Source organism: Ylistrum balloti, unplaced genomic scaffold (assembly GCF_031769215.1).
Source record: "Ylistrum balloti isolate Yb309-2 unplaced genomic scaffold, AGI_CSIRO_Ybal_v1 Utg369690, whole genome shotgun sequence".
Lineage (NCBI taxonomy): Eukaryota > Metazoa > Mollusca > Bivalvia > Pectinida > Pectinidae > Ylistrum > Ylistrum balloti.
In genome coordinates this window covers 543,621-615,709 of record NW_026781926.1, presented here as the reverse complement: position 1 = coordinate 615,709, position 72,089 = coordinate 543,621, and the positions used below count along the sequence as shown (strand labels likewise).

Sequence of the window (72,089 nt, the reverse complement as noted above, 5' to 3'; positions counted from 1 at the left end):
CGATACTGGCCTGTAAACCATCGTCCAAGGCGACAGACAGGTCTGAACTCTCACCTCAAATGTCTAGACGCAGTAATGCTTTACCTCATTGAAAACACTGTGGAAGCTAAACACTCAAAGGTAAATATAACATTTTACTCTGCTTAAATCATATTCCTTGGATTAAAAAAAAATCAACACAAAAATAAAAATACAACAATGCAAGAAATTTCTAAATAATCATAAAAAAGAGGGAACCACAATCATGTTGTAAAAATTGGAACATTTGAGAGGGGAAATTTGAGGGGGGATTTCTAAACATCATTGTATTTGTGATTGCTTGGAAACCTGTATAAATAATGTTAGATCGAGGATAGGGTTGGGAGGATGTATAAACACTCACCAATATGGCTGATAAAACTATAAAAGTGAAGCTGACCAAATGTTCGAATACTGAGACATAAGTAGGTCAGGCTGGACAAACACATGTCACATGGGTGATGGAGGGTCAGATCTCCACCAGATGAGCCACTACACCTCTGTTGATCATCAAAGATGTCTCAAAGCTCATGGCTTCCTTCCTCCCCAATAAATCAAATCGATGCTGGGAAAGTTCAATTCAAAAATTAATCTTTATACGAAATTTTGCTGCTTCACTAGACTGTTGATCATCTTTATATTGATTTTTAGGTGAACTGTATAGAGGTGGAATAAGATGGAGGGGGCGACAAAGCAGCTGGCACAAAAATGAAGAGATTGGCTTAAACATCATAAATTCATTTTTTTTCTGAGTAGCTATCATAAGATGTAAACACTCAGTTGTGAAACAGGAGAAGTACAAACTTACTTAACTTCTCCTTGGGTCATAAAACTGCTCTTAACGAGACCCTCTTATTCTATATGCTGATAATACAAAATATAATTATTGATTTCCATGAGGGACAGAGATATGGGGGAATGTTTCACACCAAAGCAGTCTTATTAACCCGAGCTCATCCTCTCATGTCGAAAAAGCATGACGTCCCAGTCCCAGGGAGAGGAAGTTTGGGCTGGCCAAATTTAACAGGCAGGCCCGACAGGTCAATAAAAAGGCAAATATAGCAGGCAGTTCTCTGCTATCATCATTAATAAATTTGCCCTTTTCAAACTTTTTGTGGAGCTCCAGGGATTAATTACCTATGGATTACTTGACATGAAAATACTTCAAAACCTATCTTTTCATGATATCAACCCATAAATATTTCATGTTTCAGATGAGAATGGATTTTGAGAGATATACCTACAGAGCAATACTACTTCCTGTCTAACTTAAAACAAAAATTCCTGTTTCACTATGACTGCCGACTCGACATTAAATATTTATGAAATAGAGAAGACATTATGCTTTTATTATTTTTGCGAGATTTGGGGTTATTGCCTGGTTGTAAGACGTTTCAAACCCAAGAAAAAATCAATACTTGTCAGCATTGTGAGTGGCGAACCATTGGTCATTGGAGTTTTATTGCTTTCTTCATGCTAAGTACTGGTCTGGGCTGGGGAGAGCTGGCTAACACCAAGGTCAGTGTACAGCATAGGACAGAGGTGTCCATTATCCACAGGTCAAAATAAAACAACGAGCAGGGTGTCCATTATCAACAGGTCAAAATAAAACAAAGGGTTAGATGTCCATTATCTAATGGTCAAAATAAAACAACGAGCAACATGTCCATTATCTACAGGTCAAAATAAAACAACGAGCAACATGTCCATTATCTACTGGTCAAAATAAAACAATGAACAAGGCGTCCATTAACTACAGGTCAAAATAAAACAACGAGCAAGGTGTCCATTATCTACAGGTCAAAATAAAACAACGAGCAAGGTGTCCATTATCAACAGGTCAAAATAAAACAAAGGGCAAGGTGTCCATTATCTACAGGTCAAAATAAAACAAAGGGCAAGGTGTCCATTATCTACAGGTCAAAATAAAACAAAGGGCAAGGTGTCCATTATCTACAGGTCAAAATATAACACAACAAAGAATGCCAGGTTTTGGTATGGTCAGTATTAACCCTGTTAAGGTATGGTTAGTCTTAATCAGGTTATATAATGGTCAGTCTTCAACGGGCAATATAGTTTGGTCTTTCTTAGCCAAGTTAAGGTATGGTAAGTCATAACCAGGTTATGGCATGGTCACTCTTAACAAGTTGATTAATTGAATGGTCAGTTCTAACAAGGTTATAGTTTGGTTGATCTTAACCAGATTATGGTATGGTCAGTTATACTGGCAAAGATTTGTTCAGTCTTAGCCAAGTTATAGTGAGTCCAGTCTTAAACCAGGTTAGGACATGGTCAATTTTATCCTTTTCCAGGTTATGGTAGTGAAAGTCTTAACGATATATATAGATAAGCCAAAACTCTGTGTATGGTCAGTCTTAGCTCCAGCTATCAGGTCACATGTACCTACTGATAACATTTTCTGTCTATGTGTGAATTGCACTCTACAAATTCCCTTAAGAACTGGCGGGCAGCCATCTACAATCTAACATTACTTTGAATTATCAATTATCTTTTCAACAAAATCAAACTTCAAAAGCATTTTAATTTCAGTGATCATTGAGTTATAGTCACCAGGCATCAATATTAAACAGCAATAACGCCAGGTAAAGCCTAAGTTTAACACCCATCTTTTCTAATTTATAATTAGTTCCTACATTTTTTATAGCCATTTTACTTTAAGAACAAAAACTTTGACAGATATTACGGAAGTAGATGTAGGTTATTCTATCTATGATTATTTAATAAAAAATTGATCAGTCTCAATGAAAGTAGCATGTACCTATCCATAGAGGACTAGTCTTGGGGTATCATCAATCACATTCTATATGTATAAGAATATAATACCAATTAATCACACTCCAATGAATTAAAACAACCCTGATAGGAAATAATACATCTGATGTTGACTAACCATGTACTTTCTAACATTACATTTCTAGAAACTTGTAGTTTTAACAAGGTAAGTGAAAAAATATGCAAAACCATAGGTGTTCTCCTGATGTAGAGGACCATTGGGGTTTCCTTAATATAGCAGAGCCTAGGAGTTCCCCTGATGTAGCAGACCCTAGGGGTTCCCCTGATATACTGGACCCAAGATGTTCCCCTAATGTACTGAACCCTACAGGTTTCCCTGATGTACTGGATCCTAGAGGTTCCCCTGATGTACCAGACCCTCGGGGTTCCCCTGATGTAATGGATCCTAGAGGTTCCCCTGATGTACCAGACCCTAGAGGTTCCCCTGATGTATCAGACCCCAGGGGTTCCCCTTATGTATCAGACCCTAGGGGTTCCCCTGATGTATCAGACTCTAGGGGTTCCCCTGATGTATCAGACCCTAGGGGTTCCCCTGATGTATCAGACTCTAGGGGTTCCCCTGATGTATCAGACCCTAGAGGTTCCCCTGATGTATCAAGACTCTAGGGGTTCCCCTGATGTATCAGACCCTAGGGGTTCCCCTGATGTATCAGACTCTAGGGGTTCCCCTGATGTATCAGACCCTAGAGGTTCCCCTGACGTACTAGACCCTAGGGGTTTCCTTGATGTATCAGACTCTAAGGATTCCCCTGATGTATCAGACCCTAGAGGTTCCCCTGACGTACTAGACCCTAGGGGTTTCCTTGATGTATCAGACTCTAAGGATTCCCCTGATGTATCAGACCCTAGAGGTTCCCCTGATGTACTAGACCCTAGAGGTTCCCCTGATGTACTAGCCCTAGGGGTTCCCCTGATGTACCAGACCCTAGGGGTTCCCCTGATGTATCAGACCCTAGAGGTTCCCCTGATGTACTAGACCCTAGGGGTTTCCCTGATGTATCAGACTCTAAGGATTCCCCTGATGTATCAGACCCTAGAGGTTCCCCTGATGTACTAGACCCTAGAGGTTCCCCTGATGTACCAGACCCTAGGGGTTCCCCTGATGTACCAGACCCTAGGGGTTCCCCTGATGTACCAGACCCTAGGGGTTCCCCTGATGTACCAGACCCTAGAGCTTCCCCTGATGTATTAGACCCTAGGGGTTCCCCTGATGTACTAGACCCTAGGGGTTCCCCTGATGTATCAGACCCTAGGGGTTCCCCTGATGTACCAGACCCTAGGGGTTCCCCTGATGTACTAGACCCTAAGGGTTCCCCTGATGTACTAGACCCTAGAGGTTCCCCTGATGTACTAGACCCTAAGGGTTCCCCTGATGTACTAGACCCTAGGGGTTTCCATGAATATATCAGTGCTTTACTTTTTTATGTTTACGTGGAAAAAGCGTTTTGAGACCACCCATTTTTTTAAATGTCTATCACTATCACCCATGTCATTTGAAAACATGTGACCTTGTCACAGAGCAGCCTGCTCAATATAGAGGTATTTATGAATGAAAATTATCTTTTAACAGTATATAGTACATATTTTTTTCTTTTTCTATTTTTTAGACAAAGACATTTATACTTGTCATCTCAAGTTATCTTGTAGGTGCCCATTGTCTATGAGTTACCAAAACCTGGTTTATACCTTATATAAAGAGCTCTCTCAATGGCATACACTTCAAAAAAGAAAATAGATGCAGCTTCACAGCAAGATTGAACTCAATGAGTAGCGATGGTGAAAAGCCGGAATTTATCACAATGTCTCGTTTAAGTTTGAAAATTATAAACCTCTTCAAATATTATACGTGTTAGACACCTAAGTGAAATATTGATGTAACTTATCCGGAGAAAGGCTGATGGTAGTCAATACTGGTGTATACTTTCCTGTTTGTTTTCTAAAATCAAAATTACTTTTATGAGACAAATGAGAGATGATAAATATGGTTACAACAATGGTAAAAGTAGATCTACTGAACAACTTCACGGAGGTCCATTTTCAAGTTGTCAATTAAGAAACAGTTTTACATAAAAACAATCCCAAATCTAACCAGAGAATTTCTTCAAAGGTATGGAATATCTCAACAAAGGAACACAAGCCTAGAACTTGTGTTTAAGATGGCTATCCTCTGAACAATGCCAGAGTTAATCCTGACTTTAAGTCTTCAAACATGTGAACTTAGGTACAGGCAATGTGAATATGTACAAATGCTATTTGAAATGATGTTTGGTAGAAAATTAAACGATCAATCTACTAATTGAAATGGACAGGAACAATTCCGACCCCCTGATAACATCTGCTGGAGAAGAATCGCCTTGTGGATTAAATTTCCAACCAAAGCTATGTCATCAGTATGTACCTAATCCTAGCACTGTCGACTAGAAAATGTGAAAAGCTCATTAAAATGCATAAGGACATGCTGAATCAACTACTGGGAATTCGAGTGCAGTACACATGGGCAAAATCTGTCAAAAAATACTGCAGAATCATCTCTTACAGCGGTATCCAATATCTCACGACAGAGGCGGACAAATATCTTAACCAGAACCAGGCACAGAGCAAGGAGATTTTCTCCAACTTTCAACAATAGTAGAGACTGTTGAAAGAAAACTTAAACAGGAAAAAAAATGCAAATAAAACAGTAAAGACAAGTTTAGAATGTTGATTAATTAAACAATGAAGTGACAAAAACACATGACACGACAATGATTGAGTGGAGTTTTGACAATACATTACACTTGAGGAATAAAAGTTTGAAGTTTTTTGTTCTAAAGGAATTCTGAAAGTATGTATGCTGACATGTGCGTCCTTGGGCCTCCTCCACATGTGTGTGACCAGATCCCTGTTTTCTGCCAACTTTTCCACAAATTCATCAAACTCCTCAAGGTATATATTTCACTCTTCGGACCAGTGACATCACAGACTTTATTGGTAACACAAAACTGTTGTCATCAACAGGCTATTACAACAGCAGTAAGTGCTTGGTTATGTAATTACAGTTAAAATGTTTCTTTTCTGAAATGTTAAACACTCTCCTATTCCCAACCTTCCCCTAATACTTCCTGACTTGTCATTACACCCTCCTATTCCCAACCTTCCCCTAATACTTCCTGACTTGTCACTATATCCTCCTGTTCCCAACCTTCCCCCTAATACTTCCTGACTTGTCATTACACCCTCCTGTTCCCAACCTTCCCCCTAATACTTCCTGACTTGTCACTATATCCTCCTGTTTCCAACCTTCCCCCTAATACTTCCAGACTTGTCATTACACCCTCCTGTTCCCAACCTTCCCCCTAATACTTCCTGACTTGTCACTATATCCTCCTGTTTCCAACCTTCCCCCTAATACTTCCTGACTTGTCACTATATCCTCCTGTTTCCAACCTTCCCCCTAATACTTCCTGACTTGTCACTATATCCTCCTGTTTCCAACCTTCCCCCTAATACTTCCAGACTTGTCATTACACCCTCCTGTTCCCAACCTTCCCCCTAATACTTCCTGACTTGTCATTTATACATCGGTATACATTGTTTACTGATATAAATATCATGAGGTTTAGAAAACATTAAGAAAACATTTGAACCTTGGCAGTATTTCCTCCTTTATTTCTACCATTGTGGCCTATACCAGTGATTATAACTTATTTCCTCCTTTATTTCTACCATTGTGGCCTATACCAGTGATTATAACTTATTTCCTCCTTTATTTCTACCATTGTGGCCTATACCAGTGATTATAACTTATTTCCTCCTTTATTTCTACCATTGTGGCCTATACCAGTGATTATAACTTATTTCCTCCTTTATTTCTACCATTGTGGCCTATACCAGTGATTATAACTTATCAAAAAAGAAAATACACAGCTGGTTTACATGATACATACCAAACTAATTCCGATTGTTCTGTGAGTCCTTACAGGCATTGTAGAAATTAGAGTACTAGAAGTAGGTCAAGGTCATTTGAATTAGTAAACTTCACAGCATTCAACCTCTGATACCTACAGGTTAAAATATCACAACCATGTACTATATAATTATATGGAAATTTAGAAGAAAACTATTAGCCATTTTACCCAGAGTAGTTTATTTCTTTAGATAATGTTGGTTTAAACTTTCAGTATATTCAATCACTGCAGCCTTGTAAAAAGCCTTATTGCAAATGAACCTATTGGTCGATTAGAAGCTTTTAAAGAGTAAAAATGATGATGATGGGCAGACAATGGCACTGTATCAGACACTCCCTTTCACATTTAAGGACAGGTTTTAATTCTCTGACAGGATGTGACAAGCTATGGGGGTCATCTCTCTGACTACATTGGTTTTCTTCACTTTTCTTCCATACTGATCCATCCCTGTCAGTTAGAAACTTGATACAAATTAATATAACTTATAACAATGTGAAGTTAATTAAGGGTTTTATTCTCAAAACTGAATTGTATTTAATAGCATTTCTCCCACAAAGTGTGAAACAATAATTTCAATTGGTGTAGATACTCTTTAATGAACATCAAACACAAAAATAACAAAGTATGGTTTACATATAGCTGCCATCAACAGATGAAACATATTCAGATGGGGTACAAAGATAAGCTATTCAAAACAGGATATGAAACTTCCATAAGTTTTCCATGTCTCCCTAGAGTATGTTTTATTTCTTGCTTTAGGTCATGAAACTAAGAAATATTGAAGGCCAAATCAAGGTTACTTATTCCCTAAACTCCCAAACATAAATTGGTTCCAAAGTCTTGAAACTAAGAAAAATCAACCATCTGGTTCGAGGATAATAAATCACACGACCGAAAGTATTAATTTGATCAGAAAATCCAATAATGTTGCTCCCATCCACACAGGTTAGGAACTTATCATGCTACACAGCAAATGCAGGCAACAAGATAAAAATTCCCCATGGTCATGTCCATCAAAGAGTTTTTGCCTGGGTATCATACCACCTTCAGAAGCAGATCATCCTTTTTTCAAGTTTTTGTGGTTTTTAATGTTTTCCCACAAGGTTTTATTTTCATTTTCTCTCACCTTTAGACAAGTGGCACAATACCTCATTAAGATTTAATTAAAACACAAGTTAATTACACCTGACAAAGATGGAACAAGAAATCAATTTACCATGAGTTATGAAGCAACGTTCAGCAGAGCATCACGTGAAATCACAGTGGAATTCTGGTATGTGACTGGTAGTCCAACCAAGCAAATGTTGGTTGAATTTTTCATTTTTATGACTGGATGTACTGTACTATAAAATGCCAATTAGCGACAAAGTTTAGAATTCCACAGGGAAATTCACACACCTAGGTAGAAAGATTTAGTTAGAGATACCTCAGGAGGAATCTCTCTATAATTTATATGTAAAATCTATACGATCTCGCACACAATGGGTCTTAAACGGAACTAATCTATAAATATCAAATACTACAAAGCTACATTGATGAAAACAAAGAAAAATGACAGCTCAACCTGAAAGAAAATATGAGAATGTCAAGAAGTGAAAAGGACAGATTTGTTATGGGAAAGTAATACCGATCTCAGGAGAAGACACACGATATCAAATCCTGTACCAAACTAAAATTAGTCCTAAGACACGCCAATCAATTTTTTCATCATGTACATGTATATACGTAAACGCAAATCACACATCTATATTTTATCATAAATAACTTTCCTTGAAATTAATCATGAATCTCATGCAAGATAAATTTGATTTTTGCCAATTTGCCAAACATATGGCATCTGACTGAAGTGATGAAGACTGCACCGTGTGCAGACTTGCCACAATACTGGCGTACCAGGAGGGGGACAAGGCTCACTAATCGTACAGCCAAAGGACCACATAACACAATCAAATTAATGTGTAACTGTTGCAAAATCTTTTGCCTCTCTTTCTTGTTACATGACTGGTGGTAATAAGAATTTTTTAACAAGCCATGCATTCCCCCCAAAGGCCCTTTAAATAAATGGATTTTAAAATTGAAAATGATTTCTAAAACATCTCTCAAAAGACTTGAAAAAAGATCTCTCACCATTTTGTTATTTTTGCATGTTTTTGCGACTTTATTACTGGGAAGGAATTATTTGTAATAGCTGGATAAAAGCTGTGACAGTCAATACTGTAAAACTTAAAGAAAGATCCTGATGAAATGGATTTTTTGTACCAGACGGTCTATTAGATTACCAGATTTCCTCTAGTAAACATAGGATCCACTTGATTCCTGACAGTCACTACAATAGGGAGTCGATCAGCATCACCGGGGTCAATGTCACTGATAAACTGTCAAAACATGGCAGACATCATACAGGAAAATCTGCTCTAGTGTTTCCGTGGCGTTTTACTGAGAAAAGGACATCAGTTGTCTCTGTAAAGTTACACTATAGGAGCTTGACATCAGTTGTCACTGTAATGTTATACCACAGGAGCTTGACATCAGTTGTCTCTGTAATGTTACACCACAGGAGCTTGACATCAGTTGTCTCTGTAATGTTACACCACAGGAGCTTGACATCAGTTGTCTCTGTAATGTTACACCACAGGAGCTTGACATCAGTTGTCACTGTAATGTTATACCACAGGAGCTTGACATCAGTTGTCTCTGTAATGTTACACCACAGGAGCTTGACATCAGTTGTCTCTGTAATGTTATACCACAGGAGCTTGACATCAGTTGTCACTGTAATCCTGAATGACTAACTTATATATTTGTTTATTAACTTTTGACTGGTAAGGCTATAGAAAATTAGTAGTGACAGAAATGTTGCCTCATCGTTAGTTCAGAGTAAGTACAAACATGTTTCTTATCTTTTGGTGGTCTATCTTTTAAACATAATTCACTAATAATGGATTTTATAGAAAGTTCAGAGCTTTAAGAATTCAGAGATTTTTTTATCCTGAAAAAATAATGCACAAACCTTTCTACAGAGATTTAGGATATCTATCTGATATGTGATTAAGAATTAACATTGTCTCCAAGTTGTCTTTGTCAGAATAAGTTTCAGGAATAACTCCTTATCTAAATGACAAGACCCTAAAGTACACACTATGAGGGGAGAAAACAGCTGATCTCTCTCACATCTCTACATACTATCTGCCCCATCATCGCGCACCCAAGGTGATAGTAACCTCAAAGTCTCACCCCCTCCCTACTCATCCCCTCCTCCTCCTCCTCCCCACTTCAGCACCTAGTGGGATACCTTCACTACCAATCATCTTACATTGCAGTGAAAAATGAAGATGTAAAAACCTGCCATTTGTAGAACACTGAACTCCACTAGGTTGTCAGTGTAAGTCGCGAGTGTTTGTTATGTTTCACAATAGTTAAACATGAGGGAGCTGGTGGATTTGTATAAATACCCAGGAAATATAATGTCACACTGCTTCAACATGCAATGTAAATCATGTGTTGTCCATAGTAAAACAGTTCCTATAACATGTAATAGTCTTCTCTACACAAGGTACTTTAGTACTGTTTTTTGTCTCATCCTGATTTCCAAAGTCATTGAAATCAGAATCTGAACAATTTTCCATATATATCTCCAGTTTGATGCCTCAAATGTTTTTTTAACTGTAAGAATTCAAATCACTAACACAAGGTCCCATCAACACCTAAACAAGGTCCCACTTTCACAAGGTCCCACCAACACCTAAACAAGGTCCCACTAACACAAGGTCCCATTAACACAAGGTCCCACCAACACCTGAACAATGTCCCACCAACACAAGGTCCCTCCAACACAAGGTCCCACTAACACAAGGTCCCATCAACACCTAAACAAGGTCCCACTTACACAAGGTCCCACCAACACCTAAACAAGGTCCCACCAACACAAGGTCCCATTAACACAAGGTCCCACTAACACAAGGTCCCACTAACACAAGGTCCCACCAACACCTGAACAATGTCTCACCAACACAAGGTCCCATCAACACCTAAACAATGTCCCAACATCACAATGTCCCACCAACACAATGTCCCACCAACACAAGGTCCCATCAACACCTAAACAAGGTCCCACTTACACAAGGTCCCACCAACACCTAAACAAGGTCCCACCAACACAAGGTCCCATTAACACAAGTTTCCACTAACACAAGTTTCCACTAACACAAGGTCCCATTAACACAAGGTCCCATCAACACCTAAACAATGTCCCAACATCACAATGTCCCACCAACACAATGTCCCACCAACACAAGGTCCCACCAACACCTTAACAATGTCCCACCAACACAAGGTCCCACTAACACAAAGTCCCATCATCACCTAAAACAATGTCCCACCAACACAAGGTCCCACCAACACAAGGTCCCACTAACCCAAGGTCCCACCAACACAAGGTCCCACCAACATAAGGTCCCACTAACACAAGTTCCCACCTCAACACCAGGTCCCATCAACACAAGGTTCCATCAACACAAGGTTCCACCTAAACAAGGTCCCACCAACACCAGGTCCCATCAACACAAGGCCTCCACTTATGAAGGTCTCAATAAAACTAGATCTCATTTCAAAAAGATATCAAGTAAAACTGAGTTCCATCATAAAATTATTCTGTCAAAACCTGGGTCCATCACAAAAGAGTCCTATTAAAACCTGGTTCATCATAAAATGGTAACATTAAAACATTATGACACATCAGTATAAATAACCAGCTGATGATTATGCCACATCAGTATAACCAGCTGATGATTATGACACAACAGTATAAATAACCAGCTGATGATAATGACACATCAGTATAAATAACCAGCTGATGATAATGACACAACAGTATAACCAGCTGATGATTATGACACAACAGTATAAATAACCAGCTGATGATTATGACACATCAGTATAAATAACCAGCCGATGATAATGACACATCAGTATAAATAACCAGCTGATGATAATGACACATCAGTATAAATAACCAGCTGATGATTATGACACATCAGTATAACCAGCTGATGATTATGACACAACAGTATAAATAACCAGCTGATGATTATGACACATCAGTATAACCAGCTGATGATTATGACACAACAGTATAAATAACCAGCTGATGATTATGACACAACAGTATAAATAACCAGCTGATGATTATGACACAACAGTATAACCAGCTGATGATTATGACACAACAGTATAAATAACCAGCTGATGATTATGACACATCAGTATAAATAACCAGCTGATGATTATGACACATCAGTATAAATAACCAGCTGATGATTATGACACAACAGTATAAATAACCAGCTGATGATTATGACACAACAGTATAAATAACCAGCTGATGATAATGACACATCAGTATAAATAACCAGCTGACACATCAGTATAACCAGCTGATGATTATGACACAACAGTATAAATAACCAGCTGATGATTATGCCACATCAGTATAACCAGCTGATGATTATGACACAACAGTATAAATAACCAGCTGATGATTATGACACAACAGTATAACCAGCTGATGATTATGACACAACAGTATAAATAACCAGCTGATGATAATGACACATCAGTATAAATAACCAGCCGATGATTATGACACATCAGTATAACCAGCTGATGATTATGACACAACAGTATAAATAACCAGCTGATGATTATGCCACATCAGTATAACCAGCTGATGATTATGACACAACAGTATAAATAACCAGCCGATGATTATGACACATCAGTATAACCAGCTGATGATTATGACACATCAGTATAACCAGCTGATGATTATGACACATCAGTATAACCAGCTTATGATTATGACACATCAGTATAACCAGCTGATGATTAAGTCACATCAGTATAAATAACCAGCTGATGATTATGCCACATCAGTATAACCAGCTGATGATTATGACACAACAGTATAAATAACCAGCTGATGATTATGACACATCAGTATAACCAGCTGATGATTATGACACATCAGTATAAATAACCAGCTGATGATTATGACACATCAGTATAAATAACCAGCTGATGATTATGACACATCAGTATAACCAGCTGATGATTATGACACAACAGTATAAATAACCAGCTGATGATTATGCCACATCAGTATAACCAGCTGATGATTATGACACATTATGACAGTATAAATAACCAGCCACATCAGTATATGATTAAGTCACATCAGTATAACCAGCTGATGATTAAGTCACATCAGTATAACCAGCTGATGATTATGACACATCAGTATAACCAGCTGATGATTATGACACATCAGTATAAATAACCAGCTGATGATTATGACACATCAGTGTAAATAACCAGCTGATGATTAAGACACATCAGTATAAATAACCAGCTGATGATTATGACACAACAGTATAACCAGCTGATGATTATGACACATCAGTATAAATAACCAGCTGATGATTATGACACATCAGTATAAATAACCAGATGATGATAATGACACATCAGTATAAATAACCAGCTGATGATTAAGTCACATCAGTATAACCAGCTGATGATTAAGTCACATCAGTATAACCAGCTGATGATTAAGTCACATCAGTATAACCAGCTGATGATTAAGTCACATCAGTATAACCAGCTGATGATTAAGTCACATCAGTATAACCAGCTGATGATTACCTCATATCAAGGTAAAATGGAACAGACTACAAGTAAGAGCTTGTATTACCTAATATAGACAAATTAATCAAATTCCAGGAACAGTTTCAAATAGAAGAATTTGTTGTGAACAGAACCAGCATGAAAACATAGCTGACATTCTACAGAATAACTGATGCAAAAAGCTGATTACTCCCAAATGGTAATTTGATTTTAAATGTGATTGGGATGGTTTTTTTGGATTTCAATTTAGAACAAATTTATTTTCAATTTCATTACATTCTTCTCAGACTGTGTCCATCAATCTTCAAATCATTTACAAATATAGCTTTAGTTGTATAATAGTTATTAAGTTTTTGACCAAACCAGCCTTCCAATTTATACATGGGAACAATGGGAAAATCAATATACTTATTGCATGAGTAAAATGCTCATATTTCTTAGCACAAACCTGAAAATTGACAATTATATCATGGTGTTTTCTACAGACCTACAGTGTACAGTGTTGTTAAATGACGTATGACATTATGCTGGCATGACTTAAGTCGCCATTCAAGTTCACTCTAACTTGTTTTCTGCCTTCTGACATTTGTTGCTTGAAGACATGACATTTTTGTCGCAGCCACATTACACTGTTCCATACCTCGTATCTTATATGCCATTTCCTGCACAACATAAACTGACCCACATATTTAACATTGATACTAGCTTTTTAATCCTTAACAATGTTAAATGTCAAATCATTTGCCTTTAAGACACAACATGACTTTTTTGTCTCTTGAAATACATACAGTGAGTTTTTGTTGACCCCAACACTCCTCAGTAAAGCTACACTAACATCGAGATATTGTGACATCATCAGATATTAAAATTCCACAGACTGATTGTGACATTATCAGAAAAGTCACTATATCTAACATACATCGACTTATTGTGACATTATCAGAAAAGTCACAGATATCTAACATACATCGACTTATTGTGACATTATCAGAAAAGTCACAGATATCTAACATACATAGACTTATTGTGACATTATCAGAAAAGTCACTATGTCTAACAAACAAAGACTTATTGTGACATTATCAGAAAAGTCACAGATATCTAACAAACAAAGACTTATTGTGACATTATCAGAAAAGTCACAGATATTTAACATACATAGACTTATTGTGACATTATCAGAAAAGTCACAGATATTTAACATACATAGACTTATTGTGACATTATCAGAAAAGTCACAGATATCTAACATACATCGACTTATTGTGACATTATCAGAAAAGTCACTATATCTAACATACATAGACTTATTGTGACATTATCAGAATAATCACATATATTTAACATACATAGACTTATTGTGACATTATCAGAAAAGTCACAGATATCTAACATACATAGACTTATTGTGACATTATCAGAAAAGTCACAGATATTTAACATACACAGACGTATTGTGACATTATCAGAAAAGTCACAGATATTTAACATACATAGACTTATTGTGACATTATCAGAAAAGTCACTGATATCTAACATACATAGACTTATTGTGACATTATCAGAAAAGTCACTATGTCTAACAAACAAAGACGTATTGTGACATTATCAGAATAGTCACATATATTTAACATACATAGACTTATTGTGACATTATCAGAAAAGTCACAGATATCTAACATACATCGACTTATTGTGACATTATCAGAAAAGTCACAGATATTTAACATACACAGACGTATTGTGACATTATCAGAAAAGTCACAGATATCTAACATACATAGACTTATTGTGACATTATCAGAAAAGTCACTATATCTAACATACATAGACTTATTGTGACATTATCAGAAAAGTCACTATGTCTAACATACACAGACGTATTGTGACATTATCAGAAAAGTCACAGATATTTAACATACATAGACTTATTGTGACATTATCAGAAAAGTCACAGATATTTAACATACATAGACTTATTGTAAAGTAATCAGAAAAGTGTCCTGACTATTCAAAATACACAGACTTATTGTGAAAGAAACTTTTTGTGATAATTTCCAGAAAACACCTCCACAATCTCAGGGGGACAACACATTTTTCTTACTCAAAAGTTAGGGAATGGGCTTATTACACAACAATGAAATAACACTAAATGATTTGTACTTTATTCAAAAGCATTTCATATGGTAGGCTTATTACCTGGCATGGGCTTATTGGTGCCATAATATGGTATGAACAAATATCAGAGAGAAAGACACACACACACACACCCCTTTAACCAAATGATCCAACAACCCTTTAATAGCAATGTGGAGCACCCTATTTTGGTCATTAGATGACTTAAGACCAGTCATCTGATACCTCCTATTTAAACAATAAACTGGAGTTTCTACTGTTTTTATTACTCTAATCTCCCACAATCTTTTTATCTTTGCTGTAATTTTATATTACTCTGCTTTAAGGAAAGTGAAATTCTACACATCCAACTGCCATGACGATTTTTAAATCACCTAAAACATATCGTGCAAGTTGACCTAGATATGCAAACATGTATCCTTCTTCAGTGTGGAGATTTACATTCAACCTTCGTAATTATCATTAAATCTGACAATGGAAATCGCAACATGATGGGGGTGGTTTCTTCATTAAATCAAGATAAAATTGTACCCATAAAATATTTTTGCTATCGGAAATTTTGTTTTTGTCTTTGTTCTGCGGAAACATTTTCTTCTGAATGGGGTTATCAAATACAATGAATGCATTCAAATTATCCTATTTTTGTAGAAATTTAAAATCTGGAAAATGGCATAATAACTGAATTTTGTACAAAATAGCATATCATACCACTGAATTACTATATTAGGATTGTGGCCAAATGCCTGCCTCCGTTACCATATCAGTTTTCATAAACATTGTCTCGGACTAAAATTTACAACAAAGTTATTAAAAAATCTGCAGCTCGGCATGACAGCTCATTACAAGACTAATTCATCAAGCTAGATTGAAATTTCACCAGGTCTAAGTGATGAGATATTTGGTTCCGTTGATCCAGTTAATACCATGAATGCTTCCATTCAGCTGCAAAACTGGAGGAAAATTTACAACAAACAATGCAAAACTGAACCACTCAAGTTAATTTCAATAGTTTTTTATGTAATTCGTTTCTGTGGGTTTTTAAGCTACATTACGACAGCGTTCTGCAGCAGTGAAGAGAATTAAATTGTACTATAAACTTCCACCAAATCCATCAATTCCACTCAATGTCCATCGCTGTGTAAAGATAAATTTTATTTCTTGGTTGGTATTTTATCTTTTACGATACATGTTACACCAGAAATCTAACATTACCTTAATGTGACACCCAATGTCTATCAACATCAAGTAATATATACCACTTTTTACGTTCTCTGTCAGTCGTTTCCATTCTGTCCTTTAGAAAGTCTGTCCAGTTATGTTTAAGTACCTTTAGAAAACTAAATCAATACTTCGAATTTAATCATTACATATTCTTTCTACGCCACCAATAATTCCCATAAATACTTATATCAATATTTTTTCAATACACTTAAACTCCTCATAAATATGGTTTTGATTGAAATTCATTTTTACCACAAATCCTCCATTTACCACTATGATTAATATGATCAGAATAAATCCAATGTGCTTCAAATCATACCTAATTACAAATTATACAGCGATAACATAAACTAGCCTTTGTTGTATACCTGCATCCTTAAAACTTTTTCTTTTTCCTTAATCTTGTAAAACAGGCATTTAAATAACTTAAAGTTTTCAACAGAATTTTCATCCGTTTATCATGTGGAGATTACAGGGAAAGAATATGCCTTCTGAATCTCACTGCATGTCAATATTGCGGGACACTGTTAGTGGGCGTGGTTTGTCTGATGTCGTTTCGTTAAGGACACATCTGACACTCCAAGAATATGGTCTGCTGCACTGCTCTGCACCTCCTTAAAGTGACCCCCTTGCAGAACGTGGGGTTTTTCTTCCTTGTCACTTGCTAAGGAAAAAATCAAAGAGACCAGAATTGATCTACTGCCCTCACTACAACAGTTGTGGTCATGGTATTTCCCTTTCTTTCTTGCCATGCTCATCTGTGCTTTGTTTTCCACTCTTGGTTTCCCACATCATATGATCTTGGCTGTTGCAAGGATGTCAAACCCTAAAGAAACAAGAGGCCTATGGGGGTTGTATTGCTCACCTTGATACTTCAGCTTTCACCTCCAGTCATTTTAATTCACTATCATATTTTCCCCAAAAGATGAGGAATTTCAAAGCCTCAAACTAAATTTTGACAAAATACGTTTATCCAAGCAGAAAAAACAATGATATTGAAGTCTTATTTATACCTCTGTTTCCTATACTGGAACCTGTATGACTCTCTGCAGATCCTTGATTAACATAAAAGTCTACCAAAGATATTTGAAATGACATTAGGTCAAAATACTTTTACTGCAACAGAAGAACATGAATTTCAAAGGTTTCATCTATATGCCTCAGAAGAGTAACACCCATCATATACACTTAACATAATCAGACTTTGTTTGAATGAAATTCTGTCATTCCTCAAGGAGAATTTTTAAGAATTTGCTGTTTATTCTAGTTTCGGCCCCATCTCTCCATTCACAATTCTTTCCTCTTCCCACAAGGCTTCTTCCGACCAAATTAGGTCATAATACCTTCATTCCAACAGAAAAAGGTTTTTAAGCAATTGCACTACTTCCCTCATTTGGGCCCTCCTCTTTGTCCCTAAGAGGTCAGACCCATCGTTTACAAAAAAATGAGTCCTCTTCACCCAAGGATATTTGAAACGAAATTTGATCAAAAATCTTTCAATGCAAAGAAGATTGATTTTTAAGATTACATCATTATGCCTCAGGACAGTTAGGCTCACCTTCACCTAAGGCTGCTTCAGATCAAATCCTAATCTGCGCCCCTCAGGCCCTAGGAGGCCGAGACCTATCACTTAGGTATACAAAATTGATTCTCCTGTCCTCAAAAATATTTCTAAACAAATTTTGAAAAGGATTTTAATATCATTCCTCTATTTCCCATATTAAGCTCTGTACCTTTGTGCCCAGGGAGGTCAGATCCTCTATTATGCAAAACTGAATCCCCTTCAGGTCATATACAAATTTTGACATAATCCCATTATTTCAAAAGAAGAACTTGTTTAGCCCAATCATTAACACAAAGTTGGGTCCCTTTCCCCCAAAGATGCATCTAACCAAATTCAGTCAAAAACCACTCAAAATTCATAACAGGTACCAATTTTTATAAAATATTAGATTACAGGCACTATGCTATTGCATAGGCTCATCGGTCCTTTGTATCAGGTGGGCTGGAAACTATCCCATCAACTTTTAGAGAATTTTATCTTTCTATCCCATGTTCCCTAAAGACACAACATTTTTAAAATTTAAGTAAAAACTAAAAAGATAATGTTGAGCCAATAGTAAGATTCTATTTGTTTGTTGACCGGGTCTATTGCCTCATGAACAACCAGGGTCATTTTAAGGCAGGGTATCTGTGAAGTAGCTGGTGGCTACCTTACTGAAAAACCTATAGGAGGCCCTTCATATGCTAACCAGAGCATTTGGAGTTAAGGGTCTTGCCTATTGACATAGCCATGGTAGCACAAAAGGGTCTGTTTCTCAGCTTCCTGTGAAACAAACTGAACTGCCATCAATCTTTATGCGAGGGAGGTTACCTGGAGTAGATCGACCCTCTAAACAACTGATCTATCCCAACCCCCTATTTATAGCAAAGATGACCCTGTCTCTAAATCCATTTATAGCAAAGATGACCCTGTCTCTAAATCCATTTATAGCAAAGATGACCCTGTCTCTAAATCCATTTATAGCAAAGATGACCCTGTCTATAAATCCAGCAAGATTAGTTACACAAAATGTATCCATGACTATGAAGTTTTCTGATGACAATTCAATAGGAAACCAAGTCTACTGAGTGATGACATCAATGTTATATTCATGCAGGTAAAATCATTTTCTTATAATAATTGTGAATATTTGAAAGTTATCTGTGTTGTATCCCTCAGTACAGGTACTAACACTAGCCTGTGTTGTATCCCTGTGTACAGGTACTAACACTAACCCGTGTTGTATCCCTGTGTACAGATACTAACACTAACCTGTGTTGTATCCCTGTGTACAGGTACTAACACTAACCCGTGTTGTATCCCTGTGTACAGGTACTAACAATTACCTGTGTTGTATCCCTCAGTACAGGTACTAACACTTACCTGTGTTGTATCCCTGTGTACAGGTACTAACACTTACCTGTGTTTTATCCCTGTGCACAGGTACTAACACTTACCTGTGTTGTATCCCTCAGTACAGGTACTAACACTTACCTGTGTTGTATCCCCCCAGTGAATGTAGTAACACTAACCTGTTTTGTATCCCTGTGTACAGGTACTAACACTTACCTGTGTTGTATCCCTGTGTACAGGTACTAACACTTACCTGTGTTGTATCCCTGTGTACAGGTACTAACACTAACCTGTGTTGTATCCCTGTGTACAGGTACTAACACTAACCTGTGTTGTATCCCTGTGTACAGGTACTAACACTTACCTGTGTTGTATCCCTCAGTACAGGTACTAAAACTTACCTGTGTTGTATACCTGTGTACAGGTACTAACACTTACCTGTGTTGTATACCTGTGTACAAGTACTAACACTTACCTGTGTTGTATCCCTGTGTACAGGTACTAACACTAACCCGTGTGTACAGATATCCCTGTGTTGTATCCCTGTGCACAGGTACTAACACTTACCTGTGTTGTATCCCTGTGTTGTATCCCTGTGTACAGGTACTAACACTAACCCGTGTTGTATCCCTGTGTACAGGTACTAACACTTACCTGTGTTGTATCCCTGTGTACAGATACTAACACTAACCTGTGTTGTATCCCTGTGTACAGGTACTAACACTAACCCGTGTTGTATCCCTGTGTACAGGTACTAACAATTACCTGTGTTGTATCTCTGTGTACAGGTACTAACACTTACCGGTGTTGTATCCCTGTGTACAGGTACTAACACTTACCTGTGTTGTATCTCTCAGTACAGGTACTAAAACTTACCTGTGTTGTACCTCCCAGTGAATGTACTAACACTAACCTGTGCTGTATCCCCCAAGTGAATGTACTAACACTTACCTGTGTTATATCCCTGTGTACAGGTACTAACACTTACCTGTGTTGTATCCCTGTGTACAGGTACTAACACTTTTCTGTGTTGTATCCCTGTGTACAGGTACTAACACTAACCTGTGTTGTATCCCTGTGTACAGGTACTAACACTTACCTGTGTTGTATCCCTGTGTACAGGTACTAACACTAACCCGTACTAACACCAACCCATGTTGTATCCCTGTGCACAGGTACTAACACTAACCCGTGTTGTATCCCTGTGTACAGGTACAAACACTTACCCGTTTTGTATCCCTGTGTACAGGTACTAACACTTACCTGTGTTGTATCCCTGTGTACAGGTACTAACACTTACCTGTGTTGTATCCCTGTGTACAGGTACTAACACTTACCTGTGTTGTATCCCTGTGTACAGGTACTAACACTTACCTGTGTTGTATCCCTGTGTACAGGTACTAACACTTACCTGTGTTGTACCTCCCAGCAAAAAATAAATTCTGAACCTGTATATTTGAGTTCTCTTGTCTTCTTACTGGATACAGTGTTGCAGACAACACTCTTAAAAACTACTTTCTTCAAAAAAAACACTTGTTATCTAATGTAATCAAATAGTTCATATGATTTATTTTTTATTTTTTTCATTAGAAGTGGTTAAATACAATTTTACAGTTTATGAAAGTAAGAATTGTCCGAGTGGTCAAATCTGAATATGTAAATTAATCAGTAAGCAGATGTGTAATTTCCTGTTGTCTTTGTTTCGACACTGACAGACTACAATATCAATTCAATAATAGTAATTAAAACCAATATTGAGTGGCATTATTTATTGAAGATTTGTAATTAAGAAATAAACTTGAGACCTAAGCTAGCCCATTATTTTCTCCTTATCCAATTGTAGTACAGCAATGCCGGGCAGGTCAATACAAACGTCTGGCCAAAACAAAACTACACACACACAACCTCCACTTCTCATCTAATCACCGACTCAAGACATTCAACAAAATTCACTCAAATTTCTCTGGCCAACATTGAAATAGGTAGAGCATCACTAGCCGTTACCAGTGACTTGTGTGTTTGACAGGGGGTGAAGGCTGGACTACAGATGCTGAATCTGACAGTAAGTATTACTGTAACCTTATGATATCTCCAACTGATCGTGCCAGTATCCATGTTTTAGATAATTTTGCATTGATTTTTTTTTAAACTGGACAACTGTAGTAGCCACACGACGGCAGCTTGGACACAGTATGGATGGAGGGAGATGGTAAGATGGCGCTGGTCTGTCGTATGGTCACACTTTGGCCGCGGAGACCATAAGCCACGAGACTCCATCTTTGTATTAACTTAAAACATCGTTAACTTGACAAATGAAATATGAATTTTAAAGCAAAGGTTGACAGCAAAAGTACAAATGCCAAATAAAATTACAACGTATTTACCTTCATAGCATTATTAAACATATCTTACCATAACACATTACATACATCAGTACATTTGTATTACACAGCGTATATACACAATGAAAACAAGTAATTTTTTTCATTCAGTATACATTATACAGAACAGTTTTGAAATGATGTGTCTGCTATAATCTTTTATGACTATGTAAAAAAAGATGTTGTCCGAAATGATGTATTTCTTGAATATTTTGAAGTGTATGGTTATCACATCTGTTGTATATTAATATTTAATATTGGGATATAAAAGTAAATCTCAACTGTGTGACATTTTGAAAGCTAATTTAAGGATTGAATTGCCAGATAATTTGAATCTGAAATCTAACCTAGCCTAGTTTGTAATCAAATCGGTATATTCTGACCAGGCATGAGAGAAAGGCATAGCAGAGTATAAAGAATTTTAATTCAAGTGGAAACCATCACTATCACTTGGTAATCTGGCCACCCTTTTTTTTCATCAACTATGTAAAAAATGTTGATTTTGAAACCTAAGTGAGGTAAGTTAAATTCTGTAAACTTTTTATTAGTGTGACTGACCTAATATTTTGAAAAAAAAAAATTTAAATAAAAAATGTGTAGAGAAACGTGAGAAAAAAGCTGTGATGCTCAAGCTCGGGTTTCTCCACAACAGAAACTTGACCCGTAGGTATTGACATTAAGTATCTTCTCTAATCGACATAAACTTTATTCTATCTATTTCTATGGTAAGCACTGTTCTATCAAACCAAAACAGTTGTCGCTTTTTGTTCCAAATTAAGAAGTCATTCCCATATAAACAGAAAAAAGTGTCAAGGTATTTTCTTTGGGTGATTTATTTTATTTCTGAAGATGCAAACATCTTTTTGTAATGGAAACGACACACATTGTGCTTTTACCTTACAACTTTCTCGCATGTTCAACGAATGATGAAAGGTTTGGAAATCTACCAAAATTTGAAAACTTCCAAAGAAAATCTTGAATAATCAATAGTATGTATGTCTCTGTAGGTATAAGCTGGTATCTTTGGGTCAATTTCCACAGATTAAATGTAATTTCATTTGGTTAACCTGCAACACAATCCAACTAAAAAGAATATACACCCAATTAGTCTATTAATTCTTACACTTTTCACCAATGCACATATAAAAAGGGGAACAATAAGTATGGACAATACCAGATATGTAACACTGTTTAAATGGACAATACCAGATATGTAACACTGTTTATAATTGATAGTCCTCATTATCTTACTTAAATGACGATAAGATTAATGTTTGAAATTGTCATAGTTTTTGAGATACATATTTTATGAGCTGTCAATGTCAGCTATGGACAAAAGCTTAGACACTGCTTGAGGACAGGCAGTCAAGCCTAGACAAGCCTACTATAGATGATATGTATTTTTCCTGTGTTTAGCCTACTCTCTGAGTCATAAACACAGGTTTCTGGCCTCCGGACATTTTCATTGTTCAAGTTCAACTTTTTTATTGACTGTATTGCTAGCAAATATTGAATAGAAATCCAAACATGTATAATTAAATGATGATAAAATCTTAAAACTATCGCAGCAATCATCAGCACGGTGATCACTTCCACATCAACAGGCGATAAATTTCACACAATTCACAGATGGCAGATCTTCACTATTTTATCATTAGAAAAAATTCATATATGAAAACCAATAAAAACGGAGATGGAAATTAATGTTTATTTCTACCAGGCATTGAATTTCATCTTTGACTGTAAAACATCTAGTCTCCATTATTTGCATAAAGCATTATTGCTACTCCCCCATATATTTTATCTTTTTTTTTTGTTTGTACATTAATAAAACATTACACGTGTAATAGACAAGGTATTGATAATCATTCAGTTATTGGTTTTAACAAAAATACACAAAAAGAGTCACACTCTGTCAACGAAAATCATGGTAAATATCACAATTGCTTGAATTTACTTTTCATAAAATTCCATTTCCCATAAGCTATGGGTCACCACCTCATCATAATTACCATAACTACCTACTTAATTTCTATAGTGCAATTTGAACATCTAATTATAGTCTGGATTTCAATTATAAACCTAATTAAGCACTGTAATGAATTGTAATTAGAAATTGTTTGGAAAACTTTGCCATTTACATGTTTATGTAAAATGACGATCTTGATTTTTATAACTAATTATGTAATTAGCACCAAATATATGTCATAGTTAAGCGATCACTTATTTATAAGCCAAAAAATGATGTCATGTTTAAAATAAGTGTTAAAATGAAAAGCTATAAAGAACTTTTCGATACATCCCATTTACCGAGTCTCACAATGTGCAACCTTGTCCTCAATATTCTACATAATTGTCCCTTCTCTCTAACTCATTAGAAAAGGGCAAGTACCACCATTTTTTCTGTTAATTAAACAGCTTTGGGGACTTTGGGTAACGATTCTCCACCTTCTTATTGTCAATACTAATTGTTTCAATGGATTTTAACCGTAAACGTTTACCAAATCTTTCCTGCATGCCATTTTTTCAAGTCATAGAGTTCTGAGAGAATTGTTCAGCTTTTCAGGCGTGTAATTGAAACTTTAAAAAGATATAGTTTTTGTGGTACAATCTAAGAAGTTTTTTCTGCTAATTCAATTCTTGTGGTATCTACATCTTTCTTATTTGCAACTTAACAAAGAAATCCTGTAGATATAAATCATTTGGACAGGAAGATTTAGACAGCCTTCGAATATTTGGTATTATGAGACATTAGATCAGAATAAGTGGTCTCTATATGAAGTACTAACAGCCTTTAGCCTACTCATATGTCACACATGACAGGAAACTCATGTCATCATTGTACTTCCAGAGGCTGTCTCAGTGAAACAGTTCACATTGACTGACAGTGCCTTTTTTGATCAGTTGTCATTGCAATTTTTATACTTTTCACCAAAGACAAGATTATTTCTGGGTTGATAAGTTGTTGATTGATGATGTAAATCTAAGTATTTCAGTGCTGTTCTAATAATGGGTTGTTTTGATAGTTGTATAGTTATTCCCAGAAACAAACTAGACCTTTAATGATGTGTTGTTAAGTATTGAGAGTTGTTGACTAAATGATCGGTTGTAGTTTTGTGACATTGTGTACATGTTGTTCCCACTAGCTGTCAACAGGATATTAAAAATAAAAAGCCGAAAAGATGATTTTTTTTACATGTTATCATTGCATTTTATTACTTCTATTGTTCCCAAAGGACATATTGTACTTTTGTTACTTTGTTGTTCCCCAAGGACAGATTGTACTTTTGTTACTTTGTTGTTCCCCAAGGACAGATTGTACTTTTGTCACTCTGTTGTTCCCAAGGACAGATTGTACTTTTGTTACTTTGTTGTTCCCCAAGGATAGATTGTACTTTTGTCACTCTGTTGTTCCCCAAGGACAGATTGTACTTTTGTCACTCTGTTGTTCCCCAAGGACAGATTGTACTTTTGTTACTTTGTTGTTCTCCAAGGACAGATTGTACTTTTGTTACTTTGTTGTTCACCAAGGATAGATTGTACTTTTGTCACTCTGTTGTTCCCCAAGGACAGATTGTACTTTTGTTACTTTGTTGTTCTCCAAGGACAGATTGTACTTTTGTTACTCTGTTGTTCCCCAAGGACAGATTGTACTTTTGTTACTTTCCTGTTCCCAGAGGACATACTGTACTTTAATTACTTTTTTGTTCTCCAAGGACAGGTTGTACTTTTGTTACTTTGTTGTTCCTCAAGTACATATTGTACTTTTGTTACTCTGTTGTTCCCTAAGTACATATTGTTGTTCCCCAAGGACAGACAAAACTTGCTATTCACCAAGGGATGTTCTGTATCTTGTAACTTTGTCGTTCACCAAGGACAGACGATACTTTTGTTACTTTGTTGTTCTCCAAGGATGATCTGTACCTTTGTAACTGTGTTGTTCCCAAATGGACAGACTACACTTGTGTTACTTTCTTGATAAACATGTCTTAAAGGATTATATGATATTCTAATTAAGGAAGTTTAATTGATAAAAGGTTTAGAAGTTTTGTGAAAGATAAGCAAAGATATTGATAATTTAGTATTAATTGAAGTGTTTGTTGATTTGTTTGTTTGAAGTTTACACTATTAAAGATCAGTTGTCATTGAATTTGATAATGTACAGTTTTCACCATTTAATCAATTGTCATAAAATTTGTTAATGTATAGTGTTCACCATTTAATCAGTTGTCATTGAATTTGATAATGTACAGTTTTCACCATTTAATCAGTTGTCATTGAATTTGTTAATGTAGTTTTCACCATTTAATCAGTTGTCATTGAATTTGATAATGTACAGTTTTCACCATTTAATCAGTTGTCATTGAATTTGATAATGTAGTTTTCACCATTTAATCAGTTGTCATTGAATTTGATAATGTACAGTTTTCACCATTTAATCAGTTGTCATTAAATTTGTACATATATATGGTTTCCATTGTTTGGTCAGTTGTCAATGATATCATGTATTGTGTAGTATATAGTTTCACTGCTTGATCAGTTGTCAAATATCTTCTATGTATATAGTGCTCAACGTTATATAGTTGTACACCAAGGACAATATGAACTTTCTTTGATCAGTCTTTATAGTATGTTGTATCATTATGTTCACCAATAACAGACCATCTTTGTGTGGTGTTTATTTTGAGTGCTGGTTCTGTTGATCAACAAGCAAGAACTAAGACTTCTTTGATAAGTTGTCATTATGTGTAGTTATTAAGTAATTCAACAACGACAGGCTTAACATCTCTGATGGGTTGTGTAGTGTTGTAGGATTCTTTAACGCACAGTCCCATGAGCATTGGTATTAAGTAAATTTGCTGCATCTACACACTACGAGACAGAAAAAGAAATAAAACAATTGGAGATTTAATGGAAATATATACACATTTATTGAGTCAGTTGGTCTGGTAAATCCACATCTATTTACTAATGTACCCAGATACTAATACACATTAAGAAACAATTAACATGTGCGTAATCAAATTATTCCTGGTTCTGATAAATTTTGGGCTTTGTAAGATTTACAAGACAAGGATAGTGTCTGTGGTATCTTAACACTGTGTCACTATCAGATGCCAGTTCAACTTTCCTCCACCAACCAGCTTCAAGATCCACAAAAATACCTAAGTACAGATGCTCCTTTCTACCATTCCTTCCAGCAAACCTTAGTGTCAGAGATACAAATTATTCCAGAGAGATATATTTGTGATAAAATCTAGATAATCCTCTCTCTCTTTTTGAAAGAAGTGCTAGTAGAACAAAAGGCCTAATACAAGGGGGGTAATTTGAGATTCCACAAGATGCTGGATCTTGTCCAAAATTCTTTATGATATCCATCAGTTAAACACCCCCATCCAAACTTATCAACTCACTGTTGGTAACACTCTCTAGTTCTACACTACAGGAGTGATCAAATGACAAACATTGTCAACATTCTTACAACTTTCTATAAAACATTCCAATACAAATATATGTAACCATGTGCATTGTATATTTGTGATTTAAGAAACTTTGTTGAGCTCCACACTTTTTTGCTTGTTTTCTCACTTCATCTCCTGATGATCTTTTTTATCTTATAAAAATCTTGGAAGGAGCCTCATATCCTTGCATGTGCTAAACAAGTATTTAGATGACTCAGATTGAATGTTTAGCATCAGGGTCAGGTCAAGGTTTTATTTGTCCACTTTGGTCAGGACGTTTTTTGTTGGTAGTTATATAGTTTTTGACCTGGCAAGTTTGGTACGACACTCTGATGGAGGTCAAATTCAAGTCACATCAGAAGACATTTCTGCGATGAGCCTGCAACTGGTCACCCACTGTTTGTCCCAAGTTTTCAGATCATCATCTGCAAGAATAGGTTAAAGGGTCATAACACTGACCAGAGTTATACCTGTTGGTACCAAATAATAGTATACTGAGTGCTAAATCGGTCAACCCTACTACACACGATAAATAAGTAAGGTAATATAAGGTACATAATGAAATCATTTCAAAATTTAAATGAGAGAAATGATAACACTATCTCAACAGTTAATTGATTATGCATTAACAAAGTAAAAATTTAAAAAGTCAACTATAGCTATTCCTCATCAAGTCTGTAAAATCAGTTAAATCATAAATCATTTCTCAGCACCTCAGTTTAATAGTAACCATCTCTCGAGCTCATCAGTAAAATGGTAACCATTCTGCAAATTCTTCAGTGACTCGGGTAACTTCTAACCAATCTTTGTCCCCAAGTCAAGTAAAATGTAAGACTTTATCCTTAGAAGTAGCTCTAAGTGCACAAACAACATAAACTATTTAACAGGTAGTAAGTTTGTCAATACTTTTCACAAATGAAGCATTCCCTTTATGTAATCATAAAAGAAACTTTCAGACATTTGTAACTAGACCACTACTATCTTAAATTTCAAAAAAAGATTAATGTCAATTAAAATTTACAGTATTAACACAAAATGTTAGGAGATTTGGTTAGTGTCATGATCCTTTGACCTCTTCCACATCTGCAATTGATAGAAAACAATATAAAACTGTGGTGAAAACATGACGCAGATGCTAAAACTTTCACTTTAAAAGCCCTACAGTGTTTGTCAGCTGAAGGTGACCTCCTAAGTCAAACCACAGACTTGTGTGTCAAAGATTAGTAATGACATTAAATACACAGTTGGGATTCCAAAATTTTAACATTTTGGATTTTGTTTTCTGGGTGGCCTGAAGAAAGGTGAAATAAGAGATTGACCAAGTCACTTTCTGTATGTATAATTGAATTATATTGGAATCACTCCCACTTTTCCCTTCCACTCCCCACATGGTGTACATGATTATAGCTCTGATTCCTTCACCATCAATCAAAGAACATATTCCAAAGTACTGTCTGAATATGAATAATTAACATCAACAATAATCATGGGTACTCATCTGGTCATTTCCAATTTCGACCAAAGCCAACATGTTGGTATGAAAAACGCCACCTCAAACCAGTAATTCTTCTCAAAAATATCAAAACGGAAGGTGTCTAACCTGAGTATCTTATGATGAAGATTTGATTAAAAACGCGATAGTGTGTATCACATGGCCGGGTAAGGGCTGACACCAGTGTGATGTAGTGTAAGTACAGATAACACATGGACCACTGTAGCCAGACCCCTGCAATCTGTGGCTGACCAATCCAGAACCAGCCTCGCCACAGCCGATGACACACTTATCTCCAACTACCTCACTGATTACAAAGGATTTGCCAAATAAATGAAATATTAGCAAAGAAATGCTTTACCAAAAAAATCCATTTCACTGAAATTGTCAAACGATGAAGACAGTTTTATTTTGTGAAAGCAAATGGATTACAAAATAAAACGAACATATATATTGATGTACAATTCTATGAATGTTCAATGAAGCAATAGTCTAGAAAGTTATCTTTTTCTTAAAAATTCATATCTATGGAAAGAGAAAAATGCATTGAATATTTATCTTTTACGTAACACAAATGGTCACAGACAAGATTTCTGTAGCTTCAGATTTACCACAGCAGCAGTGTATAATATGTCTAGGAAATCACGATATTGTGTAACCAGCCATGTCTACAACTAAAGCATTTTGGCATGTTTTGGTAACCTTTAATCTGTTGGATTCAAATAGCCATCAAAAACTGAGAAACACAAGGTTTGTAAATGCAACAATCATAACAAGTCAACAGCAATATGTCACCAAATGTGAGCAAAGCAAAGCGAGTACAATGTGTAATTTCTGATGACATGACGTCTGCCCTGGAGGAAGTCCAGTGTCACACCCAGACATACAGCTGACACTAAAGCACTTTAATTCAAAAATAAATCTTATTGGCTAAAAATATCTAGTAAAGTCTCGTTTGGGGATGACAGAAGCTATTCTACAATAAAGATGGTCTATTCAATATCACTAATGAGGTGGTGTTTCAAAATGTTTCAAACATAAGAAAGGTCACAAGATCAGCCTCAAGATGAGAAGTGGGTCAAGTAAGGTGAAGGACACAGACACTGGTACCATAATAATACTGATAGATGTCTGAAATCCTTCATGAACAGTACTTATCTTACAGGATCCTTCAGGCAAGTTTCTTCATGCTGAATCAAGCAGGACAGAAGGTCTAAAGTCTAGATCATTTGAGTTTATCACGCGAGTCAGCAGCCTAAAACTACTAAAGTTTCTGACTACTGTAGGCAATCAAACAGGCCATACAGTCTACAGTCCAGACTACTGGAGGCAATCAAACAGGCCATACAGTCTACAGTCCAGACTACTGGAGGCAATCAAACAGGCCATACAGTCTACTGTCCAGACTACTGGAGGCAATCAAACATGACATACAGTCTACAGTCCAGACTACTGGAGGCAATCAAACAGGCCATACAGTCTACAGTCCAGACTACTGGAGTCAATCAAACAGGCCATACAGTCTACAGTCCAGACTACTGGAGGCAATCAAACATGACATACAGTCTACAGTCCAGACTACTGTAGGCAATCAAACAGGCCATACAGTCTACAGTCCAGACTACTGTAGGCAATCAAACAGGCCATACAGTCTATAGTCCAGACTACTGTAGGCAATCAAACAGGCCATACAGTCTACAGTCCAGACTACTGTAGGCAATCAAACAGGCCATACAGTCTACAGTCCAGACTACTGTAGGCAATCAAACAGGCCATACAGTCTACAGTCCAGACTACTGGAGGCAATCAAACAAGACAAGAGTCAACAGTCCAGACTACTGGAGGCAATCAAACAGGCCATACAGTCTACAGTCCAGACTACTGTAGGCAATCAAACAGGCCATACAGTCTACAGTCCAGATTACTGTAGGCAATCAAACAGGCCATTGAGTCTAAAGTCCAGACTACTGGAGGCAATCAAACAAGACAAGAGTCAACAGTCCAGACTACTGTAGGCAATCAAACAGGCCATACAGTCTACAGTCCAGACTACTGGAGGCAATCAAACAGGCCATACAGTCTACAGTCCAGACTACTGGAGGCAATCAAACATGACATACAGTCTACAGTCCAGACTACTGGAGTCAATCAAACAGGCCATACAGTCTAAAGTCCAGACTACTGGAGGCAATCAAACATGACATACAGTCTACAGTCCAGACTACTGGAGGCAATCAAACAGGCCATACAGTCTACAGTCCAGACTACTGTAGGCAATCAAACAGGCCATTGAGTCTACAGTCCAGACTACTGGAGGCATTCAAACAGGACATACAGTCTACAGTCCAGACTACTGTAGGCAATCAAACAGGCCATAGAGTCTACAGTCCAGACTACTGGAGGCAATCAAACAGGACATACAGTCTACAGTCCAGACTACTTCAGGCATTCAAACAGGCCATACAGTCTACAGTCCAGACTACTGGAGGCATTCAAACAAGACATACAGTCTACAGTCCAGACTACTAAAGGCAATCAAACATGACATACAGTCTACAGTCCAGACTACTAAAGGCAATCAAACATGACATACAGTCTACAGTCCAGACTACTGGAGTCAATCAAACAGGCCATACAGTCTACAGTCCAGACTACTGTAGGCAATCAAACAGGCCATACAGTCTACAGTCCAGACTACTGGAGGCAATCAAACAAGACAAGTCAACAGTCCAGACTACTGGAGGCAATCAAACAAGACAAGAGTCAACAGTCCAGACTACTGGAGGCAATCAAACATGACATACAGTCTACAGTCCAGACTACTTTAGGCAATCAAACAGGCCATACAGTCTACTGTCCAGACTACTGTAGGCAATCAAATAGGCCATACAGTCTACAGTCCAGACTACTGGAGGCAATCAAACATGACATACAGTCTACAGTCCTGACTACTGCAGGCAATCAAACAGGACATACAGTCTACAGTCCAGACTACTAGAGGCATTCAAACAGGACATACAGTCTACAGTCCAGACTACTGGAGGCATTCAAACAGGACATTTCAAACAGGACATACAGTCTACAGTCCAGTCCAGACTACTAGAGGCATTCAAACAGGACATACAGTCTACAGTCCAGACTACTGGAGGCATTCAAACAGGACATACAGTCTACAGTCCAGACTACTGGAGGCAATCAAACAGGCCATACAGTCTACAGTCCAGACTACTGGAGTCAATCAAACAGGCCATAGAGTCTACAGTCCAGACTACTGTAGGAAATCAAACAGGCCATACAATCTACAGTCCAGACTACTGGAGGCAATCAAACATGACATACAGTCTACAGTCCACACTACTGGAGGCAATCAAACATGACATAGAGTCTACAGTCCAGACTACTGTAGGCAATCAAACAGGCCATACAATCTACAGTCCAGACTACTGGAGGCAATCAAACATGACATACAGTCTACAGTCCACACTGCTGGAGGCAATCAAACATGACATACAGTCTACAGTCCACACTACTGGAGGCAATCAAACATGACATACAGTCTACAGTCCACACTACTATAGACAATCCACTACATACAGTATATATTAGTGCTTACAATCAAACATGACAAAGTGTCCACAGTTAATTTTACTGGTGGCTTGAAAATCTTCTTTCTACTTCAGCTGATATATGCTGGTATTCCTTCACATATGTGGATTTTTCCCATTGTTGGTCAAGATGGTTGTTAACTGGTCAGTCTTCGGGACTGATTTGACCAACATACACTGTGCACTTTCACCATGAAGCCATCCCAAACGTCCACAAACCTACCCTGAGCACACCTCCATTCAATGGCTGATATGTTTAAGATTTCACTAAAACGTTTCAGATAGCATCAGTTCATTTAAAGCTGTGTGACATCCTTACAAGGTAAGACAGCTTGCAGCTTTAGCAGGCATCTGACAGAAATGTACATCAGGTAAACATATATAAAGGACAGGTATTTTAGACTCCCTACTGATGTGTGAATGTAAATGAGTCATCAAAATGCATTCTTCATGGAAGTGACAGGTGAAAACCAGTATGCATCCCTTGAAAATTTGTTGTGTAAGATAACTGTGTATTGTTGCAACGTAAAAGGATCCTACGGATCAGAGAAGGCAGCAAAGAACAGGGATAAAAGCCCATAAAGAGTTAAGTTGCCACCTTAGGATTGAAACTACATCCACATTATCAACCAAAGTGATGCTGCATGAAGGGACCTCACTTATTCACTGGAAGTTACAGAATCAACAGATTGTAATCTTTGGGGTTAAAACCCAATTAAGTGCATCATCCATCCAGCATAGCTGCATAGTCACTGCGCAACCATCATAAACAAGTCATGCGAATCCCGAAGCTCCATGTAATGAGCTTTTTTCACACAATGTAATTGTATGGCGCCGCAACCAGGGCCCCATACAGACACACATCGCACCCCTTTTGTTGCGGTCTGATAATAAATTACTGTGGTTTAGGTAGCTGCAATGAATGATGCAAAGATGCACCACATTAGCACCACAAAAGGCATTAAGTTTGTCACTGGATTTCAATAAAATGAATTTCCACGTAATTGGATGCCGTATTAAACCAGTAGAATTCATTTTTTATTTGATTCCGATACAGCACAGTTAAACCTTTAGTAAAGCTGTCTTATTGTTAATGACACTTCATTTTTTGAATTTCAAATTGAAATGCAAATTTTTTTATTGCCTTATCTTAACACCTTCTTTTTTTTGTAAGTTTAAAAGCTTGCACAATGAAATCATCATGGTATTGTTAAGACATGGCAACATCGACCTGATCATGGCTAGACTTTAAAAGCCTGCGAGGACTGTTACACTCAATGATAGATGCTATTAGTGACATGAAACTAACAAATCAAAAACTAAACCAACAAAGATTGGAACAGTCGACAGAATTGCTCTTTAATTCCCAATACTTTCTCCAAGTTTGCCAGTTACAAAAATACTTTGCTCAGAGAACAAATCATTTGAAGGTTCATCACGTTCCCCATGCAATTTTTTATATTTTAACAAATTTTAAGAGATGAAATTCCTTACCTTGAAATAGCAGTTGCAGTGTCCTGGTCAGACACCTAAGGTCATTCAGACTGTCACTCAAACCTGGAAAAAAAAAGGCAGAAATAGTCATTATTGTACTAGCCGTTAAATCTTAAAGATCAGGGATTAATCCCAGTTTTCATAAGACTAAGTTTCAATGTCTATTCAAAGAATTGTTTCACCAAATGAACATTTATGACATAGAATAAACTTATCAACTTAAGACTAAAAGACAAAATTCTTAAATTTTAACATTTCAGTTACAATATACACCCAAAGTCTTTGGGGTTTTTATGGTCTATATACAAAACAATTAACACAGGTCCACGTATTCTGTGAATTAATGAACAAAATAAAAAATAACAGATAAAAAATACTTAAAGACATATATTACTGTGTTTAAAAAGAAAGTAAGAGTATGACTATATGATAGAATAGAAGTATTTGTTTGATGTATCTCTGACATCTAATCTTTAGTGTAATTGTTAAACTTGGCCGTAAATCACCAAGATCAGGAATAAATTACAGATTGACATGCTGATTAGGATTGTACTTCACAGACATTGCTATAATCTTGAGTCATCGGGACATTTGTGTCAAACGTCCTTATTCTATATGTGATAACAAAAGTAAAATCACCATGATAACACTATACCAATACAACATTAACACATAGATATTTCTAAAGTCTATCAATCTGTCATCACAGTAGGTTCATTTTTTACTATCTAAATCATAGTCACGTGTTTAAATTTACTATACAGCTAACACTGCTTCATATCTCTTTTCGTTGGTCTGAAGAAATATGTATGATATTAACCACAAAGTGACATTAAGTCATGTGATGTTACATGGAATGTAATATAGTTGTTTATGCATACTTCAAAATAAATTGACATGTAAAATAGGCTTCAAAACTAATTGAAAATATTTTCCTTTTTAGCAAACCTATGTAACTAATTGTCCGAAAGAATAATCCCCATTTATCAGGTGTATCACCTAGTAAGAATGTAAAGTAATTGCTGTTTCTATTTCATGACTGTCATATAGAGTTTTCTATCTTCAGAATTTGTTCCTGCAAAATCAAAACCTTCCTTTGAAGTTATTGAATACCAAAGAAATAACTTTTAAAGGTGCTAAAATCAAATATGGCCACAACATCTCCCTAACCTGGTTCAAACTTCAGCAGATTGTAATTGAAATTCTACTCTTTGTTTTAAATTTCACGAAATCCTGAAATACCTTCAAAAATGTTCATACATAGAATGGTGTATAAACAATCTCCTGTTTGATAGTTAGAAAAGATTGTTTTGTAAGAAACACTAATTTTAAACATCAATACTATGACCTTGACCTATGACATCTAAATTTATTATGCATCATATAAAACAGTGATTTGTACCAGTAAAATTATCACACATCATGTTAATAATTACTTTAACAATTAAACTTATCATAAATTGCATGCAATGATGACAAACCACGCTTTGAAAAAGCCTTTATCTATTCATAATCTTATTACACAGTACGTGTATCTCGCCAGGTCAAATGTCCCATACCGCGGCACTGCATTAAGGTTGTCCTTTTAACGGACTGCTATGATACAATCAGGGTTATAGCACCTAATCAGTATCAACATGCAATAAAAGCTGTGTTTAAGGAAACTCTCTGTTTCATTTTAACTCAGGTTCAACCAGTGCTGAAGATGACAAGGATAAGATTTCAATTAATTTAAGTCCTTCTTCTCCAGATTTGTGGCCTATCTTTTATAGTAATCATGTAATTTCTTAAGTAATCAAAGAAAATCATTTGACTTTGTAAAATTATAATAAACCCAAGTTGAGTCAGTATGTCTGCAGCTTTATAATTAGTCAAAAGTCTGGTAACGCTTCTGGAGCATCCGATTGGTGTTATCTCTTAGGGATCTTCATTAAACTTTAATCCTATGCATTTATAATTCATGCTTGGTTTTATTCTATACATAAGTTTTGTGAGTCTTCAGTAACACAGAATGATAAGGTAAAACAGTTGAAAACAATGCACTGAATCCTTAATTTCCATTATGCCAAATTGTGATGTGACCTCATTTAACCTTTCCTTGTCCACAACGAAATGGTCTTAGATCAATCGAAAGTGTGTCTATGACATCAAAAATGTTTGTAACTCATTAGATGTCAGAAAGATACTGCAGTCTCGAAAATTAATGGCAGACTGATAGCCACCAAGGCTACGTAATACCTAAGTGTTCAATCTACTTATATAACTTATAATTATATTGAAAATTATGAAACCTTCTTAATTATATAACAACTTTCGGTTACTGGTATGCATGGAGATATATATTTACAGTGTTAATTGCTATATGTAAGAAAAATATATATGTGCATTGCATCATGAATGGCAGGAACTACAAGAGTTTCAATGATACAGACGATTACCACAACACATTGCTTCATTAACTTATCAGAAATGCTTGCTCCTTAATGAGGTCATTTTGAGGGGTCTGTGATGGTACAAAGTAAAATTTAAGTCCTGATTATCAATTCCACTTTGTACCAAACAGAAGAACAACCAGAAAAGTATCTTTCAGGAATGCCATATTGAAATGAATATTCTTTACTTTTTACCAACATTGCTTTAGAAATCCAACTTGTTAAACAATACAATGTCAAATCAATTACCTTAATAATAGACACTCAGAAAAACTGGGAAAATACTGAGTCAAAATATATTTTCAAAATAGAAGAGTCCAAACTTATTCAACTCATTTCTAACTTTGGACTTCTTGTTCCTTATATCTAGGAATTAAAAGTACTGTTGTTCTCATTTTGCACTTTATAAAAACATCTTTACTACATGAATTTGCCCCCTGGACTTTTAGATACAATGCTAGAGGCTGATCAACTCTGTCATACTACTGCAATGCATGTGTGTTAATACTTTTCAGTTACATTTAAGGAAAATTTAAACTGTCCACATGAGGTTGATTACCTGGTACCTTAAGTGTCATACAGCCTTGTGGGACAATGTAACTGATATAAATACATCTTAGAGTCTCCAGAGAGTACTGATTTTCTATCAACAAAATCATTCAAAATGTCTTTATTAGTCCTGTAACACTTAGACCAGGGGTTTGGGGGAATGGGGAAGGGTTTGGAAGGACTATAGTTTTCCACTCTGGCTATCCGTCCATCCCTCCCTACCATCAGTCTGTCTGTTTGTCCACACTACAGCAGCTAAATTCCTTAATGGGTTGTAATCAAACTTCATACACTGATAAAGCCTCAAAATACCCAACATCGGGTACGAGTTCCAGTGTTGTTGGGTCAAGATCACAGTTATTGTTCTAGAAAATCTTTTTTTTAAGTAAGCCAGTGGCTTTATTCTTCTTAAGGATTTGATCAACCTCAATGATAAACGACCATAACATCTTAGACAAGTTCAAGGTTCAGGTTCATTAGGTATAGGTCAAGGTCACTTATTTTTTTCAGAAAATTGTTGTCAATGCTCTAGCAGTGTCATTATTTGAGGAATTTTCATAAAATTCACACATTTTAAAAATGCCTTGCACAAATTTGTGTTTCAGGGTTCTTTGGTCAAGTTCACCATCATTATTTTTATAAAATCATTATTAACACTCGAGCAACTTCATTCCTTACAGCATTTTGATCAAATCTCACATATATTTTACAAATGACTAAAACATTATTACATGTTGGTGATGAAACTGCATCGTCAGGTGTTTTTCCAACATATTTGGAGCATTGTTCAGTAGGGATACATGTTGTAGCAACATTCAGTATGCTTGTCTCATTGTTAGATTTCAACATTTAATTTCTTACCAATATCTATCTTGTTGTTTGAAATTGGAATTCTTACTTTTTTAAAGCATAAATGCTAAAAAGAGGCGGGGAAGGGGGAACAAAGGTAATGAACTGACTCTAAAACAGCCAATAACATTTTTCTATGAAAAATGGTTCTTTGTGCTGCATTGTAAAGATGACAATGACATCGCTTAGGTGTATGAAAAATACTCCTGAAGTATACTATGGACTTGTGCTTTCAGAGCTGTGAAATAAATTATTTCAAGGTTAATAAATATCAAGATTTGCCTCATCAGAAGACAATAGTTCTGTCATAAATATACTGCTGAAATTTCATTGTAGATTTTCAGTTACATTAAATAAATTTGAAGAGTTAGCCAATATGACAACACGTAACAAACTTAAATGAAAAGTTCAGCTTGTAATCTATATTTCATGCTCAGCTTCCATAAATAGCAGAAATTTGAAAAGCTTTTGACTTAGTTAGAACCTATTTTAAGATTAATAACTGCGACCACACCTTCAAAACACCATGCACTTATCCTCTCCCTTTAAATCTCAATTGCAGTTCTGCTAAACCTGTCATGATTATGGATGCTCTTCAGGCATTTAAATAATGTATCAAAAGGCAAGAAACTGAACAAGACATGACAAAGGATTGTTGGCTTGGCAGGTCAAACATTTTAGTTATGCTAAATTTGACAGACTGACCTAGTTGTTGAAATATATGACAGATTTCATGAAGTCACAATTTTTTTTACTCTCATTTCCATGGCAAAGTTGTAACTTATTTCAAAAAGTCACTGTTAAAGTGTTAGGCTAAAATGGTAATGAAACATATCAAGAAGGTAGCAAACATTTACTGATAACTAATAAATGTCAACTCGCATACATTAGTATGGGAGCTAGTTGTAGTAAGGTGGTTGTTTATAATGCTATCTGCCAGTGTGAATTGAAACAAAGGTTTTGATGTTTGGTAGTGAGAGGAACACAATATCACCATTAATCTTGATGACACCAAGGCTTGTGAAACTAGTTGGTAGCAAGGGGAAAAGATTCCATGGACAAGCTACAACACAGATAATACATCAATGTGTATAACCTAAAGTTTGTACAGTATTGTACCTCCAAATGGTGATTCAAGATTTAGTGATCATCACAATTGTACAACATTGTATATATAGGTCCGGTGGTCATCACAATTGTACAACATTGTATATATAGGTCTTGTGGTCATCACAATTGTACAACACTGTATATATAGGTCTGGTGGTCATCAAAATTGTACAACACTGTATATATAGGTCTTCTGGTCATCACAATATTACAACATTGTATATATAGGTCTTGTGGTCATCACAATTGTACAACACTGTATATATAGGTCCGATGGTCATCACAATTGTACAACACTTATATATAGGTCTGGTGGTCATCACAATTGTACAATATTGTATATATAGGTCTGGTGGTCATCACAATTGTACAACATTGTATATATAGGTCTGGTGGTATCACAATTGTACAACATTGTATATATAGGTCTGGTGGTCATCACAATTGTACAACATTGTATATATAGGTCTGGTCATCTACATAATATTGTATATATAGGTCTGGTGGTCATCACAATTGTCCAATATTGTATATATAGGTCTGGGCATCTATATAATTGTACAACATTGTATATATAGGTCTGGTCATCTACATAATTTTACATATAGGTCTATTATCAAACAAAAACTTTGGATTCCACACTGTATTCCACACCAGATTTTACGTACTGTTGTTTCATTTCTGTCTCCAGGAAGGAGCTTCAGGCTACAACTTCCTATCTTTAAAGTCTTTTATCTACAGGAAAAAGTCTCAAACTCAATTTTTGCAATGTATCCGAAGTAGATTCAGCCTAATTTTCACCATTGTCAGGAAGTAGTCTCAGTCTTAAGTTTTCCATCTACAGGAAGCAGTTTCAGGCTTATTTTTCACCATTGTCAGGAAGTCGTCTCAGTCTTAAGTTTTCCATCTACAGGAAGTGAACTCAGACTGAAGTTTTAAATTTACATGGAGTAGTTTTTTAAGCTCAAGTTTTCTGTCTACATGAGGAAACCCAAGTCTTGAGCTTTCCATTCACAGGAAGTAGTTCATTTGCTTAAATATAGATGAGGTTGTAGTTTCACTTGGTTCAACATTCCAGAAACACTGGAGTTCTCCCCAAATATTACAGCTCAGTTTGTATTAAGCCAAGTGGAAAATTTACTTAAGAATTTCAAACTGTTAAGCTATTAAATAATATCAGGTCAAAGAATTTGAGATTGCTTGAAACACTTTCATCATAACTATTCTGAAGAATGTGTAATAGCACACCACACCAAGTTGTAAAGCTGAGAAGTACCTGTGTCTGTGTATAGTTACCTATCTTATCACTTTCAAACATGAATTTCAAGTACCTAAAGTACTGATTAACTTTGTTGGTTCTCATGACAATGGCTTAGGAAAATGTGTCTTAGAATAAACCAACAAAATCTCCCACATCATTCGGGATTCATTCAAGGTTCAGAAAAGCAATAGGTAGCACCTCAGATGTGTCAAGAAATCAAAAAGATTTGCAAACCTGGGAGAGAAATACTTCAACAATGCATATAAACCGCTTAGTGAAATTTCAAGTACTGTACCCAAGAGCTTCTCCTCGCTGTTAAGACAATGCAGACTCTCTTCTCCTTGTTCCTTTTGTTGAGGATTAAACTTAACACAAGACATAACATGGAAAGAATTCCTTCAACTCTCGAAGAGGATTCTAATAACCTGTGATCACTATTTCAAGAGAGGTTATGAGTAAATTAGCAGGAAGTATTTATTGTATAAGTGGGATATGCTCTACATAAACATCAACTTCTCCAACAAAACAATTAAATACAACCCTTCAACGGTATTAACAAAAAGCTTTTGAAATACATAGAGAAACCTAACATGAAAAACTTATGATACCACTTGAACAAAATTACATTCCAAAAAAAATTGGATTCTACATGTAGCGGAGATTACAACCTGACTCATATTTCTTGCCCATAATAGATATCTAATACATGAATTTCAAAAATGTTCCAAAATACTTTGGGATCACAAACTACACATGATTTCTATAAGAACAGAATCTATATATATACAAAGACTTTAGGTAGTCAGGCGAAAACAGGAAACATTTTGAAGACCAGATTTCTTGATTTTATCTGTCAATTCAAACATTTAACTTTCAGACACAATAAAGCATTATCAATCAAGTTCACCGCTCAGAAATTACCTTTAGTGATCGCAATTATACAACATAATCTTTTTATAACAGATTTCAAAATGATGTAATAGATTTACAGATGAAAATCTACAGTGCTCAATCAACTGACCAATATATTTGTTTTATAGCTTGCAGATTTGTATAAACAGTGTTCTGCAGATCAGCTGCTACAAGCTCTGACAAAGATTAGCACACAGCTCCTCTCACTTCAGTAATACAAGGCACACAATTCACATTAAATTTCACAAAATTAATTTACGTATGAAAAAATACATGACTTTTCTGGAATTGACTTTCCAGTCATGATAAAATCTAATCTACAAATACAACAGAGATTTAGCATCCAAAACAAATTTTCCATTAATTCTGCAAGAAGATATGACCAGAAATTTTGATTACATATGTAAATTGAAAACTTAAACTCCCTCAACGGAAACTTGGTAATTCTGTATGTACACGGGTGAATTCTCATCCATCAATTAAGTCTATTGAGGTGCCATGTTCTAACTTTATTCTGCTCATCATGTGATCTAAACCTGTAAAAATCCAGATTACCTCCCTTACATTTCTACCACCAAATTACAAAATTTGTGAGTGGTCAGGACTTTGTAATATGCTATAGACTAAAATAAACAGGAAACTTTTATCCAGACTATGCCTATGCTGTATTAGCATAGCTTCTAAATGGCATGTAATTTTTGCTAGAGTTACTTCCCTTAAGGGTACATGCTACCTTAAGATTACACATAATTTTGTAACTGAAATATATTACAGCAAGTTGTCATTGTCAGTTTAAACAACCCAAATTCTTATGATTTTAAAAAGCTTGGAAAGAAGTGTACATATGCAGATTCAAAGAGGAATCTAAAGACATACAACTCAAATGTAAATTTAATAAAAGATTTATTTTCAATATCAAGATTTAAGTCATCACGGTTTCCCTTCTCAATATGACATCAATATTAAGGGTGAAAAAAATACATATCCAAGTAGTGAGATTTTGTGAACAATAATTACAGTCTTTTATAGTTATTTAACTAGGTACACTCAGATATCAAAGGTACATATATAATGCCCAATTTGAACCTCACTATAAACACACTTCATAACTGTTTTTCTGGTCAAGGATGAATAAAGCTTTCCTTTAAGGGTCAATTCAAAAGGTCCTTCACTTCGGCTTCTAAACTAGTAAAAAAAAGATTTTTCACTCTCCATCTGTGTTTTGTCACAAATTTGTCCCAAACAAGGCGCTAGCCTAAATCTTTTGGCTGTCAACCTACATTGTTAAATCCTTCAGCTGACAAAAATTTCACTTATACTTTCAAGGTGTAGGTCACAGATATGTCAAAACACTATACACATCTACACAGCGGTCAACTGGTCACAATTTAATGACCGACCACATAAACCTGTAAAATCTGGAGATTTCATAGCTACATCCCCCATCCGGAAAAATGCACTTTACAGTACATACATAGATATATGGACTTGATATAATTATTTCATTTTTATCTTCATACACTTTTGAAAGTACAAAGTCTGTTACTGAGTGTTTTAAAGTTTGTGATCCTACCATCACGTAACCCGCATTGTCAGAATTTCCACATGGGGCGATGCACGTTAAAAGCGCCCTCGGGTTATTAAACTGTTAACATCAGTCCTCGATAAGTGACCTCAAGACGACATTCAGTACAGTACAACTTGAAACTTTAAAACAAAAAAATTCTATTAAGCAAATTATAATTGTGAGACTTCCTGTAAAGGAAGTTGTCACAATACACAATGACACAGTTCTCGAGCGCGGCGACATAGTTCACATGACAACATACATACGACTGACCACATAAACCAACAAAAATACTCTACAAAACTAAAATGCTTTCCATAAATAACTTTCTATTTTACTTTACAAAAGTGCAGTCTTTGTTCATTCCTTCATCTCTTTGTTTTCAAGTGCTCAAAATTTTAGTTCACAGGAAAATGTTTCAAACATGAATCACAAGGAATATTTTATAGGCCCCTATTATTAATCTCGATTTTAAATGTTAAGTGCCATATAGAACTTGAAAGCTTTAAATGTTCAAGTGCTTAGCCATGAGATGCCCTATTTGATTTCATCTTAATGAGAGAAATTATAGCCATTAAAATGCTTTACTGCAAAAATATAGTTGTACGAAAATGTCACAAATTATGCCTGCCATTGGTTAATTACAAAACTTATTTAACACGGTAACAGATAGGCAAAATAATGCAGGATTAAATTGGCTGTTGATTTGTCATGTAAATGGAGAAAGGAAAAGCCAAGGCACTCAATGAGCTACTTTCCTCATTTGCATCATTTTAAAATGAAGTAAACGACCCTCAGCTTTTAAACTGTCATCCGGCCCAGTGAAAAACAGAGTCCGATTCAATTTCATCATTCCACAATCATAAGCTCATTATATTTCAAGATTTGTTTTGTTTCATTTCCATGGTAACACATCATTAACTAAAAATGCTATGCCATTCAGACAAGACTTTATGAGTCAAACAGATTTTCTGTGGCCCATTTCCATCTATCTTTCTCAAAATTTCAATTTAAGCTGCCTTGTGCAACCAGTTAAACATGCAGATTTGGCCAAAGGATTGATTAATAAAAAGAAAAAATCTTATGCAAATAGGGCCTTTCAATCCAAATTAAATTGCTGCTATTGATTACAGAATGAGGGAGATCCAGTTTTGATCATAAATCCCTTTTGATTGATTGTGTGGAACTCCTGAAATTGAAATGACAAGGAAATTGCAATCCAATAGTGAAGGATCTTGAAAATCTAAATGGGCAAATTTTACGTGAAAATGCTGGATTTTCTGTCCAATCACCACATTACCCTGGCCTTTCAAACCCTGACCAGAATTCAAACTTCCTCATAAACTTAAGTGAAAAACAAAATGCTTTTAACACAAACAACTAATACAGCAAGCTCTTTAAACAAATACATTGGTGGAAGCGTGAGCTTTAAAGTGCCGGTTTTAGGTATAGTCTCAAGCAGAATCCCTAGTCATTCACACCTCATCAGCCAGCTCCAAATCACTTCAGCTCACAAAACAATCAATCAAACCATGATATGTGTAATTGAAAAATATATTTACACCAAATTACACCATTAAACACATATGTGAATTTAGTAAACAGTGTTATTTGTCAATATTAAAATTGTGTGTTAAACTCAAATAATCTAATTTCTCAAATTCTGTTGTCCTAATTTGGATGGTAATATCCCTTTATTCTGTTAAAATGTAATAAGGATGAGATTAATAGTGCTACATGTCCCATCTGTACTGATTATCACAAAAACTTTTGTCCTCTATACATGGCTTCTGTACAACTTCCTGATGCTGTTTATAGGCTTAATATTAAATTCTCATTTATAAACTCCATTCTGTTTTTTTGTTGTTGCTAATTTGGATTTAAAATTTCTCATTTCTAGATTTTATATTGATTCTCTTTGCATTTTATTTCCATAATAAATGTTTCTCACATATTCATGCTAAATGACTGGTTTTCTAAGTTATATTTTTTAATTCAAAAAAATGTGAATACTGTTTTTTTAATACTGTATTCTCGACAGAATATCTCTCATTTTCATATTTGTCGACTTGCTTTGGACATATCTGAGAGACAGAGATATGATATTTTGTGAAACTGATCCAAAAGAAACCATGCCTAAGATAAGGAAACTGGACACATTTTGACTATTGATATTACATATATTTACAAGTAAAGCATGCATATTTTCGTTTGTTTTCTAAGTAGAAAAATAATTTGATTTGAACTGTTCTGAAGGGTTGGTACTTTCAGAGTCTTAGGTTTGCCAAGAATAATTATAAGTGTATAGCGACAACTTCATTATATGAGTAAGAAAGAGATGCTGTTTTGTTACTGGTTCAGGTTTAGAGTTTGACAACGTCTTGTCATTACACTTATTTCATGCCCTTTGTTCATGTACCCATGTCAAAAGAAAGTCCTCTATGAAATCAACATTCACTAATAAACAGCTCTATATACCAACCCTATGCCAAATGGGCCGTCAATTGGCGTGACTTCAGAGTAACGATATTTGGAAATACTCAAAAATGCTGTCATGCTTATATCTACATTCTTGGCACATAGAATTATGCAGACTGTAGTCTGCTGATTGGGTCAATAGATTTCCTAACAACTGTTTTTTACGTGTACATTGTACTGTTTTATAAATCATGTCTAAATGTATGTTTATATATTAAAAGCAGCATTTTCACTGGCTAAATAGCACCATCCTTTTTAACAATGATATGACAAAATAATGTCCTAATGAGGTTTTTCTTTCAAAATACATATAAAAAGATATTTCAAATACATTCAAATATATATTTTTGTAATCTTCATGAAGTAAATATTTAAATGGCCAAATGTCAGAATTTAAAATCATAGAATCAAGAAGGCAACACTTGTATTTCAAACCCAAGTCCAAATCAATACCAAACCTCTCTTTAAAGTTTTTAAGAATCAACTTTTCACAAATCTACATTTCAACACTATAATTCATTGATTGGACCAAATAGTCATACACTGAAAGTATTCAAAATAAATATTTTCTTATTGTGCTATGTGATTGGGCATTTAATGATCAGTTTTCATATTATTGTAATGAGAAATATTGGAAATATTAATTATGAATATCAATATTCATTGTTAAATTTACAGATAAGTATATTGACAGCGAAATAAAGCTAGTATAGACAACAAGACTTAAGCAAAGAATATTAAGGACTAATTGAATTTCACTGACATAGAAATACTTCTGATAAATATCTGGTTAACAAAATAATAACTGATACATCAGAAATATTCTAGCTATGGAAAAAGTTTAACACATTTTCATGTTTGTACAAATTCTCCTCTATATTACAAAATTTATCTTCAGAATTTTTCTAAATCAAAATTTAGTCCTTGATTTTTATAGATCATTAAGGTATTTTGATTTTATAATGTTACTGAGATATTTTTCATAGTTTCTTACTTTAATTGTTTAGACTTCAACACTGCCATTGTTGACCATTTTGATTCTTGCAAATCCTACTTTCAAGTCTATGGGTTTTCAACTTCTCTTGGTGGTCTTATTTATTCAGATAACGGTAATTTCATTCTGAACTTTATTCTTAATCTGTCAACTTTTCATCTCCAGATCAAGTCCACAATTTTTTGTTCTATTTGAACTTTAAAGTTCATACCTAAATAAGAAATAATTAGTGTTAATTTGATTTCTTAATCTTTCATAGATGGAAGGACTAAACAGATATATTACTGATAACGAGGGTATAATCCAATCACTGACATTTTTACATCATGGCTAATGACCATGGGTTGGTGTTTGTGTAAGGTATGTTGGACAGATGTCCCATCAATAATAGATCTTCACTGTGGTGTGCCCAGTAGCTCAAGCGTGCTGTTTACAGTTATATATTGATATCAAATCTATTCACACACCAAAACTTCATTCCTTTATTTATTAAAACAACTAATGTAATGTTACTTACTCACCATATGTCATTGCTTTCTTCAATCAATGTTAAACTCATTCAACCTTATGGCTAAGGCATAATTAAGAAAACAATGGAAAGGTATATATCACATGATATCACTGACAATTTACTTTTAAGTTTTAAATGTAATCCATCATAATTGGTATGACATTTTTTGCTCAATCTCACATTGTTCTTCCTTTCTAAAATAACGTTTGCTTGAAATAAAATTTTTCTGTCAACCATATTAAAGCCTACAAAGGTATTCATTAAAATAATCACATTCCATTTTACCCTATAAATCAGTAAATGTTTTGATTTAAAGTATAAATCAAGTTGTATTGTATTATAGATCATACTTTTGTAGGTAAATGTGTTAAAAATATTTAATCTAATTAGTATGTAAAGTATGCTCTATATCTGACATATCAATCAATGTTCTTTATTCTATCATAAAAAATTTATATATATCATACAAAAATGTTTTGAATTTCAACTTTATACAGCTGTATCCATCATTAACCTGACCCCAATCTTGTTCACCTATATCAAAATATTTGAACACTTATGTTAAATTCAATCCATCATCAGTGGTATATATTTGACATTTATTTTAATGTATCTGTTCTAAACAAGCACAATAATCTTTCAATACTGATATATATAATCTACATTCTTTTAAAAGACATATAAATGACTATGACACATCAAAAAAATTACAATACGATACAATCCAGTGTTGTGAAGATGTCCTCCTGAATGACGCCAATGAACCCCCTCCTCCTATATTACACTGCCTATGTATTTATATAGTAAGAAATTAGTTCTATGTAATTTATGACCTCAGCCTCCAAATTTCAAAGTCTATAGAATTTCAGCCATTCAACTATCAGCATTTTCACCGTAGTCCACAAAAACAGTAATCATCTGGTTCTGATGAAGATTAAAACTAGCGACACCTGTGAGAAATCAATAAACTGTGGTCAGAGAACCTGTTTAACTAGGGCCATCCACCATCAGAGTAGCCCCTACTGAATCACATTCTCATGTCCGCTAATTAAATTTTCTTTTGAGTTATCAGTACTTAAAAGTACATTTATCATGCTTATGTTGGCATAGCAACCATATCTTTTTTCCTATGGTCAGAAAGGCTGAAATTTAATTAATTTTGTTTACACTGAAGTAACAGGAACAATGATAATCTGCAGAAATAGTTTTTTAGGACGTATCTACAAATGTGGAAATTGTTTACCAAATTTGACATAATCTTTATATTTCAATGATTAGATGACAGTCATTTATAAATGCTGAATTATTGCTTGCTGTATGTATTTTATTATCCCAGCTTCCTCATATAATTCCAGAGAATTTTTTTCATTCCGCAATCACTGCACATCATTTACGTTTACATGAGTCTTTCTGAATACATACATTTTGTTTACTGGAATTCGTTTAAACATCTATACTTGTTTGGTAATTTTCATTTTATAATATGTAAGCTACTAAAATTGTACACAAGTGTACTTAAAAAGGCAACAGATATATTACTTTGTCACTGCAAATTAATCAGCTGTTTGTCAAAACTTACTGAAAATTTTGTGTCTTTTTATTACCATCTTTATAACACATTAATCCAGGGGGAAAATATCATAAACTAATACAAGATAAAGAATTCTAAACCTTTGAAACAAGTTTTTGAACAGACATGCTACAAAATTTTCTTCATATAGAAATTATTAATTAATCTGAAATGTCCGACAAAATATTTCAATAACATACACCTCATAACCTTTTGACCAAGGCCTGGGAAATGCTCATGTTTCTCCACAGAATTTTATATCTTTTCATTTTTAAATGAAAAAATATAATTCAATTTAAATATTTCGACATACTACCTTTTGCCAATTTTATTTGAAGACCGATACACAAAGAAATGTGTGAAGTTTCAATTATATTTGAGAAAAGTAATTGAATATTTTCATCTCAAATTCAACAGCTATTGGGTTTCAAAGAAAATATTTAAAATTCGTAAACACCCCTGACTCTTTTCTGACCTTAAACTTTTCAATTGACACAAAGCTAAAGTATAAAAGGTATGCAAACTTTTTCCCCATCTAATAGGATATAAAAGTATAATTTGTTTGCCAAAATCCAGCTTTCAACATCGGTTTGAATGACTTTATTTTACAGAATAAAAAAAAATCTGTATATCATACTTAATATCTTGTGACTAGAAATTTTATGACAGAAATGCCAGTTAAATGGGTCATTTAAAATATTTCTTTTGAAGACAGGCAGGACACGATTTAAAGCGATATTAAACATTGAAGGTGAAGTTGATAAAGCTGGTGGCTGTTAGTTTGGTGGACTGACACAGGCCCTCAGGCCATACGCCTGGACATCACACCAACCTAACGCAATTACCATAAATATATATTTTCTCCTTCAAATCTACTTCTCTTGTTCCGAATATACCTCTGGACATAACTGGTCAAGGAGTAGCTCACCAAATTTGTTTGGTGGACAGTTGGTCAGCAGATGAGCACTAATACACCTGATTTTTACCTGTGCACAAGGTAAGTGTTTAGCAGAGCCCAATATGGGTGATGTACTCCTGACAGCTACAACAATTAGGTCTCTGTTATCAACATATCAATGTCTTGTTACAGGGGGTTCGGCCAATAGGCAGCAGGTTATCTCCCTTTATTTCACTGTCCTATGACTTTGCAAATAAGATGGGTAAAGTATGTATATTTCAGAGTTATAAATTCTTGACAAATGAAAATGCAAAATGAACTCATAAGCCCTCTGAATCTTAGTTAAAAAAATGGATAAAATGACTTTTAAAAAAAATAGTTATACATTTCTTGTGTCAATTATAAAGTTAAAAGATTTCTCATTTTTGCTTTTTTCTTATTTATGAAATGTTCTACACGACAAAAACTTCTACTTTTCCATTAATTGTAAACATCAGTCTCTGTGTATGAGACCTCAGGTAAGTTACAGGTGTTGATCTCTAAACATCTTAACCTGAAAGTATGTCCTGTCATTTGTCAAGCTGAATAGAACTGCCACAGGTGAGGTAGCACTTCACAGACAAGCATGTATGATTAGTACACAAACAGAAACACAGGCTTCATGTCTCCTTACTAGATGTTGTTTTCAAAGTTGTAAATACTGTATGCATTTCATAGTTGGATATTATCATGAAAAAGAAAAAGATAATAACATTTCTATTTGAGGATGCAAGGTAAACTGTATCTCAAGTTTCCATTTTTTTTTCTTTTTTAATATCCTTTAATTCTATATATATGACAAATTTTATTTTTTACAAATTAATTAGTTATTGATAGCAGCAAACTGTTTTATTAAATTTTTGTTTGTGTTCTTTGCCACTTCAGAAAGTTCTAAATAACATTCTTAAACTTGTAACATGCCTAATATGAAAATTTATGTTTTTGACACAAAAAAGGGTCTCAAGATTTCATAAAAAAAAAAGATGAACACTTCTCTCCTGTACACTGTGTATTTTTTTGCATTTTTTTTTTCCCATCTATTTCTCTTTTTTTCTTTTTTTTTTTTTTTTTTTTTTTTTTGCTTTTTGGGGTGTTTGGTCTGAGGAGAATAAAAAAAATTATATTTACTGTTTATGCAACTGGTCAGCATGTTTCTATTTTTACAATTACCATATATGTCGGTCTTAACCTGGATCCTCCACAAAGACAAAATCAGATAAGGGAGATTATGTCAGTCACAGCGATTTATACCCTATAGTGCCAGCTATAGCTATATTTCTATTGCATTAGTGTTGACAATATGGACAACAATACCTCCACAGGTAGGCAGCCAACTTGTGTTCACACAGGTAAGATATATTAACCAGTAGGTAAACAGTATACCTGCCATGTGTCCTTACCTGATGTAATCATCACCAATTAGCTTTATCAGCTGACTCTGACTCTGATTTATTACCGTTTGAAGGCTGATGTTAGTTGATAGGTCACATATTATCACAGGTGACATAATATTTCAATCAAAATTTACTGTCATTGTTGTGAAATATGAAAGTAATATTCAAATATTCTGACTAATATTTCATTCATTCATGATATTTAAACCAATAATTTTTAAAGGGATATTTCACTGTATTTCAATTAATGTTTTATACTTCAGCAAAAATTAAAATCTTATTGATAAGGCAAAAATATATATATAAGGTATCAGTTTCTGTATTACAAAAAATGTTACAGCAAAATATTCATCAAAAATAAAAGTAACTGTAACGATTTTTGTTCACCCAAAGAAAGGTTGTTCATTATATAATCAATACCATGAAAAATAAAATAAGATAGATATGTAATATATTACATGTTAATGTGTAAACTTTTTAAAATGTTAAATGTGTGGAAACATCTTGAATCAAATATTTTTGAAATTAAAATTAAAATTTTGTTATGCTCAAATAAACAAATTTTTGTTTCAAATGTCCATTTCAACATAATGTATACTATACAGTTTTGCAGTGAAGGCAAAGTTCTATTCTTAAATTTAGGTGCATTTAAACATAAAAATAAAAGATATCTTCATGAAATTTAAATATCAAAATATTAAATCATAGCAGAAATTTAAATGATAAGAATAATTTCAAAATATTATCTATATCCAAGACTTATTGATATGACTATGAAAAGGCAATTAACATTTGGATATAACCATAGTTATTTGAAGTTTATATTAATGGTTACACACATGAGGGTGCCCAACATTTTCTAAAAGATCCAAATCTAGTCATAAAATATATTTCTTTTGTTGCATAATGTATAATATACTAAAATGCCAAACTGATACCAACATTTCAGCAACATTCCAAGCATGAATCATTGACCAGTCCACTTCAAAGCAATCATAAACACAAAGAACAATGAAAGTATTATGTTCTGTACTAACAGTTTACACTGTCAAAACAAAGTCTGTTTGGAATGCAATAATCTCATACATAAACACAGGATCAAACAAAATGATTTCTTTGTATGATAAATAAAAATGTAGGCAAAAAATATCTGTTTCTATATCATCAAATTTGTTTACTACATAGAATTAAATGAAATATTACTAATTATCCAGTATTACTGTCATGACAAGGAAAATTCCCAAATGCTTTATCTTTAAAATTATATAATTAAAAGTACTTTGCATTATATGAAATATAAGAAGATATTTTTTTCCTTAATCATATAATTACCAAAATTAAAATGTAAATAGTTAAATTTATCAGTTTTTCACTAAATGTTTGAATATAGTAGAATGTTATTCCACTTAGTCTGAACAGTATGTTAATTTACGTGGCCAACTTATCCTGTAGCTAATTATGGATTACTTTTATATATGGGATTTATCATTATCATAAGCTGATAACAAGGCTTACAAATCTAAATGTATGTGTATGTAATTCTATGACACGAGTATGTAAGAAATATGGCTCAGATGGTACCCCATGCCTGGGTCTCTATGAAGCCATGCTGCTTCCAGATTCAATATCTACATGCTAACATGTATCAGCTTTCAAAATCTGATATTTACCATTCGACATAAAGTGATGCACGTTATCCAAGTCTGCCCTGCCTCATTAAAATGCAAATTAATCTAATAAATCTGACCAGTCGCGCGCCGCCTAGCTAGGAGCTGTAATTTGTTAAACTGCTTAATGTCAAGTAATATATTAGGCGTATCCATGGTAATAAGGAAAATGACTTATTTGGAAATCCCAGTCTTCGGATGATTATAATTTAATATTCATTTTCGAGTGATGCAAGCAAGTCCGGCCCCTAAAAACGAGTGGGCGTGAGCTGATGTGTATGACATGTGCCATCCCCCCTGTGAATTCATTTCTACGGCCAAAACAATAGCCTCTAACGGCCCAACACAATAACATGTGTTGATAAACATCAGCTCAACCAGATCGAGTGAAATTCCAAGCCATGCGACATCTTAAAGTAACAGAGCTGGCTATGCAAATTAGTATATGACAAGAAATCTTGAAATGCAGTTTCTATGCAATGACAAATCTTTAATTTAAATAACTCACCTTTAAAACAACTGGCCATAACACGGAGAGTGCTTTACTAATCACAACGTGTTTTCCCTGCCGCCATATTGGTTTACATAGAAAGGCATGCTGGGTATGAAAAGAACAAGATGGCGAGAATAGGCGAGTGCGGCGGTCCGTGAGGTAATTTTTTTCTTTCGATTTAATCATATCTTTATGGAATATTGTGTTTTGGTAATTTTCTCGAGTGAAAGTAACTATGGACTACCCAATGAAGTTATTTCGAAGTTCGGTAAGTGCATTTTAAGTTTGTTTAACAGCTGATGAAAATTGCTATGTACTGTCCAGTATGATATGGGAATGGGAGAGCTTGGTTAAAATTTTAATTTACGATACACACGCTCACAGCCTCCCGTTCTCGGCTTGTGTAGCACTTGTGATGGTACTTACAAAAATTGGCCTGGAGTATCAGAGGCGAAGCCATATTGTTTTTATGCTGTAAACTGTGCGGGTTAAGGATGTTTTTTCATTTTATAAAGTTTTTGAAAGTAAAAGTGTTTTCGGTGGTTCGGAGTTACGGCTTTGTGTAATGACGGAGGATGCTGTATACTTTACTATACGATGTTTATCTACAGTTTCTACAGTTTTGTGTGTGGAATGTCGTGAATTTCCCTGGATTTCATCCAATATTTATTCTTCTAAGACTTTGTAGATATTATTGGTTTGTATTTGTGACGTACGTGCACTCTACTGCAGTGTGCGCTTGGACTGGACACAGTGAATACTCAGCGTATGGACCTTGTAATTACATAGCGTAAATTTTCGATCGTTTGTAGTGGTGTGTTTTCGTGCAGCTTTCAAAATAATGAATGATTTATCGACCGGTCACGTTAAAAATTTATGCAGCAAACCGAACAAATATAATAAATTCAAAAGTAATTAATTCAATAAGCTGGCTTTGGAGTATGGAAGGAGTCGACTTTCTACTAATGTTACAGGCAAAAGTGAATTTTGTATTGGATACTTACACAGTAAGTGTTGCTTGACTTTATTATGTTTTAATTTCATTTTGAAGATGAACCATCTGTATCTATCTTGTTGTTGTATACTATGGCATTGTTTGTGGGGCTTTGTGCCTTTGGGCTATTGTTCACAGTAAAGCTTGTATCAAAGGAGGGCCGACTGTTACAGTTTTTCAACACAGCTTAAACAGATTGAATATTGATTGAATTTATCAAATTTCCATGTTTTGCTCCAAAGCTATTTAACTGTGGATTTAAATCTCGACAGATGGAAATTAACATGATGTTTTTCTTTTGAAAGTGATATTGTAGTAAGTGAATCAATGGAGGATCAAGTTTCAAATGAAAGTGAAAAAACCCACGATTTTAAACCTTGATTTGGCATGTCTATTTTTCTTGTCTTCAATAATGATTGATACGTGATTAATTAATCCATCATGGGTTTTTGTATTGTTGAAGCAATTGAACAATGTTTAAAATACCTGACCTGACAATAGGTGGTGATATTTGATTACACCTGTGTGACTTATGACCTGTCCAGTGCCGGCTTTGTGATCATGGTCAGTGATCTATCAAACCCTTCTTGTTTGGAATAATAAAACAGTGACCAGAGGCTATTATGGCCTGATACAATCAAGCTTGAAATAAACCCTGTCCATATTTGGGAAATTTGATGGCCAGTGTTGAAGCATGTCATAGTTTTTTATGTTTAAAGATAAGAAATATATCACTTATGGTGACTATCTGTGGAGGCTTTGTCATCGTGTGGAAGGACTGTTAGATATTGTGTGATAGGCCCTATCTCATTATAAGGTGTGGTCTGGCTTATCTCTGCTTGACACCCTTGCTAGCACCCCTGTACTCCAGGGGGGGATCATCCAGCACCCCATGTATTCTAGGTAAGGACTAAAAATTTGTTTCCTTCTTACGGTCAATAATCCTTTAAATGGTAAAACATTCTGTAAACATAGTGAAACTGTTCTAATCCTTTGATGTATTTTTTCAATTAAGCTGTATGGGAAGAGATTTTAATTATTCATTGGTACATATAATGGGAGCTCAGTGTAGAATATTTGATAAAAAAAGATCAAAAACAGATGTTGGGCAAACCAGTATTTGCAATTGTCTTATGCTACAGCAAGGCATTTTCTTTGACAAAATGTATTAAAATATGTGGACATACTTGTGTCTGTGGAAGATGGCAAGCGTGGTGATTTTATGATTACCATGTGTCTTGGTATCAGTTTTCACTGAGGCTGTTACTAATTCTGTACAAAGTCATTTACATATATATATACTGCTGCCTTCTCTAAACATGCTACAATACAAATTTACATCTGTTTTACACCAAGGTTGGGCGACTCCCTGTTCACCTATAAAACTGATCTATCAATTGAAAAACTTAAGAAGGGTAAGGAGAGGATGGTACTTTGTAACTTCACTTGTAATTACAACAAATCCTCTTTAAAACATTGTAGATGGAGGTCTGTCTTGTTGAGGAATATGTTCTTAGTTTCCATAAAACTTTGTCAGTAGGTACTAAATTTTATTTTAATTGTTATTTAAAAAAATTTGAATGTTGTTGAAACTTAAAAAAAATAACAATATGAACAACAATTCAAGTTGAAGATGCAGTTAAATTTACATTAATTGATGGTTTTTATTTCAAGATTGTTTGTAGATATTTTGTAAACTTTTTTAGTTTGTTGTTTGAGTTCAAAATTTGTTGTTTGAATTCAAAATTTGTTGTTTGAATTCAAAATTCTTGTTGAATTCAAGGACTGATTTGTTGCAAGTTAGTAAAATGGAAGGAGATGAATTTTAGATGTTTGAAATTACTGTTAATGAAATTGACATGATCATAGGTACATTATATAGTTTTTGTATGAAATACTTCTAATGCAGATGATAGAAGAATCTGCATAGCTTGACAGATGTATCTGGCTTTTTTTTTTTTTTTTTTTCTGGCAAACATAAATAAATCGCATGCATGCACACACGTACCTACATGTAACTTAACATGTGCATTGGCTGGCCAGGGTTTACAGAGGTCGAAGGATAATCAATAGGATGAGCCGTCTGAAGGGACCAATGTAAAATAAAATTCCACCGATAATTAAATGACTTCCAATTGTGCTATCTCATAACATTATGCAAATACAGGATTGAGTTGGTCACTCCACAGGAAGACCATTTGAAACTGTTGGCTGGCTGTAATGGAAACAGAATTTTATGACGTGCTTGCCTGGACTAATTAGGCATATGAAAGATTATCATCAGTTCTCATTCATGGCCGAGTAATTAAGATGCAGGCTTTTCTGTACTGACACTAAGGTAAAGTAGTGTTGATTCATATATTTGTTGGATTTTTCAATGAAATCAATTTTAACAATGGCTTGTCGGAATATAAACTTGAATCAATTTTTCTTTTATCGTCTAGTTAATGATTTTCCACCCTTTTTGATCTGGTTTTATGTCTAAAATTGGACCATTTCTGTGATGGAACTTTATATGTAAATGTCACTGTCATGTTCGTGTTTAGATCGGACCAGTCAGAATAGATCTGATAGAAAACATGATGTCCAAAACAAGACCATAGCTGAATAATGATTGAAGCTGAGGATTGAAAAATTGACGGAATAACATGATTTTATTTGAATCTTTGATATTGATATGTACCTCTTTTGTTCTGTTTAAATTTCATATTGATTTTGTAATCAATATTTTACTTGGTCTGAAAGATAAAAACTTCTTCAAACATGAAGCATTTTCTAAGAAAGTATTTACACAAGTATAATGTTTGAAAAGATGAATACTGATCAATGATCAATAATGATATGTGACCTGGTAGTGATTAGAGGTCTTACAACATAACAAATTCCATTGACATGAATTAGCAAAAGTTTTTCAGATGAAAAGTGATCCATGGAATAGGAATGTTATGTGTGAGTAACAAATGTAGGCTAATTTTGGGAATGCATGCAGATTGCTAAATCTGTCACTATGTCAATTTTAAAATTTGTTTCGACTGACTAAAGGATTAAATTAGCTAATTTATCATGTATCATTAGCTGTATGTTAGGTCAAAAACCTGATTATCCCATGTTGCTTATATTATACCATTGTGTGATACTTAAAAAAAGAAAACTAATAGTGTATTGATCTGAAACACTTGTTTTACTAGGGTTTGATATCGGACATAAGGCTTTTGTGACTATTGACATCTAACAAAGGATTATGCACAAGTCAAGTGTATTAAATTGTACTGTACTTAATGATTGTGGCATTTTACCCAGTCCAAACCCCAATCACTTGTATAAGTCTGTTAAAACAGGGCTCACAAAAGCAAGCACTCATCATAAACGCAGCCCATGTCTCCAAGGGTTTAATTTCTGTTTTTTGGTGGAATGATTAATGAAACAAAAGCTGTGTTTTATGGAGAATGTAGTGACATGATACAAGGTTGATGTATTCACATCAAAGAAAAAATATTTAAGATGTGTGCATGAAATAATTTTACATATATTAGGCACGTAATCATTTGGATTTATGTGTTTCTGAAGACAAATTTGTGAAGATTTTGAAACTTGGTGGAAATAATAGTTTCAATATTATTGTTGAGGATTCGTGGCTTTGCACTGAAATTGCTAATGTGGATCATGTTTTATTTGCAACTTCAAAAAGACATCAGAGAAAATTAATGAGTACATGTGATGTAACTCAGTCCTACTGATTTACAAAGACAAGAATACATGGCTACCAAAAAATAACTCGCTAAACAGAGTTGGCACAGCATCACATAAATGGAAACCAAGACAAAACTATTAACATACCTTGGCAGTTACAGAGTGCATTTACAGGCAAGTTGATAATAAAAAAAACAACATTAAAACTATATATTTATATCTGAAACATTGACATGATATAAGCTATATATTTGTATAACTACCATTTGGAATAAAGATTTCTATTGATCTTTTAAAATATGAAGAGTAGAGAGCTTTTTTTATTTAAATTTCAATATTTTTTAAAGAGAGAAAAAAAGCATGTCTTAGCTAATTGAAACTTAAACAAGAAAATAACATCAAAAAGAAAAAACCTGACAAGTAAAAAGTATAATACAATATCAAAATATAGAATAATTAAACTTAACAACTTGGAAAGAAGAAAAGCAGAATAATATTTTCATGATAATGAGGGGTTATTATTTGAAATTACATTAAGATAAAGGCAATTTATTTAAACTAGATAATGGAGCTGTCTGATTGACTGGCTAGGAAATACTAGAGGAGGGGAGAGAATTGGCCATCCATCATAGCTCTGTTGCCTGCTGCGTCCAACACACTACAGTATTATATCCAAATATTATTCTCCCCTATCAATTTGTAATTCTCTTTCATTGTGTTTTTTCAATCACAAAAGTTACTAATTACATGCAATTAGCGTTTGGTACTAAAGGATTATTCATTATTTATGAAATGTGAAGTATTTAATTTCAGTTTGTGATTAAAAAGTGTACTTTAATATTTAAAGTAAATGACTCTATATTGATCCATTAGTTTTTTAATTATATTTGTAATTACTAGTCTATAGGTGAATATATCTTATCATCTTACCGCAATTTTAACTTATAGCATATTAAGTAAATTTCATTGTGAATAATTTGTTAAAAATTGGGCAGAGGGAAAAGCAGACTTAGATATTTCAAAATGTTAACCTTTCAGTACTTTTATTGGTAAACGGTATTATAATATTCAAGGTCATCAGTAGTAATGTTTTTCTATGAAAGATAGATCTCACTCTCCTGATAATTTTTATGAGTGAATTATCTCTGATGTAGATCCTATTTGTCTTCAGCTTTTGATTAAATTTTAATACAAACTAATTTCATCTAATATACAGTTTTACGAACAAGTTTTGTAAGGAAGTGAGGCTCAGTTGATTAATTGAAAATCAATGTGTCCTCACAGTATTGTTTGTCTGTTGCTGTGTGGATGGATGAAATACTTGAAATTTCATTCAAATATTTATATCACGATATGGATGACTATATACCTGTGTCATTCTGAAAATATTACAGTGATACATAAACTATCAAACTTGCCACCTTTACTTGTAACTTTCCTTAGGGGGCATATCTGCACATCAATCACTTCAACTCTGAATTTTATCCGGGAAGTAGGCAACAGATTCAAAATGTTTAATAATTATTGGTTTGGGTCTGTCCAAATAACCTGAAGCTATAGAAAGTACACAGGTAGAATACACCTACTGAAAACCTTGACTTACAAACTTCACCCAGCTTTTCTATTCCACAGTACATACACATGCTTGTGGAATGTATTTATACCACAAAATATATATGCAAGTTCATCTCAGTTACATCTAGACTTTAATGATCTGACAAACAGATTTCTTTTGGACAAAAAGCCTATACTGTTCAGACTGTAAGTGATTATTTTCAAATATAATTTTAGATATTGTTATCTTGGGCCTTTGAAACACAAAGATAAGTATATTTTGTATATAATAATTGATATAAAGTGATTAATTATTTAGAGAACTTTCTATATTAAATTAATAGCATCACTTGATAGAAAATTGAAATCCAAGTAGTGGAATATATTGGCACTTATCCAGCTTTTATTGTAGTCTTTTCTCTGTGTACAAGTTCTGTGAGCTATATATAAAACCTTATAGACAAACTACAGTGTTACTTATCTGGATATTTGTGACTGAAACTGAAAGATGAGTCCACAGTCATTGTATTTCATATTATTTGAGGACTGTACACCTGCATAGTTGGTAATTGTTTGTATGGTCAGGTGTGATATTTTCTCTAATCACATATCATTAAGGCAAAAATAATCTTGCCTCTGTTCCCATTAGTGTGCACATACATTCAATAAATTTGTTTTTCTCTTATGTGCTGCTATCACCTTTCATTATTGTGTGGAATCACTGCTTTATTTCAATTTATACTGTACAGATCTACACAAAAGGATATCTGTTGGTTTTACTCTCAAATTCAATGATTTGACCAATGGTCAGCGGCTTCCTATTATCACATTGGTTAGGTGTTAATATTACCAGACATATTGGATAGACAGTTGCTAATTTGAGAACCATGAAAACTGGGTAGCTACCAGTGAGTAATTAACTCTCAAGTTTGATATAGTTACAATGTACAGAATAATGTTAATTGAGGATTGAAGTAATACCATTGAATTATTGATGGGCTGGGTTTACTATTGGTCAAGGCGGTATGGTGTTACAAATAAATGTCAAATTCTGGACACTCACTATAATAGGCCAGGGTTGGTCAGTTTTAACTTAGTTGGAATAAATATCCCTGGTTGTGTACATGTTTGAATGAGAAGGGGTAAGTGTGCCTTTGTGGAGAAGCTTGTAGACAAACATGCCTGTCACCACTTATACATTTGTTATTGTACATTTTGTATAGTTCTAATTGAATTTAAACTTTTATTTCAGCAGTGTAATTTCCCTACTTTGAATATGAAATTGTCAACATGATAGGTTTTTCTGTTTTTAATGATTCAGAAATAGATTTCATATTGTTTTGATGCTAAGATATTGTTTCTTTCTGTTACAATGTAAATTCATTTCTCACTGTCACTTTTTATTTCAATATTTTGATGGATTAGGATAATAGGTTTAATATATATGTGAAGTTTTTAATAATGTGTATGTACAACATTAGTATGCTATATACATACATATGTATCTAGGTCTTTAACCTCAGATATTAATTCTATTGTTTATAACAAATAAAAAAAAGGTGGGGGGAGTGGGCAATTAATCTAGGTGTATATATACTAGGAGTAATTCTTCCATTCATAAGATTAATGAAATGAATCTTTTTTTTATTTTAGTGAGTCACTTCTGGTAACCTTATAAAAAATGTGACATGTTTCATAAATCATAACCTTGTGTAGAATTGTTTTTGTCACTTTACAAATATCTGTTGCAACTATACATGAAAAGAACATTTTCTGGACTGACTTGTCAAAAATTTCTGTAAATTAAATTCGGACAAAGCTCACATTCTAAACCAAAATGTGATTTTTATTTTTTCCCTGTGATTGGAAGTTTTTTTTAAGGAAAAAAGCTCACTCAAAAAGTAATGATTTTATTTGTGTTTTGAAGAAGATAACTTATGTTCGGTTTTCTTCATATTTTGCAGGCTAACATAAGAGGACTTGGATTCCAACCAAACTAAACCAATGATGAAAGTTCCCAGAAACTGAAAACTTTATACTCGCCAAAGGGAACTTTATACAGGGGTGACATAACACCTCAACCAAGAAGTAAAAAACGTAACCTAGAATTACCACCCAACCATTTTAATGTTTCTGCCAACCACTGCCGCACAAATGCTTGCCATGGAGACATTTGCCTTTGACAAAATGAAGTCAAGTCGTCGAAAACAAAGCAAACCTATACGGGTATCATACAGCGCGGATAGTGAGGGAGGGGCTGATCCAGGGGCAGCCTTCCCACAGCAGAAACCGCCTGAGGTTCAGGAAGAGTTTGTCAATGGAGCAGGCAGTCCTGGGCTGGACTCAGAGGGACCCATGGAGGAGGACCAAAGGGCTATGAACTTGGAACAAGGAAGCCCTGTGGGGCAACAAATGCCTCCCTCAGACAGAGAACTAAGTAGTCCTCTGGAAGGAAAACAGCCAACACCTGTTGCTAAGGAGATGGACTCTCTGAAAGAATTCCCATCAAAATATCATCATCTTCAACAGATCAGTGAGGAGAAATGTCCTCCTATTTTTCCTGACATGGAAGCAATGAGAGACTCATTCCCAACAAAATACCACCAGCTTGGTAGTGAATTGTATCAAGGAAATCAGTTTGATCCTAACGGAGAGGAAAATGGAAGCGAATTATCAGAGCAAAATGCTAATTCTGATGATTCTTCACAAAAATATACAGATCCAAATGAGGAAGGACGTAAATTGAATGGTTCTGGTCGCATTTTCCATCAGGATGCCTATTGTGAAATATGTGATCGTGAATTCTGTAATAAGTACTTTCTTAAGACTCACAAAGCTAACAAACATGGTATTTTCGACCCGGCATCATCACCATTTTCTATGAATACATTACCACCAAGTATGTCACTACCTCAGGAGCTTAGTCCTCCTCAGCCAGTTCTCCCTCCTCCTCCTCCTACACTGCCTCCATCATCTGCCTCATCTTTCAAGGTCATGGACTTCATTCAAAGTTTACCTGCCTCAGAACCTAAACCACCAAAACCAGCCGAACCTGCAAAGCCACCTAAGCCAGAGCAGGAAAGTGCTCCAGTGTCTAGCGGAAACAGTACTGGCAGTAGTAGCAATAGTGGAAAAGTTGGCAAGGACATGGAAGACTTTTGTGAGCTCTGTCAGAAACATTTCTGTAACAAGTACTACCTCAAAAAGCACAAGCAGGATGTGCATGGAATTGCTCCACCAGAAGGATCATCTACTGGAAAGCGTGGTGGAGGTCGATCTAAAGACTTGCAAGCACAACTTGATGCAATCACCTCATCAGCTGTGGCCTCTGCTACTTCAATAGCCCCACCAATGATACCTCATTCAATGGCCAACATGGCAGGTTTGCCCAACATGCCTGGTGTCATGGTTTTGAATCCGTTCATGGCCCCCATGCTGATACCCGCAGGATCACTGATGCCACCGCACAGCCAGCTTCCAACACCACCTGGAATGTCACAACCTCTTCCAATGCCTGCAAGTAGCCCAGAATCTTCCACAACAACCACAACTTCAGCTAGCTTACCAAGCACACCTAGCGATCCAATGCGTGGAATGGGTAGAGAAATGAATAGTGGAATGGGAGTTCTCAATACAGAAGCTTACTGTGAATTGTGTAGAAAAGAATTTTGTAACAAATACTTTCTCAAAGTACACAAAGCCAACAAGCATGGAATGTATTTGGATGAGTTTCCTCTAGGTGTGCCTATTGGATCTGTTGGACTCCCAGGAACGCCATTCAAACCTGCTTCTTCAATTGACTCAACCGCAATTACCTCAGAAACCCCAGTATCTTACTCTAATACAGAACTCAGCAAAATGTATGTTAAACCTGAGTCCAGTCCCAAACCTGGAACCTCTCTAGTCACTAGCTCAGCTAGCCAAGATAACTATGTCACCTATTGCAACTTATGCAACCAAGAATTTGCCAGTAAATACACTTACCGTATTCATAGGATCCAGGTTCATGGAATGCTTCATGAAGGATTGGAGGGTTCTCTTACAGAAGAATTTATGAGAAATGTGAATTCTATGCGTGAGAAAGAGGAAGCTATGGCCAAGATATCTCCAGGATCAAGGATGATGGAGGAACCTCATGTGGAAAATAAGGTTCCAGAAAATGGCATGACAACCATGTTTGGAAATATGGTTGCTGCAAAACTTGCAGATCGTGTAACCTGTGATATCTGTAATAAGGAGTTGTGCAATAAATACTTCCTTAAGGTGCATAAGTATAAGGTGCATGGAGTTGGAACTCCCAACACAGAAAAACAAGACAAAGCAAACAAAAGGATGTTTGTTGGAGATTTTGAGACAATCAAAAATGGAAAGCCAATAGCACCAAAGATGAGATCAGAGAGACCTCATCATGTCCCCCCAGTCAAGTCTGAACCAAAGGACTTCTCCCTCCACAGTCCACAGCTGCCATCCTCCCTGCCACTTCCAGTTCTTCCTAAAGCTAGCGAGGTTCCCACAGACCTCTCGCCAAGTGCAGTCCTAGAAAAACCTTCCCATGATGAGCTTGTCAAGATGGGCATTGATCCCGAAGCTTATTGTGAAATCTGCAAAAAGGAATTTTGTAGTAAGTACTTTTTGAGGACTCATCGCCTCAACATTCATGGCATTCGAAGTGAAAAATCAGAATCTCCAGAGATGGAAAAATTTTCTCTTGCCAACTTCATGAAGAACAATAACATCATCAACAACAACAACAACAACAACTCCAACAATGTAAACAATAACATAAGTATGAGCAACAGTATGAACAACAATATGAACAACATCATGAGCAACAACATGAACACGATGATGAACAACAACAACAACATCATTAACAATCCAAACAACAACAAACCATTAAACCTAAGCATGAGTGGGAACCAAAAAGGCAAGAGTGGCTATGAAAAGCACACCTGGAGATGGAAAGAGCCTGTGAATTCTTCACGTGTTAGTTGTGACATATGCAACAAGGAAGTTTGCAACAAATATTTTCTTCGTACTCACAAACTTAACAAGCATGGTATCTTGCCTAGTGAAAGTTCATTGTCACCAAGTTTGAATAATTCCCCAACTACCTCAGATGTGGAAACATCAAGTAACTCATCCTTGCCTACTGATCTCAGCATTCGCGATAGGAACAATGGTAGTCCTCTCGGAGTGAGACTTGACAGCAACATGTTGCGAATGAATGAAGAGCGCTTAAAACAAAAAATGCATGATGCACCAGCCAGAAATCTTTTGAGGAAAATGGAAGATGAAGCCATGGCAAGTCGCTATTTCAATCACTACAGTGAAGTTTGTTATCTGTGTGATCGTCGATTTAAAAGCAGCAAATGGTTGAAAGCTCACATAATGAAGGACCATGCTGGTATGATTCCCGGGATGCCAATGGGAGCCAGAAAAAATTTGATGACAGGCTTTGATATGAGTATGGAGCAGAGAACATGCCGACTATGTGATGCTGTCTTTCCAAGTGAGCTGTCCATGCATCTTCACATGATCCAGGAGCATAATGCACAGGTTAGTCTGAATACATCCCAGCAATCACCATCACCACCATCACCACCTGAGACTCCATTCGAGAATGCACCAATGCCTCTCCCCAAGAGGTACCTAACTGGTCCAAAGTTTTCCTTGAAGCGTAGATTCAGCACCAAAATCAAGCAGAGACTTTACACATGCTCCATTTGTGATTACAAAAGCAAATGGTTAAATAATGTGTGTTCCCATGAGGTGAAAGTACATCAAATTATAAATAAGGAAAACATGCAGGTCAGACAGCGCAGTCACGGACTCATTGTTCGTAAAACTGTGGGAGACATCAAAACTTACAGATGCATAACTTGTAAGCGAAGCTTCCCGTCTCCAATCCTCTGCCATCACCACATAAGGGAGGAGCACATTCGTAAAAGGACATTTAAAGTCAATAACAGAAAGTCAACCAAACGACTGTCGTGCAATTTGTGTAACTTTTCAACTGGATTCTCTAAACAGCTCCAACATCATATGGCCCGTGTCCATACCAAGAGGCATGTCATGTCGTCAGTGGTCAATAACAATGGCTTGAGCATGGACGACGATGATTCAGGGAATATTGTACGCCAGCAAGGTAGTCTCCATGCCCAAGCTGTTGAAGACCTCCAGGAAGATATGTCTAGCGACGATCAGCAGTCATTCCATCTGGAGGACTGCTCCTCTCAGAGTGACTTTCTCACCTCTGTGGTGAAGATTCCAGTGAAGAGACGGCTTAGTGCCCCGGTTACCGTTACCTTTCTCCTCACCCCTATGGAGCAGTGAGTAGGGGAAGCAAAGGGAACTGGTCATGTGTTCAGGTATTCACGGTGTATCATAGGGATGTCAAACTCTTATTTATTACAATTATTATTACAGAACTGTGTGTTTATGAAAATGGTTATGTGCAATCAGTTGACTGAGATACTCGGTTCTAGTTGTGTGATTTCCTGTGTTCCATACCATGTGTTGTGGTGGCGGTCAGCAGACCGTCTACTTAGTTATAACTTTCTGTTTGTTTCAAGGCAGCAGCTAATTTTCAGGAACTTAGGTAGAAGCTAGCTAATTCTGTCTGCCCAGAATCTCAGTATTACGCATTGGTTCAATTGTAACACTCCATTAGTATATTTGTTGCTATGGATGGTTTTGTAGTTTCCATTTTTTTTTGTTCAAATTTTCTTAAGATTGAACATATCAATCTTAATGATCAATAATTCCTTTCAGTGAAATGAAAAATCTTGCCCCATATATATATTATTTTTTGTAATTTAAGCACAATCTTGACCTTTAACCCAACAAATTAATATATTAAGGTTCATTGCATTTATTTAATTGATCAGTTTAAGACAATGATAGTTAAAAGTATATATTATTTGGCTATTAGTAACTTGTTATTTTATTTATAGAGATGAGATTTTGTTTGTTTTTGGGGTGTAAACTCTTTGTGATTTCTATATGACAGGTTTGATGTGCTGTGTGTGTGGATGATGACATAGAACAGGATTGTTTTTCTTAGAATTGTTTTTCATTTGGTTGAAATATTTGCCTAACCATAGAACTACATATGTAAAATATCATGGTTTGTGTGGGTTTTCCTCCAAGCTTGCCATGGTCTGGATGCTGCACGGTCTGACCAATTATTTACTGGTTACGGTGTCAGCCTCACTTATTATGTTTGAAATTTGTTTTTGTGAAAAATAGTGTATTTTTGAATCTCATGGTAACAGGTGATTTGTTTCCTAATGTGCTTATGAGTATGTTTATACTGTTTACTGATATATGTACATGTAATGATCAAATGCTGCTCTGTAGTCAGTTTACCAAGCATTAGACACTACACGTCCATGTAAATGTGAACATGCTATCTACATCGTGTATTTATCCTAGTCAATTTCAACATTCAGTAGCTTTTCTCTTTTTTTCTCCTGCATTGCTTCTATTATAAGGATCCACTACCAATTTTGACCTTAATATACTTGTTTTCTAATTTAACATCTACACAAGTCAAGACATCGTTTTGATTTCATGTTAGAATTTTATGACCATCCAACGGAATTAGATAGCTGATGAAATCTAGCTGATTGTCGTCATGGAAACCTACAATATGATTGAATTATTATGGAAAAGCTTTTATGGGATTTTTTCTGTGCTTAATAGAAAATCAAGACAGAAAAAATATTGGATTTTCAATTATTGACCTTTTATTTAAGTTAAGCAATGGTTATCACTATTTTCCATGTATAGAAAATTAAGTTTCGTATACCAATGTTAGTGTTCCTGATGTAAATATTAATATGTAGTATATTTTTCCTTACAAGTATAGTGTTTAGCTAGAGATAGGTATCCCCTAAAGTATGGCTGTGATGTGATGATGATGATGACCATCTGCTATTGCAAGTTACAGACTTGAGCTTGACATGTAACAAGAATGTATCTATATGGAGCACTGCCTTATTATATAATACGGGTCATTTTCTATTAACTCAAATCTCAAACTGGGCTTGCAATGTCAGAGTCTTAAACCATGCAATATTCACTTTTTGTGCAATTATAATATATGTATAAATATATGATTAATGATTTTGTTGCTATAGTACTTGATGGATACTATTTATATATATATAGATCTTTGGAAGAGTTGTTTCCTTGGGTTTTTATCTTGGTGATTATGGTCGTCATGGTAATGCCCTTGAAATGACCCTTGGTCTTGACTGAAAGGTTACCATGGGATTCAGAATTGTCTATTTGACCAGTTTGGTACTCACAACTAACTGACAGCATTGTGTCTGTGTGAACACAATCACAAATTGTAAAAATAGCAACAAATTGTATGATGACACTTTTTCCATGTGTGTGTTTTTTGATTGGTTGTTTGAACCCCTTCCCTTTTTCTCCTCATTCCTAGAGAGTTCCATGGTCAACAGGTTGTATCTGTTGGCCACGCATGCGGATGACGTGATTAACTCTATTTTTGATATGCCAATTTGTGAGGCTCTTGTTTTTCCTGGCTTAACTTATATAATCCTGTTTGAATATTATGAAAATTGGACAGTTACTGCCTGTATATGTGAATATATTGTACTATAGCTATTATATATATGATTATATATATATGATCTACCAGGTGTGGTGGCATAGGACAGTTAATATTTGAGTTTTTTTTTTTTTTTCTCTCTAATCGCATAAGAAAGTGATTTTTCTTCTCATGTTAGATATATTGATGATAATTATACAATGGCAGACTAGGAGCTTCTGTGTTCACAGTATTTAGAGTTTTTATTGATTTTGGGTGTGTATGTGTGTGTGTATATTTCTCTACATATAAATATTTATTGTGTGATTTCATAGTTATAGATGTATGCATGTTTATATATATATGAGTGCAATATGTGGGTATGTGCATGAGCGTGTAACATAGATATTATTGGGAATTGGTGCAATGTTTACACTTGTGGTGCAGCTTAGCTCTCAACTATACTGTACTTACTCAACAGATAACCATTTTAGCAGGGTTTTTATGGTAAATGTCGTAAACGGTAAAAAAACCAGTAACTATTTAATGTGTAAAACATTTGAGATTATCATAGTAGTTAACCTTTTTCAAGAGTTCAATTCTTGAACCCATTTCAAAGACTATCGACTAAAACCATTGACGTTACTTGTTGTCATAATAATGTAGATTAACTTTGGGAGAAAGGATGATTAACAAGCTAAAGCTTGTACAGACTATTTTATTATAATTTTTGTCGAACAAGCCAGTTGATGTAAATGTGAACATATAAGCTTCTACTCTGCCATTTAATGATGCAAGTATATATATTCTAGTCTTTCCTGACCACTTCGGTCAGCTTACCAAAGTTACCAAAACTAGACAAACGGACCTCATCCAACACAATTTCCATCTGCATTTTATTAACTATATATAGTCTAGTTGATTAGTAAAATCTCCGTCTATATATCACACAAGTGACTCCTAAATATTGATATTTGTCAGATTTTTTTATTTGTAATACTGTCATAACCACAATTATTTTTGTTCAGTTTAGGTTACTATATTTGAGATAATAAAAAAATGTATAGGAAAATATTTAAAGGAACATTTTCTTAATATGTTGACCATACTTGTAAAACAGATTGATGTATGGTTTAACATGGATGTGGTATGTGACTGCCTACTGCCCACACTACCGGGTGATGGTGAGAAAGCTAGTCAAAGTGTTTATATGTGTGTGACCGGTCGGGCCGGGCAGGGCGGGGCCGGTCACTTCTGATGCCCTAGGGGGACAGGGAGTGCCATCCTTCACCACTACCTCACTTTATATAGTCAAATATTTATTCTGTGTATTCAGAAGAAACGTAATTATATTTTGGTCTTTACACGAACAGTATTTAATATGTGTCAATGAAAACTATACTCTATTAACTGTTGTAGATGTTAGTGTATTTATTGGTGTCCATTTGTAGAGACGTTTGTGGTGTATGACAGGGTGCTGCCCATCGTCATGGCCAGTCATAGAAATGTTTCTGGTGTACGACAGGGTGCTGATCAGTGTCAGCATTAGATGTTAAGGGGAACATAAATAGTAAACTATGGTTACATTCCAGAACTCTGACAAGAGTCCTAGCACAGTGTTAGTACTATTTAGATAGCGGGGGAAAATATGTCTTTGATCGCTATGTATTTTACTCTAATGATTCTAGGACGAAGGTGGCAGTGGCTAGCACCTGGTCATACACAATAACTAATGTATGTTTGGTATTGTAGTCGTATGTGTTTGTGACAAGTTTATTACAAAAAACAAAAAACCAATGTAAGATGTTGTTTTACTATGGTTTAACCCTCAACCCAGGGCATCACTGTCTTTTTGTAATTTTGTTGAGCAAAGCATAATTTAATATCAAAGAGGGTATATCATCATTGCACTGTATGTCAAAAATTTATCAAAATATATATATATAGTACTACAACTTAAGGCTGAAAATAACAAGTTACATGCGACAGGACAAATATACCAATTATTAATCTGTATTTGACAAATTCAGGGAGTTTTATCAAAGTTAACTGTATAGAAACAGTAGTGAAATAGACTGTATTCCTGTATGTCCTCGTGTAGTCAGAACAATAAACTTCTTAAGATGGTTATAAAGAGTGTTGTCTAACAGTGACAATCGGTGTTGAAAGCATAATGGTTATCAGTCTTTGTTTCTTTGAGTTTTTGACAGATTTTGTTGCGAGTTCTTGCATAAATTTTAAACTAATTTATTGTACACGCCAACAAGAGTCTTCTGCACTCACCCCATAATTCCACCACATGTGGTCTCGTATTACGTCTTATTTATTGACCCCGAAGCACGGGTGTCTAATGTTGATTTTTTCTAATGGCATGTGTGTTCTTTTGTCAGCTATGTTGATATTCTGTTTTTCTGTATAGTGGAGTGATTTTCCCTCTTCTACACTGTCATTAGAATTTTTTTTTTGCAATAAAAATTCAAAGGTTGTCCTTCAGAACTGATTTTGTCTTGTTTTTACCGTAAAATCTTTCTTGTACTATAAGTTGTGGTTAACAACAGATATTGAACAATTGGTAATGTTACGGAGGTTCTGGAATATACTATTAAAGTCAGTAAAATTTTAATAATATCACTTTCTATGTTATCATAGAAATATTATCATATATACACATTTGAAATATTACAATTTCCAGAGTTTCCAAATCTAAAATTGCAGTATATGTGATATTGTGAATTAATTCTAATATTCAAGGAAACCTATAGCATAATCAACTACTCTGTAAGGGTTTTGTTTTTTCAAGGGTTCAAATTTTTCGCAGTTTTACAAAAAGCTTTCAGCAAAAAGGATATGTTTTTCAAGCAAGTCTTAAAATGATCTGTGAATTTCTATCCATTTTATTTCAAGATATCTGTATTTCACAGTTTAATCTCATACTCAAAAATAACAAAATTTAAATCCCCTGGAAAATAAACCAGTACAGCATTCAGTAAGGACACAAATAGTGTCATTCATTTGACAATGAATGACACCATTTCATCCAGATTAATCCAGCTTAGTATTAGATAATCAGAATAATTTGCAGTCGTATAAACAACTGGTTCTCATATGAAGCACGTGGATAATTGTTATCAGCGACAATTATATCCCTTGGCAATGGTGTCACCACCGTATATGGTTGCAAATCCTAAAATATATCTGGTTTTCCTCCTAAATGTCATGGAAACTGGAGTATTATAAGTCGTATTTCATTTGAATATGAGTATCTTTACAAAAATCATCGACCATAAAAACATGATACTTCTGTTCAGCGTGACTTGTATCGTTAATTAATGCCCATTGAACCTTCAGTGAACACTGTACATTAAAAATATAAAAATTAGTTTATTTCAGTAAAAATTCTTAAATCTTATCCTACGGTCTTCGAAACATTTAGAAACATTACTCACAGTTCAATAAAAACATTAATAAACTCCATAAAATAATGATTGAAATACATGATATGGGTCACATGACATTGTTCACACTTCATAAAATACAAATGATGAAATACAGGGCATTGAAAGACTTCTCAATGATCACTAACAAAATGATTGATATTACTCACTTTTCATTTAAACAAACATGATATTTTTACTCTTTGATCAGTTTTACTTGAATGACATCACTCACTTATCACTTCAAAATGACTGACATTTTAATGTGAGTAATTTTACTCTTTATTGAAATAATCTGTACTCAATTTTGATATTTTATTATAAAAAATATTGACTTTTCAATAAATTTGAGAAATGTTTCCTTACACTGAATCATTGATAGCTGTTGGTTAAAATTAACTTTAGTTGGCATTCATAGAAATATAAATGACATTGCATTTTGACTGAAATCATTCGGGAATACATAGCCCCGTTTATTACATCATGAAAAATGAATTGAAACTTATGTAAAGATAGATCAGTAAAATACTTGGTAATATAAATGTCCACCCCTTTGGGTGAGGGGGAAGGAGGTGGGAATCTGGACCAGAGGAGGAGACGGAATCATAGAGTTGACTGTCTAGTGTTTGCAATTCAATAATCTTTCTGTGAGGATGTTTATATCCCACCATGAAGAAAGTGAATAGTTATTTTCCCTTACCTGCTGGGATTCCACTTTCTCATCTCTGATTTCATTTCAACTGATATAACAATATATATGTAAAAAGGCTTCCATTTTAACCCAGGACTGAGGCAAGGAAATCTTACACCCCTAAAAGTGTTGATACACTTGTCCAGGACAGAAGAACATTTTTCCAAGATCTAGATCATCTGTTCCAACTATGGATAAATATAAAGACAAATAGTGGTGTTTATTGAATTATAATAAGTAATGTCAGTCTCTGTGATATTGCCAGGATAGAACTGTTTTCCTTGAATGAGTT

The 72,089-nt window shown here is 34.9% G+C and overlaps 3 protein-coding genes and 1 long non-coding RNA gene across 5 annotated transcripts; 2 read left to right on the top strand and 2 right to left on the bottom strand.

Moving 5' to 3' along the window:
* Nucleotides 1–2,991: 2,991 nt before the first annotated feature.
* On the top strand, nt 2,992–3,438 carry LOC132565090 (uncharacterized protein DKFZp434B061-like). The gene has a single exon (XM_060229696.1). The coding sequence runs from the start codon at nt 2,992–2,994 to the stop codon at nt 3,436–3,438; it is 447 nt and encodes a 148-aa protein (XP_060085679.1).
* Nucleotides 3,439–3,704: 266 nt separating this feature from the next.
* On the bottom strand, nt 3,705–4,462 carry LOC132565089 (circumsporozoite protein-like). The gene is made up of 2 exons (XM_060229695.1): nt 4,456–4,462; nt 3,705–4,216 (listed from the first exon to the last, which is right to left on the bottom strand). Exons 1-2 carry the CDS (start codon nt 4,460–4,462, stop codon nt 3,705–3,707), a joined length of 519 nt encoding a protein of 172 aa, XP_060085678.1.
* Nucleotides 4,463–27,001: 22,539 nt separating this feature from the next.
* LOC132565067 (uncharacterized) lies at nt 27,002–52,968 on the bottom strand. The gene is made up of 3 exons (XR_009554917.1): nt 52,887–52,968; nt 34,148–34,210; nt 27,002–27,981 (listed from the first exon to the last, which is right to left on the bottom strand). It is a non-coding gene; the product is annotated as an uncharacterized LOC132565067 (long non-coding RNA).
* LOC132565065 (uncharacterized) lies at nt 52,910–70,168 on the top strand. Of its 2 annotated transcripts, none has more exons than XM_060229670.1 (2): nt 52,910–53,030; nt 61,074–70,168. In XM_060229670.1, exon 2 carries the CDS (start codon nt 61,237–61,239, stop codon nt 65,443–65,445), a length of 4,209 nt encoding a protein of 1,402 aa, XP_060085653.1. In that variant the 5' UTR covers nt 52,910–53,030; nt 61,074–61,236; the 3' UTR covers nt 65,446–70,168. The 2 variants fall into 2 exon arrangements, with proteins under 2 accessions (XP_060085653.1, XP_060085654.1); XM_060229671.1 differs by lacking the exon at nt 52,910–53,030 and adding an exon at nt 53,667–53,878.
* Nucleotides 70,169–72,089: the final 1,921 nt, after the last annotated feature.

What these genes read in the sequence shown, in the direction of transcription:
- LOC132565090 (XM_060229696.1), top strand. Translation starts at nt 2,992, where the DNA reads ATGCAAAACCATAGGTGTTCTCCTGATGTAGAGGACCATTGGGGTTTC.
- LOC132565065 (XM_060229670.1), top strand. Translation starts at nt 61,237, where the DNA reads ATGTTTCTGCCAACCACTGCCGCACAAATGCTTGCCATGGAGACATTT.